The 61,603-nt window shown below is 36.9% G+C and overlaps 1 protein-coding gene and 1 pseudogene across 3 annotated transcripts; one reads left to right on the plus strand and one right to left on the minus strand.

Annotated features, from left to right (window-relative positions):
• Positions 1-24,818: 24,818 nt before the first annotated feature.
• On the plus strand, positions 24,819-47,656 carry LOC112019314 (S-adenosylmethionine carrier 1, chloroplastic/mitochondrial). Of its 3 annotated transcripts, XM_065774014.1 has the most exons (12): positions 24,822-25,003; positions 25,696-25,800; positions 26,509-26,591; positions 27,138-27,214; positions 28,276-28,366; positions 33,892-33,945; positions 34,031-34,126; positions 34,374-34,463; positions 34,788-34,839; positions 43,297-43,358; positions 43,444-43,524; positions 47,285-47,656. In XM_065774014.1, the coding sequence occupies exons 1-12, from the start codon at positions 24,964-24,966 to the stop codon at positions 47,417-47,419; spliced, it is 966 nt and encodes a 321-aa protein (XP_065630086.1). In that variant the 5' UTR covers positions 24,822-24,963; the 3' UTR covers positions 47,420-47,656. The 3 variants fall into 3 exon arrangements, 2 of the variants coding, with proteins under 2 accessions (XP_065630087.1, XP_065630086.1); XR_010629187.1 differs by lacking the exon at positions 47,285-47,656 and having other exon boundaries at positions 24,819-25,003; positions 43,277-43,358; positions 43,444-43,505; XM_065774015.1 differs by lacking the exon at positions 34,374-34,463 and having other exon boundaries at positions 24,821-25,003.
• A 2,274-nt stretch (positions 47,657-49,930) lies between these two features.
• LOC112019315 (cytochrome P450 736A117-like) lies at positions 49,931-59,083 on the minus strand (annotated as a pseudogene).
• Positions 59,084-61,603: the final 2,520 nt, after the last annotated feature.

The following is a 61,603-nucleotide window of genomic DNA, read 5'->3' on the forward strand; positions in this document are numbered from 1 at the left end:
CAAACCCAACCCAGACTCAAGTCGGGTTTTATTTTAAAAATCCAGACCCGACCCTATTGCTTATCGGGTCGGGTACCCGCGGGTCGGATAACAATTGCTATCCCTACTTAAGAGAGCAAGGTCTATCAGAATTTACGAGATCAACGAGTTTAGCAAGTTACTTTCCACAGTGACTTTATAAAAACAAGTGTTTTGACAGAATTGTGAAGCAATCCTCATCACTGGAGCGGCTGTACAGAAGGCATTCAAATTCTTCTCTACCCGTACAAATGAGGTAGCTAACACATCGCCTCTATTGTTACGTATGAGAAAACCAAACCCCACCTCCCAAACCAATTCTTGGGACTGCAAAACTTTTGTCAAAACCAATTTCCTCTTTAATTTGGCAAAAACCATCCTTATTAAGCCAAGTTTCCAACCCAAACCAAAAAAAATTTTGGGACCTTCTTTGCTCGCCAAATAGCGAAGTTATTGTATTGCCTATAGGATCCCAAGCGCTCAGCAGTTAAGGCTTAAAATTTTCATGTTGGAGGAGGGGGTCAAAAGTAACCCCGCCAATAGAATAGAGAGACATAGATTATCTTTATCAATTGCTTGTTTTTTGTGTGTCGGAACTTGCAATGGGAGTGGACTGGTATCTACAACTTCAGAGTGACGTTTAGCTGGGTGAGAGGGAATATTTGAAACTTCAAAGGATGAAGAATTTCCAGACTCATGAATAATGCAACTAAAAGCTTTAAAATGACTGAAATAACTCTGAATCTTCAACATGAGCTAAATGTCCACTTCTAGAAGGAAAAATTATTTCTTTACCAAGTTGGTGACTGAGAAGATTCAATAAACATATAAGTTAAAATGATAAGATATCTTACAAAAAAATAAATCTAAAACAAATGCAGCAACGTTCATGATAGCCAAGTTTGCTGATAGAAAGATCATTGATTGTGAAACGGAGAAGAAAGTCCAAACGCAGCTAAAAAGAAGCTTTAAAATTTTACTTTTTATGCTTTAAACGTAGAGAGTGGAAAAGTTTCCAGTAAGTACCAAAAAGCAATGAGGTTTGAAACCTGTTTTTTATCTGTTGATTTCTTTTTCTTTTCTGGTTGAGAGAGAGAGAGAGAGTGAGCGATTTTCTAGCTTTTGTGCGTAGAAGACTATGAATTTTACCGTCTAAAACTCTCGTATAGAGAAAACCAACAATCAGTTATACCCTATATGAAGGGATTTTTTTATCTATGTTTTTTTTTATTAGAGTTATATGTGTCACCAATTTTTTTAAAAAAAAATTATTAGGGAGGTACCAATAACAATCAATGCTAAATCATTTATTAGGTGGTTAATAAAAATTGTAGTAATTTTAACATTTTTATTTTTTATCTATTGACTAATAGAGGCTTAATTAATACTCAACAAGTAAAGATACATCCTTATTGGTTAATACTTTGGGGCACTTTACATTTATGAGCTTAAGGCAATTACCTCATTTGCCTATATAGTACAAAAACTTGAATTTAAATAATTAGTCGATAACTTAGCTATTGATTTTTTATTATCTTGAAATTTTGCAAGTATGGAGAATATACTAAGATAATATAATCTAATGATGGATTTACAAAATTCACATCCAATTAAAAAAAATGAGTAATCAAATCAGAATTTTTAATGCACCCCATTTATGTTACCAAATGATTGAGCCCAAAATACTTGTCAGGTTTTGAAACGACATTATTTTACAAAACAAATTATAATTTTTAAAACCCCTTTAATTATAGCCAACAATTTAAACCCAAAAATATTTTTTAAATGAAACTAATTGAATCATGGTAAAATGATGTCATTTGAAATGTCATATCACAACATATCATATCATATCATATACTATATAATAAAAGTCGGACTTCGAAGCCGTGGTTGCGCCAAGTAACTTTACCAAATTGTATAAATTAAATAGTTTTGTTCTTATTTTCTTCTCCTTTAATTTTTAAGTTGATAAAAATCTTAATTTGATTACAATTCATATTCTTCGTCTAATCCTTTTCTTATTATAATTTAATTTATAAGTTGATAAAAAAATCCTAACAATCCAAGGTCTTCATTTAATCCTAATTTTTTTATTTAAATTATATTACTACACCTAAAAAAAAAAGCAAACATAGTGCATGTAGAAAAAGAGTCCATCTAATCATTATTTTTTTTATTTAAACTATATTGTTTTACGTAATTTTTTCTTTTTTTAAACAGCAACTTAGTATCCGTAAAGAAATGTCTTTTATAAAATTCTATTCAACTACTTTTAGTGTTTAAATAAAACACTAAATTCTTTGGATTTTTCTCTTCACTCATCCATCGTGACTTTTTTTTTTCTTTGGATTTCCTGCTTACACGCCACTTTTTTTAAGATTTAGATTTCAACTTCACACCTCTCACAAATTAGACTAACATTAGACTTTTTGCTCATATCAACTTCTTCAATGTAGAATGTGTGTGTGTGTATATATATATTGTAATGAATACCTACCATACAGTTCTTTTTTTCTATTTTTCTCTTCTTTTACCTACAACCTTGTAGGTATGTATTTGTTTACTCTAATTTTTTTTTACCATCAAATTGAATAGGTTTTGTGTATTATATGATTATGGTTTGAGAATCAATCATTAAATATGCTTATACATGATTTACATTTTCCCATTTCTAATAGCTTGTAAATAATTAAAATTTATTCTTCAAATATTATAATACTCAATAAGTATTATAAATTAGTCATCAATTTTTTTTTAATGAAATATTACAAAATAAACTTATAGCATACATGCACATCACGTAAGATATCGACTAGTAAAATATAAAAGACGTGGCAAAGATATGAATGAGGAAACTTATTGGTTGAATTCTTGCCAAATTTAAATGATGAAGATGTGAATGACGAAACTTGGTCGAATTCTTGTCAAATTTAAATAAAGTAGCAACGTGTATATCGTTAAAAAAAAACAATTCTTTATTTTTGAAATAAAATATAAATGATGTGGCAAATATATGAATGACGAAACTCAGTTGAATCCTTGCTTTTGGCCTTGATTTCAAAGAAAATATTATGTCCCACTTATGCTCGCTTATGATAGCAATTATTGAGTTATGGCAAATATGCATTTTTTGTCCCTACATTTTACCTTATTTTTATTTAGTCTTTATTTTTAAATTTTATTATGTTTAGTCCTCAAAATCAAAAAGTGTTCTCGTTTTAGTCCCTACCATCATCTCACTAATGGAAATAGTCTACATGGTAGACAGAGTGCATAGTTGGGACACAGAGCCCCTACATGGCCATTAAAATAATAATAAAATTTTTAATTAACATTAAAAAAGTCCATGTTAGCATTTAAATAAATAAAAACAAAGCCATGTTTGGAAAAATTAAAAACAAAATTTTGAATTTCTAATTTCTAATTTTTTTTAATTTTTAATTTTTTTTTCCTTTCATTATTTTTTTCTAAAGAACATGTTCATGTTATTTGTGCTCTTGTCCAGAACATGGGAAAAAATTGCAAACTAACACCAATCCCCAAATAATTTTGTTAGTTAGCAATGTTTTCAAATTATTTAGGAAACTAATTAATATCTTGAGTCCTATAGACTCAAATTCACTATAGCAACTCGGGTATGAAAGACTTGATTCTATGAAAATCGAGTCTTTAAGACTCAAGTCCCACGAAAGAAAACCAAGAAATCACAAAACGTGTAACTTCTTTTTCTTCTTCTGAAAAATTTTAAAAAAAAAATTTAAAATTTAAAATTTAAAAATTAAAATTTAAATAAATAAATAAATAAATAAATAAAAACACACACACACACACAAACACAAGCAATAGATCAAAGCAAAAACTGCACGAAGTAAGAGATCAAAACAGAAACCATGAACCTAGGCAGCGAATCCACGAACCTAGTGACAAATCCGAGCAACAAACCCACGAACCCAGGTGGCGAAACCCACGAACTTAAGTAACGAACCCACGAACCCAGGCGGCAAAACCCATGAACACAAGCTCAGATTAAACCCACGAACGTGTGATTCCTTAGGTGAAGGTTTTGTTTCCCCTCTGTTTCTCTCATTTTCATTTCCTCTGTTTCTCTCTATTTTATTTAGGCCGAGTTCTTGGCAAAATCAAGTCTCTTATGCTCAAATTCTTTGCAAAGTTGAGTCTCTTTGACTCGAGATGCTAGTTTACTAAATAGTTTTAAAACATTGCTAACTAATGAAATTGTTTGAAAATTGGTATTAGTTTGCAATTTTTTCCTCAAAACATGACTGTTCATGTTCATGTGCTTCATATTCTTAGGCTCTTAGCAAATTAATCCTTATTTTCTTTTTCTTTTTTTTTCTTTTTCTTGTACTTTCTTTATAACCAAACACATAGAAACTTAGATCGATAATAATTAAACAAGATAACATTTTATTAAGCATTTTCTTGGCAACCAAACGCAACAAATTCTCATTCACAAACCCATAATGTCTCTTCTCACACATATAGAAAATCAATTGTAAATACAACAAACAAGTAGCTTTAACGAGTTTTTCAAATTTGTCAAAAATCCAAACAAATAAAGCATAATTGGAAAACTCACACCACAACAGCAACAAAACAACTGTACCCAACCTCTACCCCTCAAATCCAAGCCAAAACCAACAAGTTCTTACAACCTAAAGAAAATCCAACTAGTAATTCAACCAAAGAATCAAACAACGGGTTTCATTCATAGATGAGAAGAGAAAAAGGGGAAAATAAAAAGAGAAAGAGAAAGGGAAAATAAATAATAAAGAAAGAGAAGAGAGAGAAGTCAAAAGCCCATTGATCGTGGTGGCTATCTTGGATGGTGGCAGTGCTCATAGGGTTTGGCTTTGGCTGAACTAGAGATTTGAGGGAGAGACTGAATTCCTTTGTTTAGATCAAATAGGGGGAAAGGGGATAGATTTGGGAATATTTAGATCAAGGTGAGAGAAAGAAGGCGGTGGGGTTTGGATGTGAGAAATGAGGGAACCACCACCTGGACTGGTGGTGGTGGTATAGAGTGGAGGCGACAAACACTGGGTTGCTTGACCATGTTCAGATCGAGGAGAGAGAGAGAGAGAGAGAGAGAGATTGTAGATTGTTCACTAGACTGAGAGTGTTTAGACAATTTGTGTTTTTGTGGTTGGTAAACAAGCAAATCTGGGAATGTTCTTTTTTTCCCTATTTTTAAAATAGAGAAATTAAAAAAAAAATTGTTTTTGATTTTTTATTCATTTTAAATGATGATGTGGAATAATTTAATGTTATTTTAATTTTTTCTAATAGCCACGTTAGTTTTAAATGTGTCAACTGTGCACTTCGTCTATCATGTAAACTATTTTCGTAAGTGAGATGATGGTAGGGACCAAAACAAGAACGCTTCTTGATTTTGGGAACTAAAGATAGCAAAATTAAAAAGTAAAGACCAAAATGAAAATAGAGTCAAAATGTAGGAACGAAAATGTATTTTTCGCTTGTGTTATTTGATATCACAGTTTTTTTTTTTTTAATTAATTTTTATGGGATAAAGTAAAGTTTAGCTCCAATTCAATTTAAAACTATTTTTTTCAACTTCTTAGAGCATTCGCATCAGACTAACCAAACTAGCTTAAGGTTAAATATATAGCTAAAGACCGACAAATAAAACCCATGTATCAACCTCACCAAACTAATCCAAAAAATTTAACAATCAATGGTGCTCGCCAGAAGCAACGAGTCACTACTCCTCGCTATTGTTAAAAAAAAAAAAAATTATTCTTTCTCTCACCATCTCTTATGGTTGATTTTTTTGGGCTGCTGGAAAGCTCATTCTGGTAGTGATGTGAGGTGGTATGGTATTGTGATTTGACAAGAACTAAATCGTTGGTAGGCAACATTCAAGGAGTTTTTGTCGTCTAAGTCCAATTTGGGTTGCTGCTACTATTTTAGGTGAATATCGTTGATGTTCAAACTGTTCAGGACAATAAGATCTCTAATTTGTGTGTTAAATTTTGAACTGAAAGTGGTTTGGAGATTTTTGATTTGGTTGAAGAATAGGTTTTTAACATTTTAGGTTCATTTGGATGTGATTGTGGTGGTCTATGTGATTATCAAATTTGTAAGTGAAATTTCTTTTTGATTGAATGAATCAAAATCGAAGACTCTAATGATGCTGAGATCGTCAGTAGTAGGGTTTGTCTAGAAGATTCCAATACAATTTCTTCCAAGTTCCTGCAAGGTTAGTGAAAAAAGGGGGATCCTCTCAAGTGGTCACAAGTGTGGTGCCGGCTATAGAGTCTCCAATGATAAAGTCAGTAAATGGAGCTCAGAGAAGAGAGAATTTAGTAATGAGAGTAAAATGATTAGTGTGAATATGTACCTTGTCTAGGATTTGGTAGGTCCTATAAATAGGCACTTCTTACTAGCCGTTGTCCTTCTTGAATGGTGACTTGAAAGCTTATTTGGTAATGTCTCAGGCCTACTTAATTTGGCCTTAATGAAGGTCCCAACGGTCTCATCCCTGATATGTAACCATCGGGGTATTAAGTATCCATCTTTTTGGCATTCTATCTTTATCCAAGCCGACTTTTTCGGATGAGGATAATTGCCTGGTCTATCAGTTGCCCCCTATTTTGAGATTATCTTTGCATGTGATGATGATCTCGAGAATATGGAAGGTCATTTGCTCAAATGTGACTCTTGAGATTTCTGTTGTGTCTGTATTTAATGCGGAATGGTGGCACCATACGTGTCGTGGCCACGTGGTGCACTCTGGGTGGTGGATAGCAATGTTTTGTTCGAGGGACTTTTGAGTTTCCTGCCGATTTTTAGTTTTCCAAGTCTAGCTTTTTAAACCACTTAGCTTATCTTTTCTTCTTTACTCTCTCTCTCTCTCGCACGCGCCATTGTTGCTCTGCATTTTTCTCTCCGAGCTTTTTGAATTCCCTCAACGTTTTCTCTTCTAAGCTTGGTTTTTGGAGGTACGGTTTCTCTCCTTTTTTTCTTTTTCTTTTTTTATAGCAAAATTTATCTGCCTTTACTTTTTAGTCTAGGGATAGAAATTCGTACCTTTTCTTTTGATTTCCATGGTCGAAGGCTCTGAGGTTAGGCAACTTTGTCCCTCTATTTCATTTTTCTTTGCTCATTTAGGGCATCTCTAGGCTCCTTTAGCACTCATTGCCCCCCAATTGAGGCTTTTGTACCTAGTGGCAGTAGTTTAGGTTTTGTGGTGGCTGATTTGCACCCTTTGTTGCATCAGTCTCTCAATTGGTTTAAGGAAATGGTGGGTGAGAGGGAAGTAGTGTCTGAGGTGAGGTCCAGTGAGCTTGAGACACGATTGTCGTCTAGTGATGAACTCGTCGAGGCAGAGGGAGATACTGCTGCGTTTGGCCCTTCGTCTTCTGGACGGAGGGAGATTAGGCCCTTTCATTCCTTTAGGGATGAGAGTGCCCTAGACACTGATACCCTCTTTAGGTTTAGGGACAAATTCCAATTCCCAGTGGAAGTCAAGATTAATCTTCCTTAAGAAGGGGAAAAAGCCTGTCATTTCTCACTTGGAGAAGTGTGCTTCTGCGAGGCTACTTTCCAGTGTGGCTTTAGGTTCCCCGCCTATCCATTCATCATGGAACTCTTGAGCCACTTCAACATCGCTCCAAGGCAACTTATGCCAAACTCATGTAGAATAGTGATTAGTTGTATGGAGATTTGGATGGTCATCACTGAAGGTGACATGCTCAAGTTGGACTAGTTTGTTCACCTATATTGTTTGAAGGAGTCCAAGGAGTGTGGGTACTATGAGCTTGTGCCCTAGGTCTGGAAGGCGAGGATTATCACAGATCTTCCTTTGTCTTTCCGGTATTAGAAGTCCAGATACTTCTTTTTGTCTGGAGATGGATGGGAAACCCTTTCTGACGACTTCTGGGGTGAGGTTCCTAGATTGCTTTATCGATGGAGGTCTCCAAGGCTAGGTGCATCGTCCTTTGCTTATTTATTTATTTTTTTTTTTATAGTTCTTTCTCTTTTCAATTTGATTTGTCACTGACCTTTGCTTGTTGTGCATTCGTAGTTAAGGAGCGCCCCAGGCTCAAGAGTAGATATAAGGAGCACGTCTAAGTGGCCACTGAATATGCGAAGACAATCGACGACTTTGACGACCTTGTCAATCCCCAAACTTTAGCTCATCATTTCCTTGGTCCGGAGCCTTCCCCCTTCATCTTGCGCGCTATCGAGATCGAAGAAAAAAGTAAGTTTTGTTTTTAGTTTTCCCCTTTTTAATATATATATTTCTTCTTTTTGTCACGAGCAAGTTTATTCAAGAGATGTACGCTAGGATGAAGGCCAAAAGGAACTAGCCTCTTTCAAGTCTAAGAAAGAATGTGGTTCGGGCCGTTGAGAAGGGGACCCCGATCACTCTAGCTACTTTTGTCCCTGAGGCCATGAAGACGGCCTCTCCAACTACTCGCTAGAAGAACTTACTCCTTGTCCAAAGAGGTAGAGGACTTTGGCAAAAGGGAAGGAGAAGGTGGGCTCCCAAACGTCCAGGGTTTGGGGCTATGCTGGCCTAGCCTTGGTGAGGCCCTATTCTGCCGTCACTGCTAAGGACCTTAAGGTGCTTTCTGGCATCCCTTCTTTGTGAACCGCCATATTCACAAGCTCGTCTAGGTAGACTTCTTTTCATTTGATTGCGTAACTCATGAGTTGGGATGACTCTTGACGCTTATAACTCTTCTTATCATTTTCAGGTGCTGGGGGAGACAATTCATATAACTTTTGAGTACCTGAGTCACGAGGAGATGGCAGTGGTGGCTGGATCCAAAGAGGAGGCTCTAGAGAAGGCCAAGGCTTTAGCTGACGAGCTTAGGTCAAGAAGCAGCTGATGGTGTAGAAAGACAAATAGTTTCAAGCTACGAACTAAATGGTCAAATCCGTGGCTGCTAAGGCTGTTCAAGCTTTTCAACTGACCGAAGAGTACAACACCGTGCTCTTTTGTTGGTATGACAAAGGCTTTGAGCTCCTTAGGCAGTATCTGATCAAACTCCCCTCAGGAGTAAACTTGAAGGATCTAGAATTCAAGAAGGTGGACAAAAAGATAGAGGTCGATAAGGTCGCCCAAACTACTGCCGCTCCCGAGGAGAACGCTCCAGAGGATGACATTGTTGATCCTGAAGGTGCTCCCGATGGCACAGCTGGAGGGGACGAGGCCACCACTTAAAGCACCTTTTTTTTTTCTTTTTTCTTTTTTTTTTGCTTTTGTTGTTTATTTCTTTCCTTTTCTTTTTTGTGGTGCCCCATATGTTTTGGGGCTTTAGATAGAAATTTTGTAACAATTGCATTTTGCAATTTTATATATATATATCATGTGCTTGTTTATTTTACCTACGATGGTTGTCTCTACTGGCTGCACAAGCTTTTTGTTTGCCTTTCGCCATGATTCATACCTTTGTTAGGGGTTGCATCATTTGCTATGCTTCTCTGGTAGCTTGCTTCTGTTACTTCGTCAATGATTTATGTCCAGTTAAGGAATCTTACAACTTAGCTATTTTGGGTGATTTACATCTATTTAAGGAATTTTATCACTTGGCTTCATTAGTAATTTACATCCATTTAAGGAATTTTATCACTTGAATTCATTAGTGATTTTCATCCATTTAAGGAATTTTGTCACTTAGCCATTTTAGGTGATTTACATCCATTTAAGGAATTTTACCATTTACTATTTTAGGTGATTTACATCTATTTAAGGAATTTTATTACTTAGCTTCGTCACTGATTTATATTCATTTAAGGAATTTTATTACTTGGCTTCGTTAGTGATTTTCATCCATTTAAGAAATTTTGTCACTTAGCCATTTTAGGTGATTTACATCCATTTAAGGAATTTTATCACTTGGCTTCGTCAGTGATTTTCATCCATTTAAGAAATTTTGTCACTTAGCCATTTTAGGTGATTTACATCCATTTAAGGAATTTTATCACTTGGTTTCATCAATGATTTATATCCATTTAAGGAATTTTATCACTTAGCCATTTTGGGTGATTTACATCTATTTAAGAAATTTTATCACTTGGCTTTGTCAATGGTTTATTTGTACACAATTTTTGAGAATGTTTGCTGAATAATACTTTTATTGCTTTATTTTCGTCAACAAATGATTTCTTTCATGATTACAATGGTAATTTGTCTCTAGTGATGATACCTCTTTAAATGCTCAATGTTCCATGGACGTGGCAATCTTTTCCCATCCATCGATTTCAAGTGATAGCTCTCCTGTCTCAAGTAATAGATGAACTTGTAAGGCCCTTCCCAAGTTGGTCCGAGCTTTCCTTTTGCTGAGTCCTTTGTTGCTGGTGTGATTCTGCGTAAAACAAGATCTCCTACATTCAGTCTCCTAAGTTTTACTCTTTTGTTGTAGTATTTAGTCATCTTTTATCGGTACTTGGTCATTTTCTTGGATATTTCCTCCCTCGTTTCGTCTAGGCAGTCCATGTCGACCTTCAGCTAATCGTCGTTGCTGCTTCCTTGAAAGAATTCTCTTCTCATGCTGGTGATTCCTACCTCGATTGGTATTACTACTTCCGTACCATAAATGAGCCTGAATGGTGTCTCTCTAGTTGGGATTCTAGCGGTGGTTCTGTAGGCCCATAAGACATTTGGTAATTCTTTTGGCCATGAACCCTTTGCCCCCTCCAGACGAACTTTGATGATCTTCAACAACGTTTGATTTGTCACTTCCGTCTGTCTATTGACTTGTGAGTGTCCTAGTGAAGAAAAATGGTTCTTGATTCCGAGTCCTAAACAAAAGCTCTTGAATTCCTGGCCATTAAACTGATGACTATTATCTGATATGATCGTCCTTGGTATGCCGAACCTACAAACTATATGTTTCCATACAAAGCTCCGAATCTTCACTCTCGTGATTGTTGACAAAGCTTCTGCTTCTACCCATTTAGTGAAATAATCTATTGCAACTAACAGAAATTTTACCTGATTTTTTCCTTGGGGTAGGGGGCTCATGATGTTGATCCCCCATTAAGCAAAGGGCCACGAGAAGGTTATGATTGTCATCTTTTCTCTGGGGACGCGTTAAATGTTCCCAAACCTTTGGCATTTATCACATTTCTCCACATAATTCTTTGCATCCTTCTGCATGGTGGGCTAGTAGTAGCCTGTTCTGATAATTTTGCTAACCAAGGACCTCGAGCCTGTGTGGTCTCCACAGATTCTTTCATGGACCTCCTCTAGGATGTATTTGGCCTCGTCTTCCTCAATGCACCTCAGGTAGGGCATGGAAAAGCCCTTTTTATACAGAGTGTCATTCAGGATTGTGAATCTAGCCGCTCGCTTCTTGACCTCCTTGCTTCATTCGCACCTGCTGGAAGGTGTCCATCTCCTAGGAAAGAAAGGATTGGATTCATCCAACTATTCTAGTCTTGGATCACGAAAGTGTGGAGTTCTTCAATACTTAGATGCCTTTGCACTTCCACTTTCAAATCTGGCAAACCCGTTCCTTCCTCTGATGATGCTTGCCTTGTCACTTCATCTGTTTTTGAGTTTTGGCTTTGGGGGACTTGTGTGAAGTCCACTTGGTCAAACTCTTAGACTAGTTGGTTCATCAACTTGAGGTACTTTTGCATCCTGCTTTCTTTTACTTCGTATTCTCCTTTTATCTGCCCTATCACTAGCTTAGAATCATTTTTGAGGAGTAGATTTTTGGCTCCCAAGGCTCTCCTAATCTTAAGTCTTATCAGTATGGTTTCATACTCTGCTTTGTTGTTGGTGGCGGGGAATTGAAGTCGTACTCTATACTTGAGGGTTTCCCCTTCAGGAGTATTAATGATAACCTCGACCCCTCCTCTTTTTTGAACTAACGATCCATCTGTTAATATCGTCTAGCTTTTTGATTCGTTCTGTGCTTTTTCGTTGTCCAATAGGGTGAACTTGGTGATGAAGTCAGCTAATGCCTGAGCTTTAATGGCTATTCTAGGACGATATTCGACGTTGAATTGACTTAGCTCAATCACCCATTGTACTAACCTCCTTGCCGCTTTGGGCTTGTTCATTGCTTTCGTTATGGGTTGGTCCGTCATCATCGAAATGGGGTTAACCTGGAAGTAGGGACAAAGCTTTTGCGAGGCTACGAAGTCAGCCAATGCCTGAGCTTTAATGGCTGTTCTAGGACGATATTCGACGTTGAATTGACTTAGCTCCATCGCCCATTGTACTAACCTCCTTGCCACTTTGGGCTTGTTCATTACTTTCTTTATGGGTTGGTCTATCATCACCAAAATGGGGTTAGCCTGGAAGTAGGGACGAAGCTTTCATGAAGCTATGAATAAGGCGAAGACGATCTTTTCCATGCATGGATATTTGGCCTCGGCTCCTTGGAATGCTTGACACACGTAGTAAACAAGAAGTTGTACCCTATTCTCTTCTCAAATCAAAAATGCAATCATGGTTGTGGTTGACACTGTGAGGTATAAGAACAAATCTTCTACTTCCTTTAATGGGCTCAGGAGGGAAGGACTGCTTAAATAATGCTTCAGCTCTTGGAAGGCCTCTTCGCATTCACTCATTCAAGCAAAAGCCTATTTTAGGGTTTTGAAGAAAAGTAGACATCTGTCTGTAGCTTTGGAGATGAACCTATTGAGGATGATGATCCTTCATGTTAGCGTCTATACCTCCTTCACTGTCTTTGGAGATGTCATTTCTAGTATGGCCCGTATCTTCTCTGGGTTGGCTTCTATTCCTCATTAAGACACCATAAACCCAATGAATTTTCTTGATGACACTTGAAAGGCGCATTTGCCAAGGTTCACCCTAATTTGGTATTGCTGAAAGGTCGCGAAGGTCTCTTTAAGGTCGTTCTGGTGTGTGTTCTCTTCCTTGCTTTTAATGAGCATGTCGTAAACATATATCTCCATGTTTTTTTCGATTTATCTACTGAACATCCTGTTGACCAACCTCTAGTAAGTGGCTCCTACATTCTTCAGCCCAAATGGCATTACTTTGTAACAATAAAGCCCTTGACTAGTGATGAAGGCAGTCTTCTCTTGGTCTTCTTCAAACATCTTGATTTGATTATAGCCTGAAAAGGCATCCATGAAAGTGAGGAGCCTATGCCCAGCGGCGGAGTCTACTAGTTGGTCAATTCTTGGCAATGCAAAGCTGTCTTTAAGGTAGGCACTATTCAGGTTGGTGAATTCCACATACATCCTCCACTTCCCATTTGCTTTCTTCACTAAGATGACGTTGGCCAGCTAGTCAAGGTAGTAAACCTCTCGGATGAAGCCAGCTGCAAGTAGCTTGTTTACCTCATCCATGATGGCCCTATTATGTTCACAGGTGAAGACTCGTCGTCTTTGCTAGATGGATTTCTTTTCTAGATCAACATTCAGACGATGCTGAATAACCTCTGTCGCTATGCCAGGCATATCTTCGTGACTCCATGCGAAAATGGCCAGGTTCTTCTTAAGAAACTGCACCAGTTCTTTCTTCATTCGATCATTCAGGTTCGTCCCTATTTTTGTCATCTTCGTTAGTTCTCCGTCTACCAACTCTACCGTTTCTAATGCTTCCACCTTCTCTTTCTCTTTCTCCCCAATCATCTAGGTGTGGTTTTCCTTCATGGCTAGAACAACTTGGGAGCATTCTCTGGTTAACACCTGGTTTCCTTTGACTTTGCCAACACTGTGTTCAGTTGGGAATTTTACCTTTAGACAGTACGTAGACGTTGCTACTTTCCAACGGTTGAGTGTGGGTCTTCTAATGATCACGTTGTATGATGACAGGCAATCCACCACTAGGAAGTCAAGCTGTTTGGCGATTTGTAAGGGATAGGATCTTGCTGCGACCATTAGTGTCACTATTCCTCTGGGGTACACCCGGTCTTTGTTGAAGCTGACGAGGGGAGATTTGGATGGTTGCAACCTCTTGGAATCCACCTTCAGTTGTTGGACAGCTAAGAGGTAAATAATGTTAATAGAGCTACCATTGTCGACAAGAATTCGTTTGGTGTTAAATCCCCTTTATCATAAGCATGATGACCAGGGGGTCATTATGTGGCTGCTTCACGCCTCTAGCATCTTCCTTCGAGAATAGGATGTTCATACTTGGTCATCTTCTCTACTTCAAAGGATGTATCCAGTTAACGTTGTTCATAAGTCTCTGTTGGGACTTCTTAAGGGATTTGAAAGATCCACCGGTAGATGGTCCTCTAGCAATCATCTTTATCTCTCCGATCGTGCTTTGCAGACAGTTGTATGACTAGTCTTTGTCTATGGGCGGGTTTTCAAATTTCTCTCTGCAATCGTCCTTAGATTGGTTAGACTCGCCTCTTTTTTACAAACTTTTGCAACTTTCCTTTCCAAATCAATTCTTCTATTTACTCCTTCAAGTCTCTGCAATCCTTATTGTAATGGTCATGGTCTTTATGGAAACGAAAATATTTCCTCTTATCCTGTAAATTTGGCAAGGAATGAAGTGGTTTTGGCCACTTAAGGTGATGATCGTCCTTAATTTGCGCTAAAATTTTGTCGACAGGCATCACTAGAGGAGTGAATTTTACCATCCATGGAATTTTGTCGTTTCTTCTCTTATTTCCATCGGAGTTGGTCTAACGATCATTCCTTTCCCTCTTGTGTCCCTTTCGGTCTTCCCTGACACTTTCCTTCCCTTTAGGCCTACTTTCTTCCCCTATCGCAGTTAGGGCGTCTTTTACATTCATGTACTTCCAGGCTTTTAGAAGCATCTTGACCATTGTCTTTGGTGGGCTCTTCACAAGGGCAACTATGAACTTCCTGGATTTTAAAGCTGCTTTAGAAGTAGGTAACTGCACCTTATCATCTGCTTCGTCAACTTCTAGAACTTCTCTGGTAAAACATTTCACGTATGACCTCAAGGGCTCCTTCTCTCCTTACCTAATGGTGAGCAAATGGTCCGCTAGTCTCTTCTGACGTTGCCCACCTATGAAATAGCGCATGAAGGAATTGCTCGAAGTTGTCAATGGATGGCATTGCTAGTTTACTAAACCACACTTGCTTTGCTCCCTTGAGGGTGGTAGGAAAGGAGCAGCACAATATCTCATTTGGGGGTTGCTGTAGACTTAGAGTTGTTTTGAAGGTAGTGATACAGTCCAGCGGGTCCTTTAATCCATCAAATGATTCGAGTTGTGGCAGACAAAACTTCGGGGTCAAGGAACACTCTAGGACTTTTGCAGTGAAGGGCGAGTCTGTCCTTCTGACCATCCCGTCCAAATTCCATTCCGTCTTTTCCCTCATTGCATTTCTCAACTCATCCATTTCCTTTCTCATGTCTCTAAGTAGGTCTGAATTGGCTTTGTTCGAAGAGTTTGATCGTCGGTAATCATCTCTCCTGTGGCTATCTTCGTCATTATTCATGTTAGTCCCAACCCTCAAAGGTGAACGATTTTCTTCTTGTTGCAGTTGTAGCCTCATCTCCTGGTTTTGCTTGGTGAGTTCTTCCATGCTAGCTGTAAGTGTCTGAATTTGCAAAGATAATGCTGCAGAATCTTGTGAAGTATTGGACTCCATCTAGATATTGGAACCAAACGGGACTAGGATTTCAAACGAAGGTCTAAACTTTTCATCCCCACAGATGGCGCCAAACTGATGATGTTGAGAACGTCAGTAATAGGGTTCATCCAAAAGATTTCCAATACAAGTTCGTCCAAGTTTCTGCAAGGTTAGTGAAAAAATGGGAATCCTCTCAGGTGGTCGCCGGTGTGGTGCTAGCCATAAAGTCTCCGATGATAAAGTCAGCGAATGGAGCTCAGAGAAGAGAGAATTCAATAATGAGAGTAAAATGATTAGTGTGAATATGTACCTTGTCTAGGATTTGGTAGGTCCTATAAATAGGCTTTTCTTACTAGCCGTTGTCCTTCTTGAATGGTGACTTGAAGGCTTATTTGGTAACATCTCAGGCCTACTTTATTTGGCCCTAATGGAGGCCCCAACGGTTTCATCCCTGATATGTAACCATCGGGGTATTAGGTATCTGTCTTTATGGCATTCTATCCTCGTCTAGGCTGGCTCTTTTGGACGAGGATAATTGCCTTGTCTATCAGACTCTATTCAATTAACAGAGCCTAGTGCCACTCACTAAGATAATTACAATAGAAAAAGACATATGTCTAAGTAAGCACATGACACTCTAATGATTCTAAAGAATGCAATAGCATATAGGACTTGCAGTTCTATTAAATGTTGAATACGAACGGCCTGTAGCTTAAGTCATTTGTATCACCGCATCTTCACATTTTCTGTCACTGTATTCTTGTTACTCAAATAGTGAAGGTATGTGTAGTTAGGTGAACACAGAACAAAATGGGGAAAGGGTGAATGTGAGAGAATAAAAGGGTGAAGTCTTGGTTTATTGCGGTGGTGCCAAGAAGTCTAAAAATGGCCAAATGGGGAAATGGTGAAAGAGGTTGGAGAAAGAAATAATAATATTAAATAGAGTAGAGAAATAAAGAACTATAAAAAGTAAAGTTTTATCGGTTAGTTTAGCTAAAAGTTTGAGAAGATTGATGTGAACGCTCTTACGTGGCGATTTAAAAAACTATTCATGTGTATTATTTAAACAAATCACATGTTTTATTAAAAAAGTCTTGTACTAAAATTACGCATAAATGATCTTTTCAGTTGTATAGTAGGTTGCAAGATGATAACTCCAAATCAATTTGCAGCTATGCCTTTTCCTGTAATATTCAAATATTTAGTCCCATTGAGCTTCTATTTGTTTGTTTATTATTATTATTATTATTATCATTATTATATCAAATAAATCTGAACCACTTTCTCTCATTAATGATTGTAATTATTGAGTTATTTGACATAACAATTTTTTTTTGGTTATGGGGACAATTCAAGAAAATATTTCGTCCCACTTGAGCTCCATTGTTTGTTTATTGTTATTATAATTATTAACTATTATGATTATTATTTAAAGAAAAAAAAATTAGAAACAAGTTGCGCTCTCATTGATGATTGCAAATATGAAATTATTGTTTGTCATCGCAGATCTTTTAAGAAGGGAACGAACAATTATCAACGGGCAAATAAAATAATGCCTGCAAGAGCGATGGAGAAGTATTATTATAATATAATATAATTTCTAGCTAGTAGGGTGGGTTTAGCAATTAGTACTTGATTGAAGAATTTGGATCACAATAATATGTTATTTTATACAACAAGATAATGAATTTTATTTTTGAAAGCGTAAGAATCAAGGTAATGAATCTTGATTGAAGAATTTGAGGCGGTTTGGTAATATTATTCTAGTAACATTATTTAAATATTATGAAAATACGTGTATGTGAAAAATTGTTGTGAAAATACATGTTATATTATTTAAACAACGAAAACTGTTGTTCAAACAATGTTATCAAACAGGCCCTGAGTTTCTAACTTAACTGTAGCCACAGGTTACAAGATAGACTAATTAACGTACATATTACTATTACGTACTTGTCATACAGCCTAGAGGGAACAGAATACAGATATTTTTGCTCATTCTGGTATCTCTAACTCTCATTATTTATAAATGAAAGAACAATTTTTTGAGTCAAGAAATTCATCATTGATTTAAGTAGCTTTACTTATATATGTTTCTTCACTTCTGACTTATATGTCACTGTCCAATTTTATCTTTGGCTTCCATCTCTTTGGGTTCAAGATTTACACAAGTAATTCGCACAACTTTTTGAATTAGGACATCTTTGCCATTTTCCTAGGGTTTTCATTGTTCTCGAATTTCTTCTAAATCTTTCTGGCATTCTTTGGCATGTACACCACTATGATATAGTCTAAATGAAACAACCCAAAGATAGGAAAATGATTATCTCCATTTGAAATTGGTTAACTTCATGATTTAAATTAGATATTAAAAATCTAAATATTCTTCTTTTAAAAAAATTATAAATGTTTATCTAGAGAGATCCTCTAGAGTCTATAGGGAACTCTACTATATAGAGTTCTTTAAATCACCATATTTCCTTTATAATAAATGGTTACTATTTGACCACATCATTTCACTAACATAATCCAAAAACAAAAAACCCTCAAATCTTATCTTTTATTATATATATATATATATATATAAAGTTAGCATCTCGTGTTCGTGTTGTGTTGAGACAAGGATATTTGGCTAAATGACTCAACCGGAACTTGACTGATTTAATAATCGTGTCATGACCCTTCAACCTTAGCACGACTTATTATTGAAATGGGTTAACACAACATGATCCACTTGACACGCTTAATAAATAGATCATGTTGGGTTGACATAAATGTGACACGACCCATTTCAACCCGCTTAATATCAAACAGGTTGGGTTGATACAAATTGTTAAGTTCTATATTTGTATAGTTTTGTTGGCAAATACGTGAACATAATCTTGTCTAGTTATAGTTCATAGAGTCTATAAGAATGTCTAGACAATGCTAAAAGTATTGCTACTAAGTGTGCAAGAACAAGATTTCAAGTGATTCAAGGATCATAAATTTTAACAGTTTTAACCGATCGAAACTTTAGTTCGACCTATCGAAATGCATATGTGCAGAATCAAAAATTCAGCCCATCAACCCATCAGATGATTAGGGTTTTAGATCTACTTCAATAATTATATAAAGAAAACCCTAAGTCACGTTTTTCAAGACTTTGGAGCTATTATTTTGAGATCTAAAAGGTTATGTGCCTTCCCCTTTCAAAGTCACTACTAAAAATCAATCTATACATAATCTGAACAGGTAGATCTAAAGTTGCTGCAAACCAGTCATCAAGAGTGTTGGATCTAAACCTTCAAGTGTGATCTTAAAGTTGTAGACGAGAGGTTTATGTTGGAGAAAACATTTAAGGGTGGTCTTGGAGTCATGGTTTGGAGGTTTATGTAGAGACATTTGTAGGATTCAAAACTGATTAAATACAATGTTTTTATAGGGGTTTAAAACTAACATTAATTTAATCCACTTCAAAAAAGAACATAATTAATATTGTTATAAATTTAATTCGAACTCATAACACCAAAATACCTATCAAGCATGCAATTTGAAAGTTAATAATAATATCAAACACTTAAAACACTCGTCCAAAAGTTCAAAATAATATTGAAGTACTTAATAAAAATTAAGTCTATAATGTAGTACCATCCATCTAGAAATAAGTTTTTTACATCCCAAAAGAAGTGCATACATTTCAACCCAAATTCAAAATAATATAGTTCAACAAAAATATAACATTCACAAAACTCACCAAATGTTAAATATAAAAAATATAACATAGTTTATGTCTCTCTTATTTTCTTTTTATGTTTAAAATATACTTTGAATATAAAAATTGTATCTAAAAAATCTAAAATAAAATGAATATAAATATGTTATACAAGTTAAACGGGTTATGTTAAATGGGTCCTTTTGGGTTGATACACATAAATTAGCATGTCAAATGTATCAATTGCGAGTCACACAAGTTGACCCGCTTATGAGATGTTTCTCATCATGTCATTTTCAATCGACTTGTTTATGACCCAAACCTGGTAAGGCTCAACCATAACCTGTAAAAGCCCATATCATGTTTGTATTGTGTTCATAGGTCATGTCAAACATTGACACCCCTATATAGATATATAATTCAATATTTATGATATGCAATGGGTGATTTGCACCCTAGACATTTCGGGTAAAAACATTGGGAAGTATCAATTAAGTGACAACACTCTTTGGAAAACTCAAACTCATCAATTTAATGATAAAGCAAATGTGGTCAGAAAAGACAAAGAACCCAAAAGATTGCCAAAGCAAAATTTACCCCTCCCCATCAAACTTATCTGTGGGGCCTAAGAACTTGGCAACCTCGGCCTACTTTACATCCGGCCCAAGGCCCATGCCGAGGAGGAAGGAACGTCTGAGGATGAATTGTAAAAGTCTAAGTTGCCAGGAACACTGCCGAGGATGACCCTACCCTCAGCTAACCGAGACCAACACTAAGCGGAGGAGTAAGTCCAGGATAAGCTGTCACCTCCACACTAAATGCGCTCACCTAACCCCCTGGCTGCACTAATGGAGATGTGACCTCTGGACAGGGCAGCCTTGGTTGCTGCAACTCACATAAGCGCTGGTAAAGCGGCTGATGGGACGGGCGGTCAGAAGAGAGAGGCATGGATGATCAACAAGTGGAAGAGAGAGGTTGTGAAAAAAGGGCTATAAAAGGGGAAGAAACAGATCAGCTAAGAGGGCTTTTTGGGCCCTAGTCGATCCCCTGGGAGAGAGGGAGACCACCGTCAGGCTCTTCGGACCGGTTCTGAGGGCACACCTCGAAGGGTAATCTTGGTCTGCCAGCCTTCGATGGAGGTGAATGCCACATTGGGTGTTGTCTGCTTGCTAGGGTTTAGTTCTTGAATCCACTTTCTACAAATTCATTGTACTGGGCTAATTGGGTTTGAGTTCACTCTCTCAACAGTAAAAGTGCTAAAACCCGGTCCCTACAATTGGCGTCGTCTGTGGGAAGAACTAGTGTGTTAGCAAGCGCAACGGTCAATGATTCCCCCGTTGGGAGCTTGAACAAGGTTAAGTAGTTTTTCGTCACCACCGGCGACACCAATCCCGAATCCCATTAAAAAAAAAAAGGATAGAAGGAACAACAAACAATGACGCGTTTGCATAAGAGATAATCATTGCAGAAACGCAGAAGATTCAGAGAAAAAGAAAAAGGAATAAACATTGCAGCATTTTATTAAATAGAAAATAAATACATAATACAAACAGAAGCTCAGACAGGCTTGTTTTAAAGCTAATTCTACAAATAGAGGCCCAGACGGGCCTGTTCTAAAGCTAACCCTAGAGGGGAGGGCTGAGGCAAACTTGTTTCAAGGCTACCAATAATCCCCAGGTCGGTGGGGATGGTGCCGGCGCGAAGAGAGGAGCAGATGCAAGACCGTCTGATGGCCCCTCCCCATGACGTTCCCTTGATGCTCTCCCAACCCCATGGTGATTAACCATTGGAGGCGGCAACACCCGGGCACTGGATCTGACGTAGTCTTACGAGCCTCCACCGGCGAGTAGGCCAGGCACGAGTCACTGCCAACTTGAAGGGCAAGCATGGACGCGCACCAGAGAAAGGCGTTATGTACTTCATGGACCTCCCTCTTGACTGTCATGCACGACACCATCAAGATGACACCTAAACCTTGCCGTGTCAGAAGTCTGACGCGAACTGCAACTGCAACGGCTCTCAATCGAAGGAGGGGGACTTTGGCATGCGTGCCCTCACCCTTATCTAAAGCCATCTCATTCCTCCAAACTTTGATCACAATCCTAGCAAAGTTATTGAAGGGGCTCGGAGGGCTAAAGGGCTATGTTTCCTATTTAACTGGAGGGTCCGTGGAGTGTGGAAGGACAATTCCCCCGGAAAGCCTTATATAGAAGGCAAAGGTTGGTGGGAATTGGTTCACACGAAATTCGAAAGAAGAATTATCAGTGACATTAATCTTGACCGAACTCCAAAGAAGCCATCAACTGCTGGATCTGCATTGATCCACAAGGATGTTAATGAGAGCACGCCTCGCACATCGAAGCGTCAAGCACGGAACGCGAACAGTCATGAGACGCCTCGTGATTGAGGAGGGCGGAAACTTAGAGCAAAGGAGGGGCTACTGTCACGCGTGAGGATAGAAATTCGAGCCACCCCTATCCAAGGCAGCACGGGGTCAAGGGCCCCGCCTAAGGAATAGCCCACTTTCGGCGAAGCAAGGCCGAGGCCGTCATCACGCCAAAAACAAACTTCCCAGCGCAGGGGACAAATTCCTTCACTCCAAGCAGAAGAACACCTGGGTACTAGGCTGAACCAAGGTCTTGCATGGTCTAAGGACTCAAGCCTATGGGGAAACTAGTTACTTATAGAAGAACATAAGCGTTAGACAGAACCAAGGCCTTACATGGTCCTCAGACTCAAGCCTATGGAAAAACTAACCACCCAAATATACCTGGATACTAGACTGAACCAAGGTTTTGCATGGTCCAATGACTCAAGCCTATGGGGAAACTAGTTACGTACATAAGAACATAAGCGTTAGACAGAACCAAGGTCTTGCATGGTCCTCGGACTCAAGCCTATGGGAAAACTAACCACCAAAATATACCTGGGTACTAGACTGAACCAAGGTCTTGCATAGTCCAAGGACTCAAGCCTATGGGGAAACTAGTTACTTACAAAAGAACATAAGCATTAGACAAAACCAAGGCCTTGTATGGTCCTTGAACTCAAGCCTATGAGAAAACTAACCACCCAAATATACCTGGGTACTAGACTAAACCAAGGTCTTGCATGGTCCAATGACTCAAGCCTATAGAGAAACTAGTTACTTACAGAAAAACACCTAGGTATTAGACTGAACCAAGGTCTTCCGTGGTCCAAGGACTCAAGCCTATGGGGAAACTAGTTACTTATAGAAGAACATACACGTGCTGAATATTCTCTTATTATCCTTTTACATTATATTTTATCATAATTGTCCTTGAAAATTTTGGTTTTATATGTTTGCAATCGGTGTTTAGGAAGTTGTAAACTTTTTTTTTTTTTTTTGATAAGTTGAAGTTGTAAATTTTATTGCATTGTGCTTATAATAGATTAACTCTTTTAATATAATTTTTGTATGTATGGGACAAGAGAGTCGAGCATAAAACATTTTTCCAAATTTACTTCTGAGATTAATATATTAACCACCACTTAGAAATTGAAACAAAAGCTCTCAATCTAGCTAGCAACAATAAAACCAGCATTGAAAACCTAGTCCCAAACAATTATGTACTAAATATTCCCAATAATTAATCATAATATTACTAGTCATTATAGATATTTTTTTCTTAAGTAGATTCATGATCTTATATAAATGTGTCCTAATATTAATTAAAGAATAAAAAAAAAAAACTAGCAAATAATCACAATATTTACACTAACAAATAACAAAAACAAAACTTTTCCTAATATGCTCTAAATATTTTCTTAAAAAAAAATTTCCCAATAATTAATCATAATATTACTAGTCATTATAGATATTTTTTCTTAAGTAGATTCATGATCTTATAAATGTGTCCAAAAAAAAAAAACTAGCAATATTCTAACAAATAAATTAATCACAATATTTACACTAACAAATAACAAAAACAAAACTTTTCCTAACATGTTCTAAATATTTTCTTAAAAATTTTTTCCCAATAATTAATCATAATGTTACTAGTCATTATAGATATTTTTTCTTAAGTAGATTTATGATCTTATATAAATGTCTCCTAATATTAATTTAAAAAAAATAGCAAATAATCACAATATGTAAACTAACAAATAACAAAAACAAAACTTTTCCTAATATGTTCTAAATATTTTCTTAAAAAAATTTTCCCAATAATTAATCATAATATTACTAGTCATTATAGATATTTTTTCTTAAGTAGATTCATGATCTTATAAATGTGTCCAAAAAAAAAAACTAGCAATATACTAACAAATAAATTAATCACAATATTTACAATAACAAATAACAAAAACAAAACCTTTCCTAATATGTTCTAAATATTTTCTTAAAAAAAATTTCCCAATAATTAATCATAATATTACTAGCCATTATAGATATTTTTTCTTAAGTAGATTCATGATCTTATATAAATGTGTCCTAATATTAATTAAAGAATAAAAAAAAAAAACTAGCAAATAATCACAATATTTACACTAACAAATAACAAAAACAAAACTTTTCCTAATATGCTCTAAATATTTTCTTAAAAAAAAATTTCCCAATAATTAATCATAATATTACTAGTCATTATAGATATTTTTTCTTAAGTAGATTCATGATCTTATAAATGTGTCCAAAAAAAAAACTAGCAATATACTAACAAATAAATTAATCACAATATTTACACTAACAAATAACAAAAACAAAACTTTTCCTAATATGTTCTAAATATTTTCTTCAAAAAAAAAAAACTAGCAAATAATATTGTAAAAACATTACCTGAGAGTGTTTATGTGAGATGAGTGTTTAGGAAATGAGGTACCAAGAGTTGAGTTTTTTAGAAAATGAGGTGATTCTTTAAGAGTAGAGGTGATTCTTAAGAAGGTGCCCTACGGTAAGGAGCAGAAAAGGTCCTAGCTGGGACCTATGGCAACACGTGGAGGCAGGGGGATCATTGACGAAAATCGAGTACTCTGAAATCGATTTTCTGTTCACTACACATGACTTGTTCAGCGTTCAGCCTGTGGGACGAGACAGGACGAGACTGGTGATGGATTGACGAGACAAAGAAATCGACTTCACTGGAGTCGGTTTCTACACAAAGAAAACGACTTCACTGAAGTCGGTTTCTACACAAAGAAATCGACTCCAGTGAAGTCGTTTTATATGTATAAGAAATGAGTCCAAAGGACTCGATTTCTTTATCTACGTGGCATCTTGGCTGCTGGCAAAAAGCGTATGAACAGTGAGCGTATAAACAGTGAAATCGATTTCTCTATACTCGAATTGTTATTAACCAATATAGTTTCAAACGTTGCCTAACTTATGCTATTGTTTGGGTTTTGTGATTATTTTCTAAAAAATCCCTAAATAATTCATTCCATTTTGTAACACATTTTTCAATAGGTTAGAGTTGAAAAAAAAACTTTTCAATAGTTTAATGAGAAAAAAACAAACTTTTTAAAGTGCAGAGGCAAAAAAACAAATTTTTGGTAAAATATAAAAATTAAGGAAGAAAAGGGTGGTTAATTAAGTAAAATTCCATTAAGCTAAAAAACGGTGACAGCAAATCTTTTAGTCGTTGATTTGGATGTAAACATAGCGATAGACACGACACAGCGCTCTCTCGAAGGTTTGGTTTTCTATAATCACTTGAACTGAGATTTATTATTGGACCTCGTAAACTACATTGCCAATGCATGCCAAAAGTTCTCAGAAAGACTCACCTCCAGTCGGTATTCATTTTCTTACTCTCTCTTCTTAATTTATTTATTTTTTGGGGTTAAGATTTGTAACTTATATGCTCTAATGGGTCGCTGAAAAACTCGTAGAAAAGCCAAAGAACTTTTGTTATTGGTTTCATTTGCTGTCTTTTATGCTTCATTTTTGTGGCACAGTTTTAGAATTGTTAGTGGGTTGTTACATGAGAGCTGAAAAAGAGGATGGTTTTTGATATAACTAAACTAATTTGATGAAGAAATGGTATCCCATTTGGTTGAATTGCTTCATAGACCAAAATTTTCTCTCTTAATTTTTCATATATTATTTTTAAGAACTCTTGATCATGCATGGCAAAGGGTTGCTATCTAATCTTATTAATGATCACAAGTTGATATCAGAGTTACCCATTTTACTATCTTTTCCACCAATTTAAAAAAAAAAAAAAATCATACATGAGACGGTTAAAGCTATAAATGATAAACCTCTGAAGAAGTGTCTGGAAATATGGGATTTTATCTACAGAAGTGTCTCCAAATGTATAACTAATTCTTCTCCCTGGATGTTTTCTATTACTTTCCTTTTGAGTTTTGAGGAAAAATTATTTAAAGCAGTTGGTTTGTTTATTTATTTATTTATTTTTTTGGGATAATTAAAAGCAGTTGTTGCCCAATGGAACTTGTTTTGAACTAATGGTTTCATTTTACAGATGCATTGACATTTAAAATGCATAGCTCTCAAAAGGAGCCAAATAAGGTTGCTTCATTCAGTGCAGGAGAGAACAAGCCATCTGATTTTTTACGTGTTTTCTACGGTATGTAATGTAATTTGATGCAGTTGAAATTAGGTTAGATGCATTTCTTAATTGTTGAATTTACAGTGATCTGATGGTTGACTGTTCTCAATTGTGGCCCGTGTAATATGCAGAAAATTTAAAGATCCTTTGTTTAATTTGGTCTATGAAGTAGTGATTCTGATGTTTAACAGTCAGATAATTTGGCCAAGGAAGTAGTGATTTTGATGTTTCATGCCCTAGTCCAAAATGTCTCATTGGCAAAATGTTTTGCCTAGGACACAGAAGCTACGAAATTCCAATTTTGTAGTGAAAGTTCAAGGTACAAAGAGCTTTTCCTTTTAAAGATCAGATGCAAAACAGATCACTCAAACCATATATTTTTCAAGTATTTTCTGTGTCAATAATCTATGACTGGCTTGTATTTTAAGACTCATTGTAGACCACGAAAGAAAAATCAGTCCATATTGCAGAAGGTTGGCTAGCTATTTTAAAATTTAAAATTAAAACCATAACCAGCCACTTACCACTTATAACTTACAACCATATTTCATTGTTTTGTTTCATCTTGTATTCAAAAATGACTATTCCTTATCTTAATTCTAGGAAAAACTATCACTCTTGATCTGGGTTCCAGTCATGTAATTTCAGATTGGCTATGGGTTATTCATAAAGATGTATCTTTACTATAAACAATAAAATCACAAAGCAAAATCATGGGTTTTGCAGAAGGTTTCATAGCTGGAGGTTTTGCTGGTGTTGTTGTCGAAGCAGCATTATATCCAATTGATACTATAAAAACTCGACTACAGGCACGTCAAGTATACTGAATATTTTTGTGTATCTATTGCATTATGTTGCTAACTAAATTTGAAGAAGAAGAAGAAGAAGAAGAAGAAGAACAGTTATTACTGTGAGGACTGTTCCACTATATGTGCTGACATGGTCTTGATCCCGCACTTCTATAGAATGCATTTGCTTCTAGAATTTGTTGTTTTCTTTCTACTATTGGATGATGAAATACTTTTTGTTTTACAAATTTTGTTTCATTCCGTACAGCTTAACATGCATTGCTAGTTAAATTGAAGGCCATACAAAGTTTGTTTCATTCCATCACAGTTCATCCTTCAAATGTGACGTGCATTAGATTAAAGGTCATACAACTCTTTTGTATGGGACCAACTCATGCTTTTGTTCCTTTGCTTTCTATCATCCTTCCTTCATAAATTTTTGGCTATTTTACTATTGCTGTCAACCTGTTCGTAGTATAAATATAAAATCTTGATGTTTTACAATACATCAACTTGCTTGTTCTTGCTTGAATTGTTGCAATTAACCATTCTTCATTTGTTTGTCAGGCTGCCCAGGGTGGAGGAAAAATTATTTTGAAGGATCTCTATTCTGGATTGGCTGGAAACCTTGCTGGTGTCTTACCGTGAGTAAATTAGTTGCATATATGCTTTTCCTCATTATTTGCATGAATGTTGGAAAGTATGATTCACTTTCCAAACCATGAAGACTAAAGCAAGGGATTGATTGCTTGGAGTAAATCAAGGGATTGGAGCAATTAAATAAATTGATTTGAAATTCAAATTTAAAATATACATGTAATAAATTGATAGTTGACCTATTTTCAAGTCCTGTAAATTCTATTAAAAATATGGGTTTCCAATGTGTTACAATAACGTAAATGAAAGATGTATGTGACCGAACCACTTTAATCTCTTCCATTCTTCTTTTCTCATCTTCCATTCATGTTCCATAATATTTAAAATTTTAACAAATGTAGTTTGATTTCTTCTATATGTTTTCACACATGACAATTCAAAACCTAACTTTTTGGCCAAAGCTACATGAACACTTAGTGGATGATAAACACAAGCTAAGGAAAGTGTTATGCAAGATAAGCAAAACTGAGGAATGCGTATCTTAACTACTTGTGGTTGATACAAGAATCTTTTTTCCCATTTCATCTTAAGACCCTTGTCCCTACTACTTTAAGTGCATAATAGACTTTTGAAATCAGTTCTCCATGATGGGAGTTTGTTTGTATATAGCAAGGCAGCTTAGTCATATGCTTAATCTTTTTGTTACATTGTTTATTTGAGTAAAATCCTATTAATAAATATTTCGTTCATCAACTTCTTCCAACTCAAACTTTTCATAAGATTTTTGCTGTGATTTGATTTTTCCTCGGTGCAGGCCGGATTCTTAGTGAATTTTCAATCTTCTTCATGAATTTTTTTTTCTCAATAGAGACAGTTTTGGTTATTTCATTGTCTGCCTCTTACTTGAGGACTTGGGAACCCACGATTGAGCCTTAACTTTTTAATACTTTAAGCCAAATGCTTGAAAAAGTGCTTGACATGAATCTATTAATACTTGATAAGTTTTATGAGAATACCATTTCTTTCTAATTTTTCCCCTAATTTTCATTAAATGCATACCTCTTCTTATTATGTGGGACATGGCTGATGAACTTCTATTTCTGCACAGGGCTTCTGCCATATTTGTTGGCGTGTATGAACCTACAAAGCAAAAATTGCTGAAGTCCTTTCCTGAAAACCTTAGTGCAGTAGCTCATTTGGTAAGTTTTTAAATTAACCATATATGCAAAATGACAATCTTCATGTAGCTGGACTGTCATGGCACAAAGTTTTTCATTAATCTGACAATTTTCATGCTGCTAGACTATAATGGCAAAAAGTTCTTCCTTAATTTGCCTTTCCATAACTTCATAAATACAGAGTTTTGCCCTTTCAGTTAGGGAGACAATGGGCTACGTAATGAGGGTAGCCTTCCCTAGTGTCTTGTTGCAGAATAGAAAGCATGGTAGGGTTAGATGTTGTTCTAACTGAATACAAATTTTTTAATCTGTAAGAGATTCCTTGAAGGCTTGATCCTACTAAGGAAAACTCTGGAATCCATCTGAAAATAAGAAAACTCTCATTTTTTTTTTGAAATATGAATTGCTGTTTTTGTTTTACAGATTACAGGCCTATTTATAGGCTTTAGAAAACTTATTTTTCCAAATAAGAATTTTCCCACATATAAACTAATTAATTTACTACCATATAAGGACCTTATTTTGACTAAGGAAACCTTAAAAGCAATTAAAAATAATGAAATAAAATTGAAAACCTAAAACTCCAAAAATTACATAAAAATTAACAAATTACAAAAAGTAACCTCCATATTTTGCTTTTACAAATAATCCCTCCAATTCAATGAAACTTGCCCTATAGTTTTTAGTTGGAAATTGAAATCTTTAGCTCCAAATAAAAGTTACTTCAAATACTTGAATAACTTGAAATTTTTTCTCTTTGACCTTTATTTATTTATGTATTTATTTTTTATATAAGTAAATAAAATAAATAAATAAATTTCAAAGATATTTTTTATTGATTTATTATTAGAAGAAGAGATTACTTTTTGTCCATGTTGATGAACACAACATAATCTAAAAGAATTATGCACAAGAATGAAGTGGTTCCTTTGAAATCTAAAATGGAAATGCTACTAGTATGACTCTACACACAAGACCAATCAAATTGAGTTTGAATCAGCAATGATTCCAACTAAGATTGTGATTTTTCTATATCATCAAAGGTACGGCTATTTGGCTCTTTCCACAATAGCCACATCAAACATAACGGGAAAAAATTCCAAATATTCAATGAGTTTTTTTCAAACCAATTCCAATTCCTTTGTCTAAACAAGAAATCATCTACCTTCCATGGTAACATCCTTTGGATCCCAAAGGCTCTAACGACTACACTATAATGCATATGCAACTTCACAATGGATCCGCAAATGGTCCACCATCTCCCCATTACGTCAGCACATACAACACCAACCAACTAAAGAGAAACCTTGCTTGATGAATCACAAGTTAGAATCTTTCTCTAGGTTGCTGTCCAAATGAAGGACAAGACCCTCTTTGGGGCCTTAACGCACCAAATACTCTTCCAAGGGAAAGAGTTAGCTTCTTTTTACCTCAGATAGCCTCTTAAAAGGAACAAACATCAAGGCAACCATCCCCATTCAATTGCCATCTCATCCTATTGGCTCGTTCCCACCTGGGGATGTGTGAGTAGATAATTCATTGGCTCTGATTCCTAGTCACGAAAACCTCTACAAAATCTCATGATATAGCTTCACGCCACCACATCTGACTATTTATGACTGAATGACCTAGGGCATTCTTTTTCACTAAACAATATAAATCTGGGTGCAACTCTTTTAGAGAACAATTCCCACACTAAATATCCTTCTAAAACCTTACTCAGGTGCCATCCCCCACCTTGAAAGACACAAACTGAAGAAAATTATCCCAACCTGCCTTAATACTTCTCCATAAGCTACACCCTTGTGTCCCTTTAAATGGTTTTGAAATCCAACCACCCCAATTCTCCCTATACTTCATAGCGATAACCCGTATCTAAAGATGCGTGGCCTTATTCCCAAACCTCCATAACCATTTCCCCAATAATGCTTGATAAAAACTTCTTATCTTTCAGATCCCTAATCCACCTACTGCAATGGGAGAACAAACTGTATCTCAGGCCACCAGGGAGAACTAGAACTCCTCATCTGAAGTAACCCACAAAAAGTTCCTCTGCAACCTCTCCATCTTATTTGTCACAGTAATGGGAATAGTAAATAATGAGAGGTAGTAGGTTGGTAAGCTAGAAATTGTACTTTCTAACAACGTTAGCCTCCCTCACTTGGACAAATATATCTTCTTCCAACTAGACAGTTTGCGTTCCATCTTTTCCAAATTAGTATTCCAAATAAACAACACCTTAAAGGAAGCCCCCAGCAGCATCCCATGATATGTCATCAGTAAACTCACAATCTTACAACAAAGGATGTCTGCTAATTTTGCCATGTTACTGAGTTACTCACATTACCTATTGGTACCACTTCACTTTTTCCCATATTAACCTTTAGACCTGTAACAGCTTCAAAGCAATTGAACACTACGTAAAGAATTTTTTTGGCATTTGCATCCATGAAATAAAAAAGAGTATCATCAGCAAATAAGAGATGGGAGATCTAAAGCCTAGCTGTTGCAGCATGTCCTACCCTGAATCTGTCAATAAAAAATCCCCACAATTTTCTTTAGTATCCTTCTCACCACCTCCATAACTAGTATAAAGAGCAATGGGGATAATGAATATGATCCCATGAACTACTGAAGAGGCCAGCTGGTGAATTGTTTACCAAAATTGAAAGACAATCCGTAGCTATACAAGTATGAATGCAACTCCTACACTTCTCTCCAAACCCCATCCTGCCAAACAGATAAGTACCCTGTCCCAACTAACATGGTCATAGATTTATCAATATCCAATTTACAAATCAACCCTGGAGTGCAACTCTTGATTTTACCTTTTTTTTTTGACAAGTAAGAAAGATGTATATTCAAAAAACTACTTTATGCAAAGAAGCACAAAGCATATCAAAGATTACAAAAAAGAGAGAAAAGCAAAAATAGAAGAGCTAAGGAACAAAGGGATAGATTCACTTGATGTGAGTCCCTAAGCCCTAGACCAATCAAAAAGAGAACTAGTGAAAAAAGCAAGCAACTGGTCATCGGATCTATCTAAGTCCTCTCAAAAGTCCATGGGTTGCATTCCCTCCAAATACTTCACATCAAACACAATAGAGCTAAATTCCAAATGATAGATGAATGCTTCCCCAACCAATTCCACCAACCAAAAAGGAAATCTGCAACTGATCTTGAGAGAACCCATGAAATACCAAAAGTTCTAAAGACAAAGCTCCACAAATGATGAGTCTTCCCACAATGTAGCAACAAATAATCCACTGTCTCCCCACAATTACGCAATGATGCACCAATCAACAAAATCAAAATCCCTACTCTGCAAATTATCGTTCGTTAGAATCCTATCCCAGGCGATTGTCCAAACAAAGAAAGAGACACGCCCAGGGTGCCTTAACCTTCCAAATACCTTTCTAGGGAAAAACAACGGAAGAAGAACCATGCAACTCATGATATTAAAATCCCCATTCTTCATCAACTTCCATCTCATACAATCACCATCATCCGCTGAAGGTAAATTGGCTGCCAAAAACCAAAAGAAATCATCCACCAACTCCGCCTCCCAATCATTTGGACTCCGAATAAAACGAACATCCCAACCTCTCCTGTCCCCCGCTCCTTGCCTTATCAGAGAAGAGTCAACAGAGGCCGCTCTGTTTGTAGCAATACTCTATAAGACTGGAAAAGACAAACGAAGAGGAAGATCCCCACATCACCGACCTGTCCAAAATTTCACTCTATCCAAGCATTCATTTGCAGTTAAGATTTAGTCAAGGATTTTCCTACTGCCTACAAAAGCATTTTGTGCCTTTAAAATAAGTTTATCGAGCACCCCTTTCATATTTTTAGGCAAAACCTTTGCCAACAGTTATACACGCTTGATTTAGAATAGACACTAATTAATAATTGGAGTCAAAATTAGCATTTTCAACCCCATGGAACCGATAGATTGTACCGCAATGGTTTCCAACAAATTAATGTGATCTTAGGAATTTGGGGTTTATAGACTTATCATCATGTTTGAATTCAGTTGGATCTTCCATATTTTCCTCTTTAACCTCTCAAGAATTTCTTCAAAAATGCTGTCTTTGATCTTAAGTACAACCTGTAATTTTTCTTCAACTTTGGCTTGTTCAGCCTCTACTTCCAGATATTTTATCTTCTAAATTTTCAACATTTAAAATTGAATCTTCTTTCAATGATTGGAAGTCAAGAGTTTCATTGTTATTCACTTTTTATGAATATGCTGGCTTATGATTGTATAAAACAATATTTCATCATAATCATGAAGAATAAAAAACTTACCATCGTCCTTTCATTCTTGACTGTTAAGAAAATCTAGACTTATGTCTTTGTATTGTGGAAAACTCTATATCATTTCACCAATTAGTTGTATCTCTCTCAAGCTTGATACAAGTTATACCAATCTTCAGGATCTTCCTTTGATCAAATAAGTCTTCAAGATCAAGAATCCAACTAATAAAATCTTCTTTACACATCAAAATATTGAATATCATTTAAATTATAAACACATTGATCAATAGGTTGGCTGCAAGTATAATATCCTTGATAAATAGGAGTAAACTTTTGGAGTCCATGAGTCATCTTCTCACCGTTGGCTTGAATTTCTACCTTTAAGGCTTGCACCCCCACAATCACTGTCTATTGGATGGTTGTTTCATCTTTGCCTTTCTTGATGTCAGGATTCTTTGATACAAACTGGTGCTGAGATTTTGTTCTATCTAGATGCAAACTCTTAAATCCATAAGCGTTTCCTTGGATTTACAAGCAAAAGAACTTTGGCATCCAAAAAAGAAGGAAAATCTCAATTTTATTGAAAGATGAATTGTTATGTTAGTTTTACAGATTGCTGGCGTATTTATAGGCTTTAGAGAACCCATTTCTCAAGAAGAATATTCTCAAAAATATCCTAATTAATATACTATCATAAGGACCCTGTTTTGACTATGTAAATCCTAAAACAATTAAAAATTATGAATTTTTTTTTTTTTTTTTAAGCCTAAAATTGCATTAGCAAATGACAACAATTTATCCCATATTCTGTCCTACAGTCCATAAAGGCTCAACCCTGATGAAGGAAAGAGTCTTGTGTCTTTGGTTCAACCCCTAGAGACCTAACTGGATGTCACTTTACTGCATGCTAGTGTTCAAGGTCCTATGGAAGGTGAAGCTCCAATATTTATCTGTTCTTTCCATTTTTGTTTTCTCATTTGTTATCCTAGGGTCAGTGAACAGTCACTAAAGGCTTTTAGCAGTACTAACTATTTTCATGCTGATTTCTTGCCTTTATTAGTTGGCCTGTTAAGTGCTAACAGAGATTTTATAGTTGCATAAAAATACTTTTTTTTTTTTTTTGCTAACATGCTTAAACATACTATTTGATCGGTTAGTTAGGTGGTTGAATCATTTTGCCGCATTTCAGTCTCCTTTGCTTGTAAAAGAGATAATAGAGAGAACTTTCACTTTCAATGTACTGGATAGAGCTTTCTTGTCATCTTAATAGGTATTTAGATTTCTTTCAGACTGCAGGTGCAATTGGAGGTGCTGCTTCTTCTCTTGTCCGTGTCCCAACAGAGGTAGTTGAGTTTACTTCTTCAATCCCCATCTTCCCTTGAATCACTTCTTGCTTTCTAGGTTTGTGATTATTAGAATTTTTCTCAGGTCATAAAGCAAAGGTTGCAAACTGGGCAATTTGCTTCAGCCCCTGATGCAGTTCGCCTCATTGTTGCTAAGGAGGGTTTTAAAGGCCTTTATGTGGTATATTATGCTCAATTTTCTAATTTAAGATCTGTGATCCCAGTCTTCATTCTAAGCTATATGGTTTTTGCTTACAAACTTCTTCTGGGGGATACCTTATGCCAGTTGTTCTGAGATAAGAGTTAACGTACTATACAGAACCATGCATGATGCTGTTAATTTATGAATTGTTTCATGCATAAATACTGACCCCTCCCCCCCCCCCCCCCTCCTTTTTTTTTTTTTTTTTTTTTTTTTGAGATTGTAGGGGTATGGATCCTTCTTACTGCGAGATTTGCCTTTTGATGCCATCCAGTTCTGCATCTATGAGCAGATCCGGATCGGATATAGGCTAGCGGTAAGCTTAACATATACATCCAACTGGGTCTACTCCTAGATGGATTTTCTTTGCTTGGTGGGATGGATTTTATTAGACAAAATAAAGAAAATTAAAAGCATCCAAAAAGGCTAGACAAATGTGTTGCTATGGAGAACAAAAAAGATTATATAAAGTAAAAAACCTCAAAATGAAAACTTAGAGGTACAAAATTTTTGAACATTGCCCAAAATAACTAACTTGATTCTATTACATTTTCTTTTCCCCTGTGGTCTGCTAATTGGTCAGCATAGAAGTACATGATATCTATCCATAGAAGTGATTTAGTTTTACCTTTTTCTGTAGGCGCGAAGAGATCTGAATGATCCTGAGAATGCAATAATTGGTGCTTTTGCTGGTAGGTATACGTCCCAAAAAATTTCTGGGTTTATCTTTATGATTCTTCAGTCGTTTGTTCTTTCTGTTTGACTTGATTATTCTCATATTTATTTCCTTTTTAGATTTTAGAGATAATATAAGATCTTTCTTTGTTATTCCAAAGGCCCCTGCTTTGGTGAGGTTCCACATCATTAAAAAAAAAAAAAAATCTTTGTCTCTTATCATGAGCTTTGAAGTAAATATAAATTCTCAAAATTGCCCAGGTTGCCAATAAATTGGTGAGGACATAAGGTCATGTTCACAGTTCACCTGTATACCACCACCCCCCCCCCCTTCTTTTTTTTTTCTGACCTTTAACTGCACAAACCTAACAGCTTCCTTTACATTTTCTAGTTGGTCAATTTCCCCAATCTAGAATGGCTACAAATCTTCTTTTTTTTTTTTTGGAATAATTACAAATTACCCACCTAAGGGTAGGCCTGAATTCATTTTGCTTACCCATGGTTTAAAAAATATCACTTTACCTGCCTAAGGTTAATTCCATTTAACAGCGGTAATCGACATCACTCTTTTCATTAGACAAACACTAAGACATAAAACATAATATAAAATGGATCAAAGAGCTAGGGTTTTAAGTGATGTGAACTGTGGCAAGACAATTCCAATGTTCAGACAAACGCAATACTTCTTTGCAAGCCCAATTCCCACAGTTGTACCATGAATTTATATCTGAATCTTCAGGCTTACTCCCGTTTGGCCATTTTATAGAGGCAGCTTAGGCCTAGGCCTAAGGCTTCCACAACAAAATGTTTCTACCCCTAACAAAAAAAAAGGCTCGTCCCTGTTGTAAAAGTCCCAAAATTTTAAAAAAAAACACTGATGTTAGTGATACTACAAAATTTACTATAGGCTTACAATCTGACATATCACCAATCACGAAAAAGTAATTTGAACATTCATTAATTATGATATCTAATTTTCTATATGAAATTGACCATAGTTTAGTTAATATTATTCATCAAACTATGTATTTAATGCGTCAAATTAACCCTGATATGGTTCGTATTAAATAAATTTATTTAATTAATATTTACATATAAAAGGCCCCACACAAATTTATCACCTTGGCCCCAAATTATGTTGGGCCAGCCCTGGATAGAGGATTCAGGGGACCTCAAAGATAAGTTTCAATCAATTCAACGGCATACTGCTAACAGCCCATGCATCAAGAAGCCAAATGCTTTGCTAATTAATGGGGTCTTTAACTTCATTTGAGCAAACATGGTTGGGGAAGCCCCACCAATGTTGCGGAATATTGTGTAACATCTTATAATTTTCTTCATCGTAATAATATTTCTCTCTCTTAAAAAGAAAAATAGTTTGGTGTATGAAGCAGCCAACATTTGGGTTTGGGATCGGGGTGTTTAGCTCCAACATTATTCAACTAAACGCAGCTGAATCTTTTGGAATTTTGTTGAAATTCATCAAGATTTGTGTAATTCTGGTTAAGTTATAGTGGGATTTTGTTGTACAGAGCCAAAAAAAAATAAATTAAAAAAAAAAAAAAGACAGCCAAAAACAATAACTTAGTCATAAAATCAAATACAATCAAGTTTCAGACAAACATTGTTGGAGCTCTTTTGCACTGCACTGCAAACAGAGCTAGTGAAGAATCTTCCATAGATTGCAAACATTCCTTGAAAATGACTGAATTCTCAATCCCCAAGGTGAATCTCTCTCTCATTGGCATCAATTTTCTAAAAAGTTCAAACCCTAGAACACAATCATACCTGTGAGATACGTGTCTATAGAAATTGGATCTTCTTGCTCGTAATAATTATAAATCCCTAAATCTTGAGTGAATACAGCCCAAAAATTTCAATCAAACGAATTTGGGGTCTCAATCTTGGATTTCACAATGGTAAGGTAAAGTTTTTCTTGAGTTGCTTTTTGATCCATTTTCTTTATGTTTTATGTCTTAAAATTGTTTTTCTAATGGAAAAGAGTGAAGTGGGTTACGACTGTCTAATGGACATTTTTAAACTATAGGCAGGCAACGTGAATTTGGGTCTATCCTCAAGTAGGTAATTTGTAATTATCCCTTTTTTTTTGGCTAGTACATGGCTACAAACTTGATATCCAACTTTTGTACGACAATCTCTCAACAATCTCAAACAATCATGTTGTAGGTGCCTTATCCAGTCTTGATACATCTCTTTACTAATGGCTTTTTTTTTTTGATAAGTAACGAAAATTTATTAAAAAACGAAAAACAGCCAACCCGAGTACATTGGGAATGTACTATGGGGCATAAATCAAAAACCAAGATTACAACAATCAAGTAAAACAGGAAGGGAAGAACAAGAAAAATGACAAAAGACCACACTCCAATCGAGGAGCACGTGTAAAAAAAAAAAAAAAAAAAAAAAAAAAGACTTAAACTCTAACATAGAGCGTTCACATCCCTCAAAGCTTCTAGCATTCTTTTCGCGCCAAATACACCATAACAAGCAATGAGGCACAATTCTCCACAACTCTATATTTCTATGTCAACCAAACTTACCCTGCCAAGACTCAAACAACTCAATAACCTTCTAAGGCATAACCCAAAGAATTCCAAACAAACAAAACACCAATGACCACAACTCACAAGCAATGGGGCAATGAAGAAGAAGATGATCCACTGACTCCCCACACTTCTTACACATATAGCACCAATCAAGAACTAGCACACGTCACTTGCGAAGGTTATCTGTTATTAAAATCTTACCTAAGGAAGTAGACCATGAAAAGAAAGCTACCCTTGGAGGAACCTTCGATTTCCAAATCATCTTCCAAGGGAAGGATAAGATGGTAGGAGGGTAGAAAGAAAGATAGAATCCTCTAACCTCAAAACCTCTACTCCTTGCTGGCTTCCAACACACCCTATTCGAATCCAATCCCCGTACCGTCGAAGAGTAGACCATATCCATAAATAGATCAAAGGATTCTTGTTCCCAATCTATTGGAGGATGACGAAATTTAGCATCCCAATGAATCCTCCCACCAGACTAACATATAACCTCTGCTACAGAAGAATCCTTTGTTCTATTAATACAATAAAGTTCCGGAAAAGCCTCTTGGAGAGTACGATCTTCACACCACACATACTTCCAAAACTTCACTCTAGTATCATCCCCCACATCATACAGAAGTAGTTTAGAAAAACTCATCTAACCACTCCTAATATGTCTCCACAAACTAACACCATAAGCACTGGTCACCTTTTTTGTGCACCAACCACCCCAATCATTCCCATATTTCACCTCAATAACCCTCCTCCATAGAGCATTGGTCTCCATGCCATACCTCCATAACCATTTTCTTAACAAGGCAGAATTAAAACTCCTCAATCGTCTAATAGCCAACCCTCCAACCTGCAGCGGCTTACAAACTTGAGCCCAACTAACTAAGTGTAATTTAGAGTCACCATTAATACCACTCCACAGAAAATCTCGTTGTAACTTCTCCATACGATTTGCCACTTTCCTAGGTAAAGGCAGAAGGGTAAGGAAGTATGTAGGTAAGGAGGAAAGAGTACTTTTAATAAGAGTTTTTTTTTTTTGATAAGTAACGGAAGATATATATTAAAGAAGAACACAGCCCCATACATAGGAAATGTACTAGACAGGCAAAAACATCAAGAAACCAAATTACAATGATCAATCAAAACAGGAAGAGAAAAACAAGAAAAAGATGGTATAACTAAACACCATTCGAGAAGAGTAAAAAAGAAATAAGACTTAAACTCAAGAATGGACCGCTCGTGACCCTCAAAACTTCTGGCATTCCGTTCTCGCCAGATACACCACATCAAACAGTGCGGCACCATCCTCCATATAACTATATTGCGATGACGCCTGAAGTTACATGACCAACAATCCAACAAATCCACAACCCTTTGAGGCATCACCCAAGAAATACCAAACAAACAAAAGACCATACTCCACATCTCATAGGCCAAAGGACAATGAAGGAGGAGATGATCAACAGATTCCCCACACCTTTTGCACATAAAACACCACTCAAGGACAACAAAATGCCTCTTCCGAAAGTTATCTATAGTTAGAATCTTGCCTAAGGCCGCAGTCCACGAGAAAAAAGCTACCCGGGGGGGAACCTTCGATTGCCACATCATTTTCCACGGGAAGGGAATGGCGGTAGAGGGGGATAGGGAGTGATAATACCCGCTCACCACGAAACCCCTACTATTGGCCGGCTTCCAACACTGTTTGTCAAAACCAACACCTCGCACCTTGGTGGATTAAATCAGACTCATACACGAATCCAAAGATTGAGACTCTTGATCATTCACTAGGCGACGAAACTGAAGGTCCCAAAAAATTCTCCCATGAGCATAGCACATAACCTCAGAGGCTGAAGCATTCCTTGTCCTACTAATATTATATAAATCAGGAAACGCCTACTTAAGAGGACGATCCCTACACCACACATCAACCCAAAACTTCACACGACGACCATCCCCCACGTCATACCGAAGGAACTTAGAAAAATTCAGCCAGCCTATTCTAATAGACTTCCACAAACAAACACCATATGCTCCAGACACGGATTTTGTACACCAACCACCCCACTCATTTCCATACTTCGCCCCAATGACCCTTCTCCAAAGGGCATCGTTCTCCACACCATAACGCCACAACCATTTGGCTAATAGGGCAAAGTTAAACCTTCTCAAGCACCGAATGCCAAGCCCTCCATTCTTCACTGGCCTACAAACCTTCGACCAACTTACTAAATGAAGTTTACGATCGTCACCAATACCATTCCAAAGAAAGTCTCTTTGTAAATCCTCCATCTGCTTGGCCACCTTAGCAGGAATAGGGAAAAGGGAAAGAAAATAAGTAGGCAGGCTAGAGAGAGTACTCTTAATGAGTGTGACCTTGCCCCCCTTGGATAAATACAATCTCTTCCAACCAGCTAGCCTTCTCTCCATCTTCTCCAAAATAGGATTTCAAACCGTCTTATCTTTAAAGAAGGCACCCAACGGAAGACCAAGATATTTCAACGGAAGAGCAGACTCTCTACATCCCAATATCTCCACTAGCTCAAGCATATTAGGCACATCCCCTACTGGAACCAATTCAGACTTATCTAAATTAATTTTTAGCCCTGACACCTCCTCAAATCTAGAGAGAATCCCACGCAGAACTGTTAAATGATTACTGTCAGCATCACAAAAAACAAAAGTATCGTCCGCAAACAACAAATGGGACACCGTCAACAAGGGACCAGTAGCTCTCCCCACTGAGAATCCCGAAAACTGACCTGCCACAATAGCTACGTCCAACATACAACTCAAAGCCTCCATGACAATATCAAAGAGAAAAGGAGATAACGGGTCACCTTGCCTTAGACTTGTAGAACTCCCAAAAAAGTCAGAAGGACAACCATTGATCAAAATGGAGAACTTGACAGTAGATATACAACACCTGATCCATCTTCTCCACTTATCAGAGAAACCACACTGCTGTAACAAAAACAGAAGAAACTCCCAATTCACATGGTCATAAGCTTTCTCAATATCTAGTTTGCACAACACCCCCGGAACCCCTGCCTTCAGTCTACTGTCTAAACACTCAGAAGCAATCAGGACAGAATCCAAAATTTGACGACCTTTCAGAAAGGCATTCTGAGATTTTGAGATAATACCGTGAACCACCCTTCGCATTCGATTAGCTAACACCTTAGCAATAATCTTATACAACCCTCCCACCAAACTAATGGGCCGAAAGTCTTTAACATCCACAACATCATTTTTCTTAGGAATGAGAGCAAGGAAAGTAGCATTGAGACTCTTTTCAAACACCACATGAGCATGAAAATTATGAAACATATTCATAATATCATTTTTCAACAAGCTCCAACAGGATTGGAAAAAAGCCATTGAAAAACCATCCGGACCTGGCGCTTTATCACCATTGAAATCCATGACCACTCTAAGAACTTCATCCTCATCAAAGGGTCTGTCCAGCCAATTGGCATCTTCCTCAGATATGCTAGAAAAAGCAATCTCATCCAAAAGAGGTCTAAAAACCTCATTCTCCGAATATAACTGTCTATAAAAATGAGAAATGCACCCCTTTATGATCCCTTGATCCGTGGATAACTCACCATCCACCATAAGCCTATTGATGGTATTGCTTCTTCTATGAGAATTAGCAATACGGTGGAAAAATGTTGTGCTCCTATCTCCTTCTTTAAGGAAAATAGCCCTAGACTTTTGCCTCCAGCAGATTTCTTCCAACAAAGTTGATTTTTCTAACTCTCCCCATATTCGATCCTTTTCCAAACTTTCCTCCGTTGAAAGAACACGATCTTCCTCGATAACTTCCAACACCTTGAGATCCTTCCACAAATTCTGCACCCTGAGACCTATATTACCAAACTCCTCCACATTCCATCTCTTCAAATCCAATTTCAACATCTTCAGTTTGTTAGCCAAAATAAAACTAGGAGAACCTTGGAAACGATAGGAATCCCACCAAGAACACACCCTTTCCAAAAAGCCCTCATCCTTTAGCCATATGTTCTCGAACCTAAAAGGTTTCTTACCTCCAAGAAGATTCCCCCCCTCCAGAAGAATAGGAAAATGATCTGAAAGCAATCTAGAGAGACAACGTTGACAAACAGATGGAAATTTCTCCTCCCAGTCAGCTGACAGAAGGAATCTGTCCAGTCTAGAACTAGAAACCACCTCTCTAGAATTAGACCAAGTGAAGTTCCCCCAACCAGAGGAAGATCAACTAGGCTAAGCTCTGAAATAAAAGCAGAAAACCTATGCATAGCTGAAGTAAAATATGTGGACCCAGAACGTTCAGAAGGAAACCGCACCACGTTAAAGTCACCTCCCACACACCAAGGCACTTCCCACCAACTACAAATGCTAGATAACTCCTTCCATAAGAGACATCTGTCACTATCACAATTGGGCCCATAAACACCAGAGAAAGCCCAAACAAACTGATCCACCACATTTTTGAATTTACAAGAGACAGAGAAGCGACCCACTGCATCCTTCACCTTCTCCACAACCCTATTGTCCCACATCAACAACACCCCACCTGAAGCGCCCACAGAACCTAAATAGAGCCAATCCACATGTTGACCTCCCCACAAACTGCGAATGACACCCCTGTTAATTACCTCCATCTTAGTTTCTTGCAGACAAACAATATCTGCTTTCCACTTGCGGATCAAATTGCTAACCTGAAGCCGCTTCTCCTGCTCATTCAACCCTCTCACATTCCAAGAAACAATTCTTAAATTCATTGATGCACTACAACAGTCCGATCCCTATCTGCACTCCTGCTCCTTTCTAACTCATTTTCCTCACCCCAAGAACTCAATAAATTCTTTAATTCACGATGCCCTTTATGCCCAGCCTTAACCATCTTCCTCTGAGAAGCTACATCCAACATCCTCTTTTTTCTTCACTCCTCTAGAGCTAAGAGCAAACTTGTAACTTGTTCTTCGAACCCCTCTAGCGAGGTCCCAACAGATTTCTGGAAAGCTTTTATTCTATTAGTTACCCAAAGTGACAACTTAGAATTGTCGACATCCACCGAACACCCTCTCTCCTCTACCGTAGGGATCTCACCCTTTAGATAGATTCAACCTCTTCCACCCTGCTAATCTCCTTTCCATCTTCTCCAAAATAGGGTTCCAAATTGATAACTCCTTAAATTTAGCTCCTAACGGTAGCCCCAAATATCTCAATGGAAGAGAGGATTGCCTACAACCCAACATCCCCACCAAAACATCCATATTGTGCACCACCCCTATAGGAACCAACTCAGATTTTCCCAAGTTAATCCTTAAACCTGGGACCTATGTTATTTTTATGAATGCAAATGGACCTTCGGAATTCATTCAGAATTTGAAAGTTAGATACTAAAAATAATATTGGAAATCCCTTATTTTGTGAAAATTATTACTCAAGAAAAACGCCAAGTTTGTGGTACTTGTGCACACAGCCTGAGAACTTAGGTACTTTTGTAATTATGGTTCTACTTTTCTTCAAATGATATGTGGCTTTGTTTTTCAGTTGATTGCTACTTTCCAGATAATAATTTAGATATAGCAGCCTCATCTGATTCATGTTATGCTATTTCTTCAACACTATAAGAGACCACTACCCAGCAGTTGTTCTCCAGATAAGAAACTGCATGCTTGTGTTTTAAAGCACAAGAATTTTGGAATTTCAGCACTGACCATAGCTTAGCATTAGCAATATTAAAATAATAAAACATGGAACCTCATCTAAAGGCACCAATCAGTATCTTCTCCTATTCCATTATATAATTGAAATAAAAGAAGTCTTGATGCATTTAAATATAAGTCTCCTCGTATATAAATTTTACTGATCATGCATATATGGTCTGCTCTGCTTTTAGTAAAATCTCATTTACTACAGGTGCAATAACTGGGGCTATAACTACTCCTCTGGATGTGATAAAAACAAGATTAATGGTTCAGGTACTGGAAATCTGTCTCATGATTTCTTTTCTCTGAAGGAAGTTAAGTTAGTAAAGAGTTTCTCTCTCTCTCTGAACCTTTGCAGGGATCAGCAAATCAGTACGAAGGGATTTGTGATTGTGTTAGGACCATCGTGAAAGAAGAAGGAACTCATGCTCTTTTGAAGGTTTGACCAATCTTTTTCATTCTTTTTGTGTCTCAAAATTATGATATTACAGTGGAGTAGTCGTTTCTTTTCTCTTGTTACTGAGAAATTATTAAAATTCTGTTCAGATTATTCAATTGCTTTTCTTAATATGTCAGAGTTGCTAAAATATTTATTCCATTAATAGAAAAACTCTGGAGATATGGAATCCCTTATGTTTTTAAAGCTTTGGCAGTTCTAAAGCCTTTATTTTCGTCTTACTATTTCAGTGTTTTCCTCACTTTCTTTCTTATGCTCATCACATTGAAACTTGATCCAAATGAAATATGTAATTCATATCTTGTGTTTGACAGCGCATAGCACATGCCAGTCTTCTTCCTAATGCCTTGAGTAAATATAATGCTCCCTTCATCAAAATGATATAATGGTCATCTTGTAGCTGTATGCCAAACTTTTGCAGTATAGACTAGAATGTTTGAGAGTGCTGGAACATGTCAAAGACGGTTTTAACACATTTTCGCCACAATTTGGCAGAGATCAGGCCACCAAATTTATTTCTGATTTTTTTCCCTTTTTTTTTCACCTTTGTAGAATGTTAAATCAATTATGTCATGCCATCTTAATGGAGTGAAAGGAAGGGTAAAATGAGTTATAACATGGACAAGAAAATGTTCTTTCAGATCATTTACAAACAAATAAATGATATACTTTTGTTGGACTGCTATATGTAGTTAAAAGATGTGAAATTTATGGATCTTTCCTTGAGTTGATGGTTAAAAAAAAAACTGTGGTATATGTTACTCATTAGAAATTGAAAGTTGTATGTTAGTACACTGATTCTCAAACTGGTCAGAACTTGAACAAAAATAGGAATTTTTGTGTATAGGAAAAGGTTGTGAAAGTTACGTAGCAGACAACTAAAATAGCTTGCAAAAATGTGATTCTTTAGGGTGGTGGTTGTTACACAACGTGTTACAGATTTTACGCTACTTACTTTTTTTTTTTTTTTTTTTTTTTTTTGCAGGGAATCGGGCCAAGAGTTTAATAATAATCTCATAGAGCAAATTGCCTTTGTCTTTGACCATGATGCTAAAAAAAAGAGGCTGAAGATTGCTATTCCGGTGCATCGATGTGTTTGGGGACACCGGCAACGCCATCAGTGGCGAAAAGGGAGATAGTGAAAGAAGAAGGGGATGTTTTGGTGGCCACTGCAATAAGTCTGCTCTTAAAGGATGGGTTTCCACGGAGTCTTAACGAGAGAGCAAGTGAGAATTATCGTGTGTGGTAAGTTCTACACCTTAGATTGTGAGAAATTGACGTGGCATACTGAAATTGAAGGACGTAAAATTGGGAATTTACACCCGTCCTTATCAAATTCAGACTAATTTTGTAATCTTAGATTATTGTAATCTTAGAAAAAATAAAATGAACCAAATATCATAATGTTCACATTACAGTAATGTGCATCACATTAAGATCACATTATGACAAATCAAACGCCCCTAAGTAATTGGGTAACATCATTTTGCTGTACTAAATTCCAATTAGTAAAACTTTCCATGATGTCATATATTATCGAAAACAAATTTGTGTTGAGTCTTGTCCCTCAACTATCATATCTTGGTATTTCTAATGGAAATATCTAAAGTTCAAATTCCCCTACCTGCATTACAACTAAAAAAAAAAAAAAAAAAAAAAAGAAAAAAAGAAAAGAAAAAGAAGACAAATTTGCAATCCATGAATTAGTCTTTGTCAATAATTTCCTTTCACACCAATATAACATAAACCAAGTTGAATTATGAATTTGAGGTAATTTTCAACAAATTTCCCCTTCATTCAAATCCAAATTAGTAATATCCCTTTTTCGTATTAATTGAAGCAAGTTTTTATAGAGCAATATAATTTGCATATGCAAAGCCAAATTACTTGTTAGATTAAGAGATCTTTCCTCTACCTCTACCATAGAGAGAAATTGTCCTTTTGTCATAGAATATCTTCAACTTATACTTGGTCCTTGTTATCTTATTTTAATTGGGAGATCGAGACCCTAACCAAGCTTTATTACTACATGTGCGATAGCAAAGTTCTGATACCACCTTTTGTACAATAAAACTTAAGGATTTAAATAAATAACGACAAAGGTAATTAAAAGTACACAAAAGAAACAAGAGTTCAAATGGTTGGACAAATTGCCTACTTCTGGAGAAACCAATCAAGTCCACTATACATAATGAGAATTACAATTTTCAACCTTTTAGCCACTCACACAAGAGAACTCTTTCTAGGAGCGTTCTCTTATTTTTAGGAGAACTATTCTTCCAAGTCTTTTTCTCTCCTCATATGAGAGAACTTTTAGACCAAAGCCTCCAAACCCTCTACTGTATTGACTATATATAAGGCATTAATCTCTATTTCCTACTTCCTAGTGGACAAGGAATAAGATATTATCTCTTTGACAAGTAATATCAATTACTTCTGGGATAAGGAGTAGACTTTTATTTTCACTTCAAGAAAACCTAAAACAAAGTCAAAATTGGAATTCAAGGTAATTTATAATATTTAGAAAGTAGTAATCACAAGCACCAGAGAATTGTGGAACATTTAACAACAAAAGATCATCACTAGTAATCACACCTTAATAATAGAGTTATGTTAAATGTTTGACAACTACAAAGTATCATCACTACGATACACTTAAAAGCAACCTCAATATGTTGAGCCACCTCAATCAGTCGAGACACCTTGATAGCATACTTAACCTATCTAATTAAGGGAACTAGATTATGGAAAACCCATTAAGTCAAGTTTTAGCCCTAATTCATGCCCTACTTGCTAGATGTATAAGGACACATTATGGTCAACCTAAAAAAGAGGTTTTAGGGAAGATTAGAATGGTTTGTGCACATAGGATTTTTTTTTAATCAAGTATCTCTCAAAGTCATCATTCCAGAGACATCAAAGTAGATCTAAAGATCAATTGGTGAAAAATTGAAGCCGTAACACCTATCACAAACCTGTTGTGAAGAAAACCTTCAAGAGCTTCTTGGAGTCAGTTGGAGGTTTCGACAATACTGTGGGTGCATCATCCATGAAACTTCCACATGGTTGAAGAGTTGCGATGCTATGGAGTAGTAGAAGGTTTTAACTCTAAGTTGTTTACATGTTGTAGAGTCCAAGAAAAGGTTTGTTTTATTTATTTTTTTAAGGTTGTAATAGTTATTTTATCTTAGCAGATTTGCCTTGTTAGGGAGGTTTTCCTTCAATAGATTTCCTTGGGTTTTCCACTTCATCATCATATCACTGTCTCTTATGTGTGGTTGTTTGAACCATGATATTAGATGCTCAAATTTGACTTGGTTATTTTTAATTCAAATTATATTGTTAATTCATAAAATTAATCTTAGATTGGTTAGTATTAAATAAATTTAGCTAATTGAAATTTAAATATAAAATGTTCCACTTAACTTAATTGCCTTAGGTTCCAAACTATATCGAGTCATCCCTAATTGCAGATAAATTATAAGTAAATTAAAAAAAAAAAATTGTTTTAATCTAAAACTTTGTTGCATTTGAGCATAATATCATTATGTTCTTTGTTAATAGGTATTGTACTCTTTTATTTATTTTCAAATTCCATTCTCAACAACCAAAATGGAGTGAAGAAAAAAGAAAATTTCATACTGAACAATAGTAGATTCTTGCTAGCCAAATAAAACTTTGAGGATTGTTTAAATACTAAATGTATTGCCTNTTTTTTTTTTTTTTTTTTTTTTTTTTGCAGGGAATCGGGCCAAGAGTTCTGTGGATAGGAATTGGGGGTTCAATATTTTTTGGCGTTCTTGAAAGGACAAAGCAAATACTTGCCCAAAAGCGCCCGCCGTCTCGAAACTCAATCCCTTTCAAAGATCAACTATAGCTCACCAGTTTTGTTTATTTTTGTCATCTTAATAGCTCTATTCACTTGCTGTTCTTTCAATGCTTTGTTTCATCTAACAAGAAAATCATTCTGCTGACTTTCACCTTTGATTCAGTTTTCAGTTTTCAATATTGGAATTGGAGCATCAAAACTTTAAAATCAATTAGAATATTGAACTTGTAAATTCTCTTTTCTGTTTGAATTAAAATTATTAAATAAAATATAATTGTTCGTCAATGATGTAATTCTTTATAGAGACTTTCCCTACTTAAGTAGGCTTCTCTATGTCTAAATTTATGATATCATGTGCCTCTGCATGCCTTTATTTATTTATTTATTTATTTTTAACTTGCAATCTGCAGCTCTTGTGCCTGGTTAGAGTTGCGAGGCATTTTGAAATTATTTTCATGATATTTTATTACTTTAAGGGGAAAAAAAAAAAAAAAAAAAAAAGAAAAAAAGAAAAGAAAAAGAAGACAAATTTGCAATCCATGAATTAGTCTTTGTCAATAATTTCCTTTCACACCAATATAACATAAACCAAGTTGAATTATGAATTTGAGGTAATTTTCAACAAATTTCCCCTTCATTCAAATCCAAATTAGTAATATCCCTTTTTCGTATTAATTGAAGCAAGTTTTTATAGAGCAATATAATTTGCATATGCAAAGCCAAATTACTTGTTAGATTAAGAGATCTTTCCTCTACCTCTACCATAGAGAGAAATTGTCCTTTTGTCATAGAATATCTTCAACTTATACTTGGTCCTTGTTATCTTATTTTAATTGGGAGATCGAGACCCTAACCAAGCTTTATTACTACATGTGCGATAGCAAAGTTCTGATACCACCTTTTGTACAATAAAACTTAAGGATTTAAATAAATAACGACAAAGGTAATTAAAAGTACACAAAAGAAACAAGAGTTCAAATGGTTGGACAAATTGCCTACTTCTGGAGAAACCAATCAAGTCCACTATACATAATGAGAATTACAATTTTCAACCTTTTAGCCACTCACACAAGAGAACTCTTTCTAGGAGCGTTCTCTTATTTTTAGGAGAACTATTCTTCCAAGTCTTTTTCTCTCCTCATATGAGAGAACTTTTAGACCAAAGCCTCCAAACCCTCTACTGTATTGACTATATATAAGGCATTAATCTCTATTTCCTACTTCCTAGTGGACAAGGAATAAGATATTATCTCTTTGACAAGTAATATCAATTACTTCTGGGATAAGGAGTAGACTTTTATTTTCACTTCAAGAAAACCTAAAACAAAGTCAAAATTGGAATTCAAGGTAATTTATAATATTTAGAAAGTAGTAATCACAAGCACCAGAGAATTGTGGAACATTTAACAACAAAAGATCATCACTAGTAATCACACCTTAATAATAGAGTTATGTTAAATGTTTGACAACTACAAAGTATCATCACTACGATACACTTAAAAGCAACCTCAATATGTTGAGCCACCTCAATCAGTCGAGACACCTTGATAGCATACTTAACCTATCTAATTAAGGGAACTAGATTATGGAAAACCCATTAAGTCAAGTTTTAGCCCTAATTCATGCCCTACTTGCTAGATGTATAAGGACACATTATGGTCAACCTAAAAAAGAGGTTTTAGGGAAGATTAGAATGGTTTGTGCACATAGGATTTTTTTTTAATCAAGTATCTCTCAAAGTCATCATTCCAGAGACATCAAAGTAGATCTAAAGATCAATTGGTGAAAAATTGAAGCCGTAACACCTATCACAAACCTGTTGTGAAGAAAACCTTCAAGAGCTTCTTGGAGTCAGTTGGAGGTTTCGACAATACTGTGGGTGCATCATCCATGAAACTTCCACATGGTTGAAGAGTTGCGATGCTATGGAGTAGTAGAAGGTTTTAACTCTAAGTTGTTTACATGTTGTAGAGTCCAAGAAAAGGTTTGTTTTATTTATTTTTTTAAGGTTGTAATAGTTATTTTATCTTAGCAGATTTGCCTTGTTAGGGAGGTTTTCCTTCAATAGATTTCCTTGGGTTTTCCACTTCATCATCATATCACTGTCTCTTATGTGTGGTTGTTTGAACCATGATATTAGATGCTCAAATTTGACTTGGTTATTTTTAATTCAAATTATATTGTTAATTCATAAAATTAATCTTAGATTGGTTAGTATTAAATAAATTTAGCTAATTGAAATTTAAATATAAAATGTTCCACTTAACTTAATTGCCTTAGGTTCCAAACTATATCGAGTCATCCCTAATTGCAGATAAATTATAAGTAAATTAAAAAAAAAAAATTGTTTTAATCTAAAACTTTGTTGCATTTGAGCATAATATCATTATGTTCTTTGTTAATAGGTATTGTACTCTTTTATTTATTTTCAAATTCCATTCTCAACAACCAAAATGGAGTGAAGAAAAAAGAAAATTTCATACTGAACAATAGTAGATTCTTGCTAGCCAAATAAAACTTTGAGGATTGTTTAAATACTAAATGTATTGCCTCTATATACTAGCCAAAATATGGAGTTGCAACTGCAATTAGAAGAAATTTTCTATGAATGGATATTCCAATAGATTCAGTCATGCAAGGTTGAAATTTATCAACCATCTTGTTGGCTTTATTCCGTACCAATTTGCTTGTAATTTAGCACTTAGTAATCCTGTATTTAGGTGGGATTCATGTAAGGGTAGTGTGTGAAGAGAGTGTGAAGAATTGCTCATCTTTGTGCAAAGAAGCAGAGACTCACGGCTAGGACTTGCAACTGACTCGTGGCTAGGGCTATCCAACCCACCCAGTCACCCACCCAAACCGCCCAACCCGCCCGAGCCCGACCCGCCACCACCCGATCCGACGTCTCCGATGGTCAGACGCAGGTCCGAACTCTCTAACCTGACCCCCACACGAGTCGGTTGCTGGTTTTACATTTCAAAACCCGTGACACCCGACCTGAACCGAAACAATCATCTTCTCTGGTGAAATATTAGGAATCTTGGACCAATCTGGCGAGATCCTTCGAGATCCGGCGAGATCTCGCCATTATCCGACGAAATCTAAGCCAAATCTTGACGGATCCGGCCAGATTTCTATCCGATATTGACGGATCCGGCCAGATCTTGACGGATCCGGCCAGATTTTGGCTAGATCTCGCCGGATCTAGCCAGATTTGGTCCCCGACAATGAAACCTGAGACCGAACCGATACCACCCGAAACCGACGAGACCCGAACCCAAAATTCGACCAGATCAGGCGAGCGGTTTCGGGTCAAATTTTCAACGACCCGAATTAGTCGGGTCGAGTCTGGGTTAGGCACAAACCCGACCCGGTCCAACCCGTGGACAGCCTTACTCGCGGCTTGCAAGCCGCCAAATGCTGTGCACGTGAGAAGCATGCGGGAAGGTGAAGGGTTACGCCAGCTGTTGCACTACAGGACAAAAGTCCCAGGCTAGCCAGGCCATTACCTCGTGACTTGAACTCGCGATTTGGACAAGCCGCGAGGCCAAGCCGCTAACTTACCCTGTTTGACAAAAACTGTCTCTTCGTATTCCAAACACACACCACTATATATAGACCCTTATACCCACGAAATGGAGAGAGCTTCCAAAGAGAATTTTGTGAGAGAAACTCTAGAGAAAAACAAGATTGCCTCATCCCCAATCTTTATTAAGAGACTCTACAAATTTCACTACTTTCTTCCTCTCCATTGATACATCCTTGAGAGGTCATTGACCAAATCCTTTTCTCATCACACCCATGTCTTTGAGAAGGCACATTTGGTGCTAAGGGAAGCAGTTTGGAAGGAACCAATATTCATTGGTTGATGCTATGGTTTAGTAGCGGAATCCGGTAAGCTAGAAAAGAAAAAGGTTCGGTGCAATCTCGTTGGAGCAAGAAGCTTGGAGGGCTTAGGTACTTGGGTAGATTAGGCTTGGAGGGTCTATTGATGTTCATGTATCCCAACTATATTTTCTAGTGGATTATTGACCGCTTGGAGGGCGGCAGAGAAGTTTTACGCCGAGGGCTTCGGTTTCCTCTTCGATAACACATCGCGTGTTGTCCTTGTGTTTGCATCTCTCTTCCTTTATCTTTACTTTTTATTTTCTACTGTGGATGTGATTATAATTGGCTTAAATTGTTTATCAATTCTGTGTTTGGCTTATGTTCATGTTTTGCACATTAATTGTTTGATTATAAGCTTAAATTGATAATTTGTAATTTGGGGTCTAAACGTTCAAGGGTGTTTTATACACATATTGAACTTTCAATTGGTATCAGAGCGGGTACACTCACTGTGGTTTAAATACCTGAGTGTGATCCTTGACCCTTTTTGAGATGGATAGGTCTTAATCTTTAAATGTTCCACCATTTTTTTATGGTAATAATTATGCCTTCTGGAAAGTTAGAATTAGGACATTTCTATGCTCTATTGATGACACCGTTTGGGATGCGGTTAAAGTAAGTTGGACTAGACCAGAGGTTGTTAAATCTACTTGAGACAAGGCAGCTATTGCGGTAGCCAATGCTAACAGTAAAGCTTTAAATGCTATTTTCTATGGTGTGTCTCCAGATGAATTCCACAGGATATCTTACATGACAGTTGCCAAGGAAGCTTGAGAGATTTTGGAGACAACTTATGAGGGGACTAAGAAGGTGAAGGACATAAAACTCCAAATGCTTACCACCAAATTTGAAGAACTTAAGATGGGTGAAGATGAATCGTTTGATTCGTTCTATGGGAAGCTCAATGAAATTGTCATTGCTAAGCTCAATCTTTGTGAGAAGATTGAAGATACTAAGGTGTTTCAGTGGTATGTGTTTTCATCAGGTTGCTAATCTTTGGTCTGAGCATAGAAATTTGATAGATTTTTGCTCTTTAGTTATATGGGTTTGGGGTTTCTATATTTCACTCTGAATGTGTTTTACAATGTCATATTTTTTGCTTGCTTATGTCTGCATACATACAAATTAAACTTGTTTGATTTGATCTATCCATCTTTTAGTTATCAACTGTGCTTGATTTGTGTTCTGTCTGGTCACTCTGGTACTCTCTTTGTAACTAACTTGTTACTAATATGTGTGCACTTCCACATTTTGTGTTTTGTTCTTGTTGTCTCCATTTCTGCTTATTTACAGATGGCTGCATCTCCTACAAAGAAGAAGACTGCTGCTAAGAAATCTGACAAAAGGCTGAAAATGGATCCTAACTTATTTAGGTCGGTTCAATAATTTGAGAGATATAGGGATTTTTTCTTGAAAGGAACTATCATTCAGGAAAGATTTGTTGATCTAAATGAATTGAAAGATACTTTCATTCCAGAATGCTTTGAAGGCAGGGGATGGGAGAAGTTGCTGGGTGACCTACCCCTTATGTGCAAACCCTTGATATGGGAATTCTATGCAAATGCTGTTATAAAGGAGGATGAGCTGAACTATTGAATTAGAGGACGTGAGTTCACCATAGATGCTCATGATATTGATAAGGTTCTAGGGCTTGAGGGACTAGAGGATTATGAGTTCACCAACTACAAAGACAGGATGCTATCTTTGGACGTTGTCCAGTCTCGACTTGGTGGTGTTAAAGAAAAGAGATGTCTCAACACTACTGATTTTTCTGCTAAATTGAGGTGTCTAACCACTATCATGATGTTTAACTTGTATCCTATAAGAAAGATGACCACTCTTACGAATGCCAGAGCTATCTTCCCCATGGAGCTTAAGGAGAAAACCTTTATTAACATAAGTTCTCACATATATGACACACTTGTGGATGAGACTAAAACCACCTCAAGGGCCAAGCTAATCTTCCCCAGTCTTCTTATGAGGATTTTCAGAGCAAAGGGTGTTGTAATCCCTCAGGATATCAGTCCCTTGCCTCTTCTATCAGCCATAAACAAATTCACTCTCACAAGGATACAAAGTCGTCTTCCAGGTGAAGAAGATGAGGATGTCCAAGAAGAAGGTGATCTAGTGGAGACTGAAGCTGAGGTTGCAGGACAGACAGCCACTCTAAGAGCAGAAGCAAGAGGAGCCGAGCTTCTACTTCATCAGATGTACCTCCTGATGCATTTCAGATCATCCTGAAGAGGCTTGATGGACTCAGAGAGGTTCAAAATCAGCATACTGAAAGGATGAGAGCAATGTAGGATCAGCTTGATGTACTTTCAGCTAAGTTTGACAGCATCCACACCAACCAGGAGCATTGACCCTTTGGCCATTCCGGTCAAAAAGAGGGAGAATTTTTGGGTTACACTTGAGAGGGAGTGATTGTTTTAAGGGGGAGCTTTCTTTATCATATGATGTTATGTTTATAGCTTTGATACTGGTTTTGGTTATTGCTTGGCTTAAACTCATATCTCTTGGATAGTTTTGAATCTTTGGTGGATGTTATTCAGTATATATTATGATGTTATTCAGCATATCTTACTTTATGTTTTGTTTGTACTTGGTACCTTTGTAGGTTTTTAAGGTTTCTGTTTATGGTTTGTATCCATATTACTTTTGTAAGCTTTTAGGGTTTGTTTCTATGCACTTTGTAGGTTTTATGGTGTGTACCTTGCTTTATGCAGCCTTTGTGCTTTATTAAATCAGTACTTCTAACTAAATGTTATGCATTTTCTTCTAAGTACTGTCACTCTTGTGCCCTTGTAGGATTTTTCCTAGATGCACATACTTCATGTATTGTGCATTGGTTGAGTGTTGGTCATTCAAGTGATTTGCCTTGTGTTTGTCAACTTGAATGTCCAGATGTTCATTCCAACTGTGAATGAACATTGTGATCACTTAGTTACAGTGATTGCCTGTTTTGGTCTTACCATGGTTTATTGCTTTATTCCATTGTGCTTGATCGCATTGTGCTTGCTCTATATGTATTACAAGTTTTCTATATACAATGAACTTATTGTGTTGTTGTGTTTTAGGAGCTCTTGTTCTTATGGTTCAAAAGTTTCACAGATTCTAGTGTTAGGTGTGAGTGAGTTTTCTAACTGTTCCCAACTCATGCGTTAAGTCTAGAGTTTGTTATAGGGTTTTGTCACAGAATAGCCAAAGGGGGAGATTGTAAGGTTGAAATTTATCAACCATTTTGTTGGCTTTATTTCGTGTCAATTTGCTTATAATTTAGCACTTAGTAGCCCTGTATTTAGGTGGGATTCATGTAAAGGTAGTGTGTGAAGAGAGTGTGAAGAATTGCTCATCTTTGTGCAAAGAAGCAGAGACTCGCGGCTAGGACACGTGGCTGACTCGCGGCTTGCAAGCCGCCAAATGCTGTGCACGTGAGAAGCATGCGGGAAGATGAAGGGTCACACCAGCTGTCACACTACAGGACAAAAGTTCCAAATGTTCATTCCAACTGTGAATGAGCATTGTGATCACTTAGTTACAGTGATTGCCTGTTTTGGTCTTACCATAGTTTATTGCTTTATTCCATTGTGCTTGATCGCATTGTGCTTGCTCCATATGTATTACAAGTTTTCTACATACAATGAACTTATTGTGTTGTTGTGTTTCAGGAGTTCTTGTTCTTATGGTTCAAAAGCTTCATAGATTCTAGAGTTAGGTGTGAGTGAGTTTTCCAACTGTTTCCAACTCACGCGTTAAGTCTAGAGTTTGTTATAGGGTTTTGTCATGGAATAGCCAAAGGGGGAGATTGTAAGGTTGAAATTTATCAACCATCTTGTTGGCTTTATTCTGTACCAATTTGCTTGTAATTTAGCACTTAGTAACCCTGTATTTAGGTGAGATTTATGTAAAGGTAGTGTGTGAAGAGAGTGTGAAGAATTGCTCATCTTTGTGCAAAGAAGCAGAAACTCGCGGCTAGGACTCGCGACTGACTCGCAGCTTGCAAGCCGCCAAATGCTGTGCACGTGAGAAGCATGCGGGAAGGTGAAAGGTCATGCCAACTGTCACACTACAGGACAAAAGTCCCAAGCTGGCCAGGCTGTTACCTTGTGACTTGAACTCGCGACTTGGACAAGCCGCGAGGCTAAGCCCCTAATTTATCCTGTTTGGCAATAACTGTCTCTTCGTATTCCAAACACACACCACTATATATAGACCCTTATACCCACGAAATGGAGAGAGCTTCCAGAGAGAATTTTGTGAGAAAAACCCTAGAGAAAAACAAGATTGCCTCATCCCTAGTCTTCACTAAGAGACTCTACAAATTACTTTACTCTCTTCCTCTCTATTGATACATCCTTGAGAGGTCATTGACCAAATCTTTTTCTCATCACACTCACATTTGTGAGAAGGTACATTTGGTGTTAAGGGAAGCAGTTTGGAATGAACCAATATTCATTGGTTGATGCTATGGTTTAGTAGTGAAATTCGGTAAGCTAGAAAAGAAAAAGGTTCGGCGCAACCCCGTTGGAGTAAGAAGCTTGGAGGGCTTAGATACCTAAGTAGATTAGGCTTGGAGGGTCTATTGCTATTCATGTATCCCAACTATATTTTCTAGTAGATTATTGACCGCTTGGAGAACGGCGGAAAGATTTTACGCCGAGGGCTTCGGTTTCCTCTTCGATAACACATCGCATATTGTCCTTGTGTTTGCATTTCTCTTCCTTTATCTTTGCCTTTTATTTTCTGTTGTGGATGTGATTATAATTGGCTTAGATTGTTTATCAATTCTATGTTTGGCTTATGTTCATGTTCTGCACATTAATTGTTTGATTATAAGCTTGAAATTGATAATTTGTAATTTGGGGTCTAAACGTTCAAGGACGTTTTATACACATATTGAACTTTCAAGTCATGTCCAAATCCTCTCCTCTTGCCCCACTAGGCAATGTCCAATCAAAGTAGTGCAGAAGATTTGCCAAAATAAACTTAATAGTGGTGATGGCAAAGCAAATTCTAATCTCTCCTACCAGCTCCAAATTTGGTATCAATTGGAAATTATGTCCTTTAAAGTGTATTATGGTAGAATTCAAGAATCTTTCTAGATGATATTCCTCTAGATTGTCCCATAACCCAGGGTCTCTTCCAATTGCCCATGCATTAATAAGAACTCGTGTTCCAACTGCAATGTCATATCCTTGTATTTGGACATCTCTATTTGATTCTCAAGGAAATAATAGTGGAACAGTAGGATGCAAACGAATAGTCTCTTTGATTACTGCATCTAAGCATTGCAGTTCTTCCAATTTATCCTCTGTTATTCCCTTTTTTTGGCTAGTGATCCCTCTCACTTCATTTTGCACCTTCTTCATCGTCCTTTGATGCCTTAAAAGCTCTGTCATTGCCCACTCTAACACTGGGTATGTAGTGTCAGTACCACCAACGAATGCATCCTATGACAAAAGATGGATAACATTGAAGTAAGTTGTGAATATGCATGAGAAAGAGTGTGAAATGCTATAGCCTCTTAGAACAAAACCAGACCCTTTGTAGTCAAGTCAATCTTTTTTCTTTTTGTTGAATAAGAGTATTTAATACTTTTAGTAATATCCTTCATTGGCCATTCTTAATAATTAATATTTAACACATTTTTTTAATTATTTGTTAGGGATGGCAAATTTTACTTAACCCTTGGATACCCGGCCTGACCCGACCCTAATGGGTTGGGTTTTACCCGACCCATGAAACAATAGGGTTTGGTCTGGATTTTTAAAATAAAACCTGAAGAGGGTTCAGGTCGGGTGTGGGTTTTAGTGATACCCGCCCCGAACCCGGACCCGACTCGCTTAAAAGCAAAATTACCAAAATACCTGTGTGTGTGTGTGTGTGTGTGTGTGTAAACCTAATTTCCTAACCCTAAATTCCCTAACCCTCACCTCCCTTCACTCTCCTCAACCGCCCCCCATCTCCCTTCACTCTCCTCACCCACTCTCATTTTAGCCTCACTGCCTCAGCCCAGCCGCCCTCCTCCCTCACCCTCACGCACTCTCACCTTCACTCACTCAGTCAATCTCACTCTCATCCCTGCATCACTGCCACCAGCCATACGGGGATTTGTTCTCTCACCACCTGCCACACCCCTCAAGCCCTCCCTCATCCATGGATCATCGTCAGCTCCCCTCACAGCCTCGCTCCCTCTTCCATGTGTCTCCACCTCATTCTCCTTTTTTTTTTTTTTCTTTTTTTTTTCTTTTTTCTAGGTTCATTTCGTCTCAATCATGTGAGTTTGTGTTTGTGTTTGTGATTTCTATGTTTGTGTTTGTGTTAGGATTTGTGTTTGTGTTTGTGTTTGTGATTTTGAAATTAAAAATCATAAATCTAAAATTTTTGTGTTTGTGATTTTGAAAGGAAAAATCATAAATCTGAAATTTGTGACTCATTGCCTTCCTATTATTTTTTATGAATAAAAGACTTTATCAACCAAAGGAAAAGGCAAAGCTATACAAAAAAAACATGCCTCACTCTTGATAATAGACTCAAAATAGGAGGGGTAGTTATCCAAATCAAAAGAACCAAAAACTTTACACTTAAGAGATTATTTGGCTAAAGTAAGGGCTGCAATATTTAACACCTAAGTGAAACCCACTAAGTATATATATATATATATATATAGGCACAAAAGTTTTTTTTTTTTTTTTTCCAAAACTTGTATAGATTCTTGTCTAAGAGTCAAGTAAAAGTTGTTTTATGGTGGGTCTAAGTCAAAGTGGTGTCAGTGACATGCACTCAGATGCACAAATGCATTTGCACACACAAGCATACACAGAGAGAGAGAGAGAGAGATGCTCACCTGGATTAGAGCCTTGATGCTTACTCTCTCAATAGGGAAACCGATCACATTTTCCCTTTGGATCCAATGCAAAATGTCTACAAGGTCCTTTTGCTCTTCGTTGTCTAAACTAATGACATGGCCATCACTCCCTTTCTTTTGACAATTTATGTGCTCTTCAATTACTTCTTCTAAAAAATCATCAAATTGTTTAGCCACTTTCTCTGCTTTAGTGTCCAAGCCATTGACACAGCTCACCCAAGCTAGCCATCATATGGAATATAGTCCCCCACATTGATAATACCTAGCAACTCTACTAAATCTTCCATAAGCTTCTTAAACTTCCTCCCACCTTCCCCTCCATCATACCTCCTTCCCAAGGTAACCCTACATACTATATCATTAGTAAGTTTTGGCAACACTTCGCTTAAATTCACAGTTGAAAAACAAGATTGTTTGATTTTCTCTACCAGTAGAGAAAGTTCCTCTTCTCTCACAGCACGAAATGACTGAACCCTTTTGCTACTCAAAAGATGTAGCACAAGTATGCTTTTCATCTGCCTCCAATACTCACCATAGTGGGCCAATGACACGTCTTTGTAATTGTATGATAGTTTCTCGAACATGCTTGATTTGGGTCGATTCACAAAGATGAGATCGTGTGTCTTCATGATCTCTTGGGCAGCATTAGCAGAAGAGACAACAAGGGTTGGTACACTGCCGAAGTGAAGTAGCATGAGGGGGCCATGGTGTTGAGCTAAGGCTAGGAGTGAGCGGTGAGGCTGCAAGCCAATTTGGTGAAGGTTTCCGATTATTGGGAGCTTTGGGGGTGAAGGTGGTAAGTTTTTTTTTTTTTTTTTTTTTTTTTTTTTGTCGTTTGAAAGGATGGGGAACGATTTGAATAGAAGAATGAAGATGAAGGCCAAGATGCATAAAACAAAGGGATGCAGCAACAAGGATGTTACCTTTGGCCCTAAAAATTGCAGGAAGTGTGACATTTTCTTCTCAATTTTACGGGCAAGAATATGTAAGTTCCTGTGATTTTCCTTGATTTTTCTCTTGAAGTATCAAACTGACTTCCCCAATAGCCTTAAGAGTAGTATAAGCATGCATGTGAATAAAAGTCGGCAAATGGGGTCCACGAAAAGAAAAAAGAAAAAAAAAACAAAAAACAAAAGGTAAGACAATGGGGCTTTGTCCAAAGTTGATCTTTGGCGGCATATATATATATATATATATATCTAACAGAGCTTTAAGTACTGAGATCAATAGTTTAAGAAGAGAAATTAATGACCTTTTTGATGATGAGGAGATTTACTGGGGTCAAAGGGCCAAGGCACACTGGCTTAAGGAGGGCGATAAGAACACAAAGTATTTTCACACCTAAGCCTCTGAGCGGCGTAAGCAAAACACTATAATGGGGATTTGGGATAGTCATGGCAATTGGTGTACTAAAAGAGATAGTATTGCTCAAGTTGCTATTGACTACTTTGAGAATATGTATAAGAGGACCTCCCCAACTCTGATGCATGAGATAACTGCTGCTATTCCCACAAAGGTGACTGAAGAGATGAATGAAAGCCTAAACAAGAATTTCACAAGAGAGGAGGTAACCACTGCCCTCAAGCAAATTCACCCCACAAAAGCACGCGCCTTAATTGTATGTCTACCATTTTTTATCATAAGTATTGGGATGTTGTGGGATGTAGCATTACTAATATGGTTTTAAATGTTCTAAATGGTAATATGTCTATGACTAGTCTTAATAGAACCAACATTGCTCTCTTCCCAAAGATTAATAACCCTAAAAAGATGGCTGATTTTCTGCTTATAAGCCTCTGCAATGTAGTGTATAAGCTCATATCAAAAACCATTGCAAATAGATTTAAGGCCCTTCTTCCTCATATTATTTCTGAACATCAAAGTGCTTTCACTTCTGACAGGCTAATAACTAACAATGTCCTTGTGGCGTTTGAGTTGATGCACTTTCTAAATCACAAAAATGCAGGCAAGGAGGGCTATATGGCGACAAAACTTGATATGAGTAAGGCATTTGACAGGGTCGAGCGGTGTTTTATTTAGGCAGTTATGGAGAAGTTGGGTTTTAGTTCGAAGTGGGTAAATCTGATTTTGAGATGCATCACCTTGGTGTCATATTCTGTTTTAATAAATGGTGTTGCTTGTGAGAACATTACCCCTACCCGAGGCCTTCGACAAGGAGACCCTCTCTCTCCAACCCTCTTTCTCATTAGTACAAAGGGGCTTTCTGCTCTTATTCATGAGGCAGCTCGTAATCAGCTATGGACTGGCATTTCTATAAGTTGGAGATGCCCAAGAATCACCCACCTTTTATTTGCGGATGATAGCATTCTCTTCTGCAAAGCTAATGCTGAGGAATGTCGGGTACTAAAGCAAATCCTTCAAAAATATGAGGAAGCATCAAGTCAAAAAATAAATACTAAGAAATCCTCATTATTCTTTAGCCCCAACACATCTCAAGGAGTTAAGGATGAGATTTTTGCCATCCTTGGCCCTATGCAAGACTCTAGACACACAAGATACTTGGGCCTCCCATCTTTCATTGGAAGATCAAAGAAGCAAGTGTTTTCTATTCTTAAGGAAAGGATTGGGCAAAAGCTAGCTAGCTGTAAGGGCAAACTTCTCTCCATGGGGAGGAAAGAAATTCTCATTAAAGCTGTAGCACAAGCAATTCCCACGTATACAATGGCGTGCTTCCTTCTTCCTCAAAGTCTTTGCAAAGATTTAGAAAGTATGATGAGAAATTTCTAGTGGGGTCAGAAGCAGCAAGAAACTAAAATGAGTTTGGTTAGCTGGAAAACAATGTGCAAGCAGAAAGCTAATAGGGGAATGGGGTTCAGAAACCTCCAAGCTTTTAACAAAGCAATGCTTGCTAAGCAGGCATGGGGAATCCTGTAAAACCAAACTATCTTGTGGCTAGAGTCCTCAAATCTAGATATTTCCCTACCGGGGATATCCTAAATGCTAAGATTGGTAACTCCCCATCATACTCCTGGAGAAGCATCTACACCAGCCTAGATATTATTAGAAAGGGTACCCGTTGGAGAGTGGGCAGCAGGAAACTAATCCACATTTGGGATGACAAATGGCTTCCAACCCCTTCCACTTACAAGGTCATTTCCCCTCCAAATGACAATCCCCAATTCCCAATGGTCTCATTCCTTATAGACTCAACAACAAGGTCGTGGAATGTGGATTTGGTAAGAGCTTCCTTCCTCCCCTTTGAAGCTGACACAATATTGAAGATTCCTTTAAGTCACACCCTTCCAGAAGACAAAATAATTTGGATTGGAAATCGACAAGGAGAATTCTCAGTCAAAAGTGCCTATCACATAGCCCACAATATGATTGTGTCAAATGTTCGTAGAGAAAGTTCAACTGGGGACCCGTGCAAACCTTTGTGGAAAAGGCTTTGGCATATCAACCTGCCAGCAAAGATCAAAGTTTTTGCTTGGAGAGCATGTGTCAATGGTCTCCCT

This window comes from Quercus suber, unplaced genomic scaffold (assembly GCF_002906115.3).
Source record: "Quercus suber isolate HL8 unplaced genomic scaffold, Cork oak 2.0 scaffold_85, whole genome shotgun sequence".
Lineage (NCBI taxonomy): Eukaryota > Viridiplantae > Streptophyta > Magnoliopsida > Fagales > Fagaceae > Quercus > Quercus suber.

Bases quoted from the DNA above. Each gene is read 5' to 3' on its own strand.
- LOC112019314 (XM_065774014.1), top strand. From the start codon at position 24,964: ATGCATGCCAAAAGTTCTCAGAAAGACTCACCTCCAGTCG. The intron at 33,946-34,030 runs GTAGTTGAGTTT...AATTTTTCTCAG, and splicing joins TTGTCCGTGTCCCAACAGAG to GTCATAAAGCAAAGGTTGCA. The intron at 43,359-43,443 runs GTACTGGAAATC...GAACCTTTGCAG, and splicing joins AAACAAGATTAATGGTTCAG to GGATCAGCAAATCAGTACGA.